The 72,089-nt window shown below is 36.5% G+C and overlaps 2 protein-coding genes across 3 annotated transcripts; one reads left to right on the forward strand and one right to left on the reverse strand.

Annotated features, from left to right (window-relative positions):
* Window positions 1-6,329: 6,329 nt before the first annotated feature.
* LOC140152462 (monocarboxylate transporter 13-like) lies at window positions 6,330-15,759 on the reverse strand. Its single transcript, XM_072174779.1, has 6 exons — window positions 15,199-15,759; window positions 13,390-13,683; window positions 11,452-11,825; window positions 11,033-11,270; window positions 8,191-8,328; window positions 6,330-7,168 (listed from the first exon to the last, which is right to left on the reverse strand). The coding sequence occupies exons 1-6, from the start codon at window positions 15,440-15,442 to the stop codon at window positions 6,849-6,851; spliced, it is 1,608 nt and encodes a 535-aa protein (XP_072030880.1). The 5' UTR covers window positions 15,443-15,759; the 3' UTR covers window positions 6,330-6,848.
* Window positions 15,760-17,591: 1,832 nt separating this feature from the next.
* Window positions 17,592-59,861, forward strand: LOC140152463 (2-(trimethylamino)ethylphosphonate dioxygenase-like). 2 transcript variants are annotated; one of them, XM_072174781.1, is made up of 16 exons: window positions 17,592-17,689; window positions 28,879-28,975; window positions 30,621-30,817; window positions 32,147-32,262; window positions 33,099-33,226; window positions 33,657-33,793; window positions 34,624-34,682; window positions 44,638-44,713; window positions 45,302-45,346; window positions 45,851-45,978; window positions 51,499-51,639; window positions 52,800-52,860; window positions 53,893-53,946; window positions 54,658-54,726; window positions 58,413-58,520; window positions 59,324-59,861. In XM_072174781.1, the coding sequence occupies exons 3-16, from the start codon at window positions 30,623-30,625 to the stop codon at window positions 59,429-59,431; spliced, it is 1,425 nt and encodes a 474-aa protein (XP_072030882.1). In that variant the 5' UTR covers window positions 17,592-17,689; window positions 28,879-28,975; window positions 30,621-30,622; the 3' UTR covers window positions 59,432-59,861. The 2 variants fall into 2 exon arrangements, with proteins under 2 accessions (XP_072030882.1, XP_072030883.1); XM_072174782.1 differs by having other exon boundaries at window positions 45,854-45,978.
* Window positions 59,862-72,089: the final 12,228 nt, after the last annotated feature.

The following is a 72,089-nucleotide window of genomic DNA, read 5'->3' on the forward strand; positions in this document are numbered from 1 at the left end:
GTCCAGGTAAATTTATTTTCTGTCTGGGACATGAGTTTATTTTATGCATCCATAATGGGCCGCAAACTCTAACCCTAAACCTAATCCTAAAGCTTGGCGGTTATGCATCCCATGGTTGCAGAAAGAAATTCAGCGTCCGGGACAAACATTTAAATGTTCATAAATTTGCTTATAGAAAGCAATGTTGATATAGATTTATATATATAGTTCTATTGCTTTAAGTTTTATGTAAGATACTCATTTGTTTGTTGTAAATATTCAAATAAAAACAAAATGTTATTGTCATTACATTGCTAAGGTGGTTATTTGTATTAATCTACAAAATGTTTTTAGTTTTTTTTTAACATTTAAATTACAACCAAATTCCTCAGATGTATGGATGTTGCATGGATTAACATACTTGAAGTACAGGGTGCCCCATAAAAAGGTTACATGTAGATAATGAACCCCATTTTGTGATGGTACAACAAAACACTGTCATTCTTTCAACTACTATGTATTCATCCTTGTAATAGTTTCAATTCTGTACTGTAAACGCAACTTAATTTGTGAATGCAAGATGACAGGGATGTCAAAAGTGACTATCCATAAAAATAAATAATTTACTCTTTCCAAATATGTATTTTGATTTCCCATCAACCAATTCTAGTGGAAGATACGGCAGTTCAAAATGGTATCAAGACTTTTGGGACACCCTGTATATACTAAAGCAGCAAAGTCCAAAAGTAGTGCTAAGCATTGTCCTTAGGCGCAGTAGATTTCCATTCCCATACAAGCTTGATTCTGACTCATTTTGCTTAAATGTCTCAAAAATGCTAGATGATATTAAATGTTGCTGTTTTTTGAACAAGACAAACACATTGTAGGACATCATTGAATGTAAATAAGCTTGAGGGAAAAGAGTTAGATAGATAGGATGGCAAATGTTAGGCTTTTACCACTACGCCAAAAAGTAGACCCACATTAAGAAAGCTATCTGTGTGGTCTGTATTTTGTGTGTTAAAGAAAATAAATACAGTATAGGACTTGAATGAATAATTTGGGATGCTTCTGGAGAAAAGTCACACTGAGACAATTCTCAAAATCAAATATTTTGATATTAATTCGCCATCATAAGGCCTGCCTATTATGTGCTGATCAAAGTATAAGTAGTTTGTGGACAAATTCACAAGTAAACAACATTAAGGTTCATATATATTTATTTTAGAATTGCTATAATTTCAATCTGATCTTTTTACTTTTTAGCTTTCCCTTACATATCATTACATATAGGCACTCATTGAAAGCAGGAAACAGTCTTTATAAGGTTACATTGTGAGCACAATATTGTGCGTTGCAATCAACAAAAATTGCATCATATGGTTGACTAATATCAACCATGACCATTGTAGCATAGCTATGCTAAAATCTTACATTTTGCTAAATACTACATTATAACAGTTTTTTGTAATTCTTGAGGTAGGGCATTTCCCAATTTTGCAAAATCAAACAATACATTTTGATCAATTGCAACACATATTATATACACTATATGCAAGTGTAAGTTAAAATATGACAACTTTTTTATGCCATGCATATCTATAGGCATAATTCAACAGCTGACGATAGCAATAATAACAATATAGGCGTATCCTACTATAATTTTATAATAACTTTATGCATCAATAAAAATGTCAAGCATACAATATGCAACAGTGGTACACACATACAAAGATCTTGATAGAAATTAATAATAGCCTCATAATGCCCATTTAAATAAAGTACATACATAGAGTTTAAAAAGATACAAAAATAAACAAAACATATTGCTTAAAAAGATACAAAAATAAAAAATATATTGCACATGTGGAGAACCAGTACCCAGTAAACACAAAATGTCAGTTTTAAAATGTTTTAAACAGGTAATATTTTGGGATTTGGTTTTAGTAGAAACATTTTAATAACAAATATTGGGTTTTATGAAGGTCATACAAACATTTTTTAAACTTCTGTGTGAAAATACACTACAACAACATTTTTATAGAGTCAAAATGTTATTATAAAGTATTTTTTGCAAATATTCTATCAACCCTTAAATACGTTTACATTTTGCAGTAAGTTTTCAAAAAAATGTTTTTGAATGATATGAAAATGTTTTATACCCCTTGTATTATTTAACCTGACATTTAACTTTTTCTAACCTTTTGCAAATAATGTCAAAAACATTTTGGGTTTGCTGGGTAATTATAAAAAAATATCTGTGCTGGTATGTTACATACATAATTGTGTGTTTCTACTGAGAGTTGGTTCCCGACATAATTGTGTGTTTCTACTGGAGTTGGTTCCCATGCCATACATGTACAATGGCTAGTAACAAGCAGGGGCGTCGCTAGACCAATATGATTCGGGGGGTGTACAGTATGGTTTACCGACGTAAATTTTTTGTAATTAGTTGACCCAAATTTTTTTTTTTAGCCAGGACGGCGCTCAGAAATCTAAAAAAGTGGGGTGGGGGGGGGGGGGGTGGGGGGGGGTAAGAGTCAAAAAAAATTTCAAAATGTCTTTTTTAACTAGTAACTACTATACCATTCACAGCAGGTCTATTACGTTACAACACAATTTCGTAACACATTAATCTGTTATATCGCTCTCACAATTTGCCGACAATCACACATACCTTTGACTACATTTGCCGACATGTACATGGTTTTGCCGACAGCAGTCAAATTTTGCCGACAAAATTTGGTATAGGGGGGTGTCACACCCCCCATACCCCCCTCTAGCGACGGCCCTGAGCCCAGTAGAAACGGTAGTGGGTACATGTAATAATCCAAATCTTCATTCAAATTTGAAATGCATTGTGGGACAGTTTTTACACTTTTGGTACACATTGAACTCTGATCTATCAGAATTTTTCTCCATAGAAACAAGCTCGGAAATGTTGGATTATCCAGAAAATTAGTGGGTACAAAATAACGAGTATTGCCATGAAGTATTTAACACTCTGTTCTGCAAGTCTTGCCCACTTTCCCCATCAGCATACTTTTGAGCCCATTTTATCATTTCCGTCAGTTTTCCCCCCTCAAAAGTTGCTTTATCCCCCCCCCCCCCAAAAAAAAGTCCTGGCTGCAATACTGGATATCATGGGGTGTTTCCTTAGGCTGCGATCACATAGAAGTATACGGTATTCGCTATACAAAATGCGCTCATTCGATCAGGCTGAGTTCACATAATATACTCCTATGTGAACTCAGCCTGAACGAATGAGCGTATTTCGTATAGCGAATACTGTATACCGCATACTTCTATGTGATCGCAGCCTTACACTGATTTATTATTCATGCCTTTAGCTGGGATTATAATTTGATGAAACTGAGACAAAAATGTACATGATCCTCACTTTAAAATATTTCTGCTCAAATTTCAACTACATTTAAAGGGGCATTTCGTGATCCACAGCCTCATCCCCCCACTTTTCCCAAAAAAAGTTGAGATTTTTACACCACTGGATACCTCTGGCTACATAATGTTTATGTAGCAAATATTTCTTGCAGATTAATTCGTTTAGCAAAAATATCGCCAAATTTGAATTTCGTTCTGGTGCACCAGAACGAAATTACAACACATTGTCTATGGAGCAGTGTAATACACATAATCATGCATAACTCGCATAAGCATAAAATCGGAATCAACTGAAATTTTGGAAATAAGCTTTTTTCTTGGATTTCTACTGAAAAATGTCATAAAAAGAGGATGCTAGGATCACGAAATCCTCCTTTAATTACAGAATATTTGGGAGAAATTTTGTTCTTACAAAACAATGAAAATTAACTTTTCCCAGACTCACCCACCACACCTACATGTCATCCCAGATATTCCAATTGGCTTTTATTTTTTGTTTAATTACACTTTTGTGACTGGCCACCAGCAACCAGATGTAAAGTCGCCATATACCACGGCTCAATAAATACACATAGGCCTAACATACACAGGGAGGGGTGCTGGGATTTGTTATGCTCTTTTGGTCAAAAAAGGTCCATATTTTGAGAAGAAGGTGCACTTTTCACAAAATTGTGCCCCCCCCCCCCCTCTGAAAAAATGTCAACTTTTTCAAAATCTGTACCCCAAAAAAATCCTATCTGGTTAGTGGCTGTAAACTTGGGTAAGAGCATAGACTTCAGAGGCAAGATAACAGACACCATAGAAGAAATCTGATTCATTTACAATCTATATAGAATATACAATAGACAGCATTCTTATATACCATATATACATTAATTCATACATTACTTATTTATATTAATTCATATACAATATATAGCATTTTTAATTCATATAGCATTTACAATTTCCCTGAAGCACCCTCAATTAACACATTTAAACATCACCTTTAATACATGAATACAGGGCCGGATTTACCATAGGGCCAGATGGGCCCGGGCCCAGGGCCCCCAAATTTCGGGGTCCCCAAAATTGCCCTGTGCAATGTGCATCTTCCATTTTAGCTGAAAAAACACCATGTTTTGGACCAGAATAGGGTACAAAATTACAAAAACATTTCGCGCCTCGCGCGCACTGGCCTGTTTATAGCAAAATTCAACTTCAATTTAGGCTAAAAATGTCTAAAATTGAATTTTTTTCCCCCGCTTCGCGCGCAAATGTCCAAGTAAAATCTAAAGTTTAGTCACTTGAATGCACATGCCTTCCTCACGGTGCGTTTGGGGGCCTCCAAATTTTGGCCTGGCCCAGGGCCCCCAAAAAGGTAAATCCGGCCCTGCATGAATATAGCCTACTCTAATTAGTGACTCTCATTACCACTAAGTCGCTTTGCTGTGAATATATCCTGACAATAATGAAATTGAGATATAGGTAAAAATAAGAAGCAAAATGATATAAAAATCATGTAACATTATCAAAATTTACTAAGGGACTTTCAGTAGCAACAAGTGTAGTTAATGAGCAATGGTAATAACTAAATGTTCAAAATGTCCTACTTCGGTCCGAGTGGATCAGATCATGTCACACATGTTTTGTACATGCACATAACAAACAAGGACAAAATTATTCATCCAAAATATCAAAAGGAGTTTTTGTTTTTGAACAACAATAAAATAAACGATACAGCTTTACATATTTAATACAACCTTGTAACAAGAAGACAGCAAAAATTTTTTTTAAAAATATAAATAGCACCAAGAAGACATAAATAAACAATTATTTTGGACCAAATTTGCACAGGTCTGATGCAAAGGTATTTTCACATGGTTTATATTTTAGATAGTTACAAAACAATTCCACAGATATGGAAAGACAATTTTTATTCCACATTTACAAATTCAATTCCAGCATTTTTAATTATCATTTAAAAATAGCAAAGAACTTCTTCCAGAATATTTAGCCACACTTTGACCAAAATACATAATTGCATCAACCACTTACGATTCATATAATAGCTTATTAACAAATACAAAAATATGATAAAGTTGAACCTGATATTTCTATAGCATGAAAAGCATGTTGAACATATCAGATTCATGAGCTACCCAACAAACAAATGTTTTACAGAAATCATTTAAATTTCAGGTTATATAAAAGGTATAAAATGTTTTAATAGCCTTCAAAACATTTGTGAAACCTTCTTGCAAGACATTCTAACATAATGTTGTAAGTGTTGACAAAATAGTTTGCCTAATATTTGTCATCAGCTTTATAACATTTTATAGATCCAATATATCTGTGTTTGCTGGGTACATTTACAGGTACATGCAATGTGTTTTATGAGACACATCTTCTCTCATTGAAATCTCATTGCATCAGGTACTCTGTAATGAGGTATTCTCTGATTCAGAATTTTTGGCTCCTTAACACCATAATACATCTCCATTATATTTTCTAACACAATTATCAGTTTGATTTGTTACTATAAATTGACCCTATTCACGGATCGCACAATCATCTCAAAACGAGGTTCTACCCACAAAGTCATGCTGTGTGTGGGTACTCCAGTGAAACGCATGCTTTAATTACTGCGCACACTTTGCAAAAGCCTTCTGATCAGGCCCGTACGCAGGCACCGCACCTCCCCAAATTTGCAAAAGTATAAAAAAAAGTCCCAAAATTTCAGAATTTGCGAGGGTAGCGAGCAAAAAAATCAGGTTTTTTACGGTTTTTTGGTCAAAAAAGGTCCAAATTTTTGGGGAAAAATCCACTTTTTACAAAATTGCCCCCCCCCCCTGGAAAAAAAGGTCCACTTTTTCAAAATCAGCACCCCCCAAAAAAAATCCTGCGTGCACGGGCCTGCTTCTGATGCATTGCTAGAAAAGTGCAAGAAACTAAAATGCACAGTTTGCAGGGAGAACCTCCTTTTGGAAGAAAGATGGCTATAAAGGTGAACTATAACCCATGAAGTGCTTCACATGATCCGCTGAGCACTTTGTAGAAACCATGGTAAAATTAGATTTGCACGGTAAAATAATCAGTAATATTCCCCTATATAAATACATTAAATACAAAGGTGAGTGGTTGCAGATGGTTTGAGTTGGATGCTCATGATCACAGCAATACACTGTAAAAATTACACAACTCATTCAAAAATTTTACCCAACCTTTTAAACTGTCACAATAGGTTGGGTAAATTAATCAATTAAGTTGTGTAATTTTTAAACATTACTTACTACTATTTAGACAAACCCTGTTTCTCCGTCTGTCCAAATGTGGCGCCTGTAGCAGGCACAGTTTAAACAATTAGTAATAACAATTTCAATAATGTACATACCAAAATTCTAGAAATCATGCAGCATTGGTGACACTGATTTGTGCGTAGAATAATACACTGTATAGTATAAAAGTATAAATTGTGGTATACAAATCTATACAGAAGACATCAGACTGTCCACTACAAGGCTCTTATCTTCTACCAACACTGTCTTTTTATCATCTCGGTGATCACATGTCCACAATAATTTCTCCTGTTTGCTTAGTTTGCGTGTATGTCTGTCACAATCATCACAGTCTTCATGCGAGTCGTCAATACTGACAGTATAATAGCTGCCGTGTGTCCGTTTGTGTTTATTGGTTCTGACATATCTTACTAATGGCACAAAACCAAAGAAAAGTCCAGCGAGAGCAAATACACCAGCAACAAGAACCATGGGTGTCTCATAGCTGCCAGTAAGATCATGAAGACCACCTGAAGAGAACATCAATGTGAATGGTTATGATGGTATCAAGAAGAAGAAATCTGTATCACATTGACTTAACCCAGGACTATGGCAAGGTTGAAAAATATGGGGCGGCCATCACGAATGTGGGCCAGCTAAAATACAAATAATTATATGCTCAAATTGAAATAAAGATATAAAGAAATACATAAAAAGTTTGTCAAAATGTTTGGCCGCCATGTCCTCCCTGGCCTGCTGATTGATAACGAGATTTTGTATGTACTGAGCCAAATAACAGCATCGTGAAATGGTTACATTTTTAGAGGATGTATTCTAATTTATCACTCCGGTGAATATGTGGTGTGATCAAGCAAAATAAGTCAGAAGTCGGGCGTATTCAATTTTCAGTGTTCTACTTGATTGTATAAAAGGCATTTGCAAAGCTACTCCCCTGACAAACAAATGAAAGAAAAGTGCCCCTCTGACAAAAAAAAAAAATGAAAGAGAAAATCAGGAGGGCAAAGGAAAAGAAAAGGGCAAGGAGCCCTTTTCTAGCAAAAATTCAGGGCCAAAATAGTGTAAAATACAAAATTTGTCCGCGCTACGTGCACACATTGTAACAATAAAGCCCTTTTTTAGCCGGATAATGGGCGAAAATAGTGTAAAATACCATTTTTCGCGCTACGCGCGCACATCGTCCCAATAAGGCCCTTTTCGGGAAGCTCGAACACATACAGTCTCTATGTATTGTATGATGCAACTGCAAATTTTTTCGTCTGTGGCACCCCCAAAATTTTATTTTGCCCCCCCTGACCAAGAAATCTGGATACACCCTTACACCCATGGCTCTTCTAAATTTACAATCATTTAGACACTCCATAGATGTACTTCCTGCCTTATTTCTTATAGCATTTCCTATACAGTAACATAATTAATAGTCTCAACTATATACAACTATTGTCAACTTTGAATATAAACCAGTTACAGTATGTTTATTTCAAGTACTTATTTATATTATTTATATATTTATTTTTGTATCAGTAATACTTACCAACCAGGAATGATCCTATGATGTAGCCCACACCCATCCCAGTCAGAAATATTGTAGACACACAGTTTGAATTTTTCAGCTCTTCAACACCTCCAGTTATGGGATAGATGTGCCAAATAGCACGGCCAAATGAGGCCGCTGTATTAGCAAAATATAAAAAGTAGAATTGAGTAAATATATTTATGCCATTTATATGTAATTGCGTTTGATCACAAAATCATTGAGAGCAGCATGGCAGAGTGGTTCAAGTTATTTAACCATGTTAGCATAACTGAGAGACCAGGGATATAAGACAAACACACAACCCTACCCACACACCTAAATATTACATTTTAATGCATACCTGATCACAAATACCCAAACACATCATGCACCACTTCCCTCCCCACACATAGGATTTTTTATAGGTCCAACACTTACTTTTCACTTTGTATGATTTTTATTTTTCAAAATGGTACCCACCGCCATCAAAATTAAGGCATATTTTGATAAACTCCAAGTAACCCGAAACCAGGCGGTAACAAGTGCATACAAACATAACCATCTTATTAGATGATTGTACTTGGTACTGTGTGTTGACACTATTGCATCATTTCTCCAATAATGAGTAAGTAATTGTTTGGAATGCATTACACTGGGCATGCTCAGTGGGAGATAAACAGAGGCTACTCAGGCTAGGGAAAATGCCCCCTAGTCAGAGATCTGTCCCCCAGTTTCCCCAGGGCCGCGACACTCCGGCACTTGTTGGAAGACATGAAGTACAGCAGACAGTTACATGTACAATGTGATTTTCTAATTTATAATTAGGATTACGTCATTGCCAGAATGCCAGAGCTTGTTTCATTTGTTCATTAGAATGATTGACAGCGGTGGGCGGACTTATACTCTAAAAATGTGATTCTCTAATAAATTATAGGTCACTAGGTGAATTCGGACCGTCTCTTCCTCAGATCACTATGTAGGACTCTATGGTATCTTCTCATTACACGTTCAGTAGTAAGACTTGGCGGCGACATTTACGCTATGTAATTGCATGTCTTCAACTGCTGTATAGTGTATAGCATGGTATAGGCAGTTTGTACAGAGTGTCGCTTCTCTATCTCTTTTTCTCGGGTTTCCCCCACCCTTAAAAACAACAAAATTACAATTTCATGATTTTTGACCCCCCCCCCCCTGAAATTCATTTTGCTTCAACTTGCTTTTAGTACTCCACCAAGGCATACTATTTATACTAATGAATTTGCACATTTACATGGAGCTTGCCCAGATGAAGAGTTTCATTTTAGTAGGGGTGTGTGGCACCAAACTTTTTATGCCTAAAGAGTTACGATTTTGGGAGTTTTACTCAATTGGAGCTAGTGAACTAGAACATGAACTCATATTGTGGGGCTGAAGGGTCTGAAAAAAGGGACCACTGACCACTGTACATATACCCATACCACCTTTACATGTCAGGGCCTCCAGCAGGGGGTGGTGGTAGACTTCTCCGTAGTCCACTTGCCCATTTTGCATACTCTGGCCATTACATTTAAGCATAAAACTCTGATTTATATTGATTTGTGTGCAACTGATAGATTTTCACATCTGTATCTGATCTTTTCAGTCACCGCACTCCCTCTGTTTGTTAGCTTCCCAAGTGGACTACTGACTTTGCCTTGCGGTTAAGATTTTTAACACGGGACTCTATGGAGAGTTAGGCCAATTTCTGGCCTAACTAAAATTGGCCATGATGTAATGCATCTTTAAATGGATCTGCCTTGTGATTGGATCCCCATATCTCGCTATTGTTTAAATCTTTCGGGTCTGCGCCATTACCATTAACTACACCGTACACAACTATCTGTGGTATTTGAGCCGCTTTTGTGTTGACGCGAAAGTTAATCTATCATCAAACATCTAGCGCGTCTTGTATATACCATGCTTAGTACTTGAGGTTAATGGACTGTATAAACAAGTATGCGTGACTGTGTGTTTTTAGAGAGCAAAGTCCCGGGGGTAAAGTTCTGCTTTAAATTCAAAGTCCATAGTCGGATTTTCGGGGTTTGCTATCAATAAACTGGTAGATTCCAAAATCAGAATTGTTCAGTATTAAAGTGAGCCATTATAATTATGCAAGATAATGTTGCATTCAGTTACTTTTATTGTCACTAATTATCTGATATTTTTAACTCTTTATGACCATTTTACTATTGAATACTTTAATTTTAATATACATCATCAGTATAATTTTGAGTTCAACGAAATGGGTTCATCATGACTAATAATAACATATTTTTAATAAAATTCGACTATGGCATAGTCTAGGGGTGGTGGAGGAGGCTATCAGTCAGTGCACCCATTCTTTACATGTCAGGGCTTCCAGCAGGGGGTGGTGGAGGAGGCTATCAGTGCACCCATTCTTTACATGTCAGGGCCTCCAGCAGGGGGTGGCGGAGGAGGCTATCAGTGCACCCATTCTTTACATGTCAGGGCCTCCAGCAGGGGGTGGCGGAGGAGGCTATCAGTGCACCCATTCTTTACATGTCAGGGCCTCCAGCAGGGGGTGGCGGAGGAGGCTATCAGTGCACCCATTCTTTACATGTCAGGGCCTCCAGCAGGGGGTGGCGGAGGAGGCTATCAGTGCACCCATTCTTTACATGTCAGGGCCTCCAGCAGGGGGTGGCGGAGGAGGCTATCAGTGCACCCATTCTTTACATGTCAGCAGGGGGTGGCGGAGGGCCTCCAGCAGGGGGTGGTGGAGGAGGCTATCAGTGCACCCATTCTTTACATGTCAGAGCCTCCAGCAGGGGGTGGCGGAGGAGGCTATCACTCAGTGCACCCATTCTGTGATCTTCATACTTACCGACTACAAATGATGCAGCAGATATATATGAGCTACTCAGCACCAACCCAATGGTGAAGATAGCATCCAAGATATTGCCAAATACAGCCACATAAATGGATGGTATACTTTGAATCACTCCAGCAATAGCAATGAGGACCAGCTTCCCTGCAATCTCACCAATGCCACACATAAAGATGATGCTTGCAGACTGACCTTCACTCAGTCCAACAGTATCAGGGCTTTGTAAGAAATTCACCTGAAATGAATATACAAATGGATTTGTTGAATGTATGAAATTCCCAACCCTGATTAATATTATACAGGGTGTCCCATCAATTTATCCGAAACCATTTTTGCATCAGTATATGCAGTCTGAGATCATATCCTATGTTTATGAATTTGAATGACCAAGATTTTAAGTATGTAAAAAGTCTTACTATATTGACAAAGTAAAAGCTCCAACCACTCATAGTACCAGCAGTAGCTGCAAGAAACATCCATGTTTCCGGTTTGCCCAAAAATTCCTTGGCTTCATCAATCTTGCCTCGTGGTTCTGATGGTTTTACAGAGTCAGTTTTATCATGTTTAGCATCATTCTTGGAGTCTTTGAGACTCTCCTTTCTGGATAACTTCTTGATATCCTTCTCCTCGTAACTGTCATTGTTATCTTCTTGTGTTGATGGGAGAGGACATAATGGGATACAACTGACAAGACAAAGGACAAGGATGACAGCAGAGATGAGCTGCATAGCAATTCGCCAACCATATGATCGGATGAAATAATGGAGGAGAGGAAGCGTGACCATCCATGCTGTAAAGACAAAAAACAACATTCATAAAATTTAATTTGTATTGAAAATCTGTAGACTGATTATTTTCATGGTTGAGTAGCAGCTTGGTAAATGAGTTTTGTCTAAGTATAACTAAATAAAATGATGAAAATCAACAAATGATACAAAGCTACAAAAATCTATTTTAACGTTATTTTTAGAGCCAGAATGCTATGCCATATTTATTATCAAATCAGTGCACAGTAGCTTAAAAGGTTTAGGATATCTAGTGATTTCATATTACTTGCAAACAAGATGTAAGAGAAAAAGATCTTAAAATAAAGCCATTTGATTTTGTTGTTTCAGAAAAATTGCTCCAAATTATATAAAGTATTTTGCCATAAACTCATCAGAATCTGATTAAATGGGGATGGAACTACTGGAGACTTTCTTTTTTGGCTGTGTTTATAAAACTATATGCAAAATACAACTATTTTGAATGACCTTGACATATCATGATTTGCTGATTCTGTTTCAAAAAGTTATCAAAAGAAATTGAAAGTAGGCCTATCCATTGTATTATTTTAATATGTTTACAAATTCACAAAATGCATTATATTGCATTCATGATTTTATCTGTATAAGTATTAATATGTTTTCAACATTGACCAAGAAGTGCATTGTCCAAACAAATATACAAATGAAAAATATATTAAGTAGATTGATATTAAATCAATCACAAAATGAATTACTGTGATTTGCATTCCTGCAGGGATAAAAATTATTATAACTTAAAAGGTCATATAGATACTCTTTTGCAAAATAAATAAATAAAAACTTCAAAAACACGAAAAAGACCATGCAGAAGTGCTGCAGTAAATACTAGCAGGGTCAAAATAATGCTCTATATTCAGTTTATCCGAATATTTTAGAAGGATTTTTGCCAATGATTTAAGATTAACACATCAGAATTGACAGTGTTAGTGTTAAAGGAGTATTTCGTGATCCTATCATCCTCTTTTTATGACATTTTTCAGTAGATATCCACGAAAAAAGCTTATTTCCAAAATTTCAGTTGATTCCGATTTTGCGTTTGCGAGTTACGCATGATTATGTGTATTACACTGCTCCATAGACAATGTGTTGTAATTTCGTTCTGGTGCACCAGAACGAAATTCAAATTTGGCGATATTTTTGCTAAACGAATTAATCTGCAAGAAATATTTGGTATATAAACATTATGTAGCCAGAGGTATCCATCAGTGGTGTAAAAATCTCAACTTTTTTTGGGAAAAGTGGGGGATGAGGCTGTGGATCACGAAATGCCCCTTTAAGAGAAACACTTTCTAATGCTAATGCAGTAATGGTAATCTTTAAACACTTTATTGTGTTAACTTTACCACACATGTTGGCACATAAACATTTTGTGCTCTGTTAATACATAAACACTTTCTCATGTACATTTCTAGTGTTAACAAAAATACTTTCTATTTTAACACCTGGTTTTTAACACAAGCACTTTCACAAACAATCAAACGTTAACATAAACACACATAAACACTTTCTAGTGTTAATGTTAACACTATAAAGGCATGTTATACTTACATGCAGAAAATCCAGCCGATGCTACAGTTACTGGTCGCTCACTATTCACAGGAAAATATTGAAGTTGAAGACACAAGGAAGCGTGGAACAAAAAATTAACTCCTATTCCATATATAATTCCCAGAGTCAAAAACAAATAGGTTATGGATGGCACGAAAGACGATGTAAAGGCACCAATGGCACAGAATATTGAGCCCAAGATGCAGACTGACCGATGACTTATTTTGGTGAGGAGAAAAGCTGTGATGGGACTCACCAGGTACGCTGTTGCACTCATTAAACATCCAACATACCCTAAAAAGAAAACATTAAAATGAATTAAAATCATCTCGAAATGTACTTACAATATGAAATTAATTATCTTGTTTAAAACCTGATTTATTAGGCGTAGATCTCGGTAGGGGGGGGGGTAGGCCTATATCCCCAATATTTCATACAATCACCCCCCTCCAAGTTGACACCCATATGTGGGGTTTCGACCAAATTAACCTCATTTGGTCATTTTAGCCAAAAAATGCCAATGTTTGCGCTCGCGCGCATTTATTCTACTTTTGCACCATTTCACTTCAATATGGGCAAAATTTTTCGCGCGCTTCGCACGAATTGGTACCAAAAACTTATTTTGTCGTCAAAGTTGGTTGATTCACTACGTTATACTTCAAGACATTTTTTCCAACCCCATCACCTCAATGTCAAAAAGAAATCTACGCTACGGCCAAAATAGCCATAGCCAGTGGGGTTTCTCTCACCATGCTCACGTTATCCTTTTATTTCGGCTTAAAATGGATAGTTCCTTTCCTGACAGAAAGTCAGCATTTTGAGTAAAGAATAATCAAACTAAAATTTGATGATCAACAATCCGAAAAGGTTTTGGATTTAGACCGGATTGATGGGAATTTCAGGACGTTTGCCGCCTCAAAATACATGACCAACATCTAACTCATTGAGATTGAATCTGTCAAAATGGCAAAGATTCAACAAACATATTATATTAATCATGTTAATTTTCCGGGAATGCTTTGAAAACGATGTCTGGATCCCGGGTCTGGACATAATGTTTTCTATGCAGCTGTAAATGCCTGCATCTGGCTGCTATTTGCAGTTAAACATTTATAATTGCATGCAATTGGTCATCATTATCCAGGGTATTGCTCAAAATTAATAGTCATCCAGTATCCCTAGCAACTGTTGACCAAATTCCAACATTTTTTATATAGCACTGGCAGTTTCAAACACACACGGTTTTTGCCGTAGTGATTTACTTCATATCATTTTCCTGGGATGCTGCTGTCAGAATGCAAAAACATTAACTCTATAAATTGAAAAAGAAATAGAGTTAATGAAGTCAGCCACAATAGCATAATTAACGTACCCAGCAAACACAAAAAACCTTCTTGACCATACTTGATAAAGCCTAGGGTTGTCATAAAACGTTTACGCTTTGAGATATAATAGGTATAAAACTTTTTCACAACATTCGAAAACATGTTTTGAAAACTTGTTGTTTAGGCTATAGTGGTGACGAATTAGTTTACACAAAATGTTTACAATTAACTATTTTACAATAACATTCTGACTTTTTTTCTTCTCATGCAAAACAGTTTAAAACGTTTTCATGACCTTATAAACACCACTTATTGAAACGTTTTTACCAACCATCCCAAGCGTAAAAACATTTTTGTGTTTGCTGGTAGCACAACAAAACAATTCCAGAGTTGATTTTTATCAATAAAAATCAAGGTTCTGCACTGCTTACTATGCATTCGGTTATTTTGGTTTATGCAATGCCGTCTACATGGTCTAACTCACCTGTTACCGAAACTTTTGTATCAAATTCATTAATCAATTCCGTAAAAAGAAGCGAAAATCCATACATGAGCGAATAACTTGCAGTGTAGAATATAAAACAAGAAATTGTAATAATCCATCCCAATCGCTTAGGCTCCTCTTTAAACCATTTTACCCCCTTTGCAAGTCGACAAGGTAGTTCGTTCATTCTGCACATAGCTGATCTTTTGCAGGTGCTATCTTCTGAAGACGACGGTGATCCCATGGCGATACCGTATAGTTGTCAACTCCTTATAACTCTTATGACTGTATGCAGTGAAATGATGTCACCTGAAGTCTGGTAGCATATCAGGATGTTCAACTTACTTGCAACAAGTTGTATTGTGAGTTGATATCTCAGCTCCGATCAGCTGACAAGAAGTAGTAAACATGCAGTTCATTGCGGCGCTCGCTAGTCATGCTAGTAGTTTAAATTGACTGAGCTTTTTTGAACCCACATGCCACTGAATGCACAAACCGCTTCAAAGCTATAGCTGCATAAAGTCAAAGTCACTGAGCAGGTAGTGCGTGCATACAATTGCCAGGCCTATTTAGTGCACAGCCAGGAGTAGAGTCAGTAGACAGCCCTGGCAGTAGATGCCCAAGGATGGCAGTTTTTAGTTGTGCATGACTTCACATGACATTTTTTTAACACGATTCTATTCACTTTTTTGGTCAGGAAGTTTGTCACTTGCTTGTTTTGACTTTCCAAGTATTATTAGGCCCTATAGCCTGTAAAATTGTATAGCGAAATAAGCATATGGCCTATGCCTATAAAACTAAGCATAAATACATCAATTAATGAGCTGAGCTCGAATTAATAATTTACACAAGGAGGAAAATATTTTTAAAGGGATGCGTAGCGTCTTAGGGGCACGTACGTGCCCTCCAATTATCGATTGCAAACTTTAGAAAATCCCATAATTAAATTGCCGAAACCAGTTAGTGCCCCCCCATCAGACCAGTTAGTGCCCCCCCGTATGATAACTAATGGTTAGGGTACTTTGACTTGCCTTGTGGGCCCAGGTTCATTTCCCGGCGGTGGAGATTTGCTGAGTTATATTGACTTGACTTGGGGGCATGTCTGCATTATTATGTTCAATGTATGTCCTATTGCTAATGTGTGTCCTCGTTCGTTCGCCATGGTTTGATACATCATTAGGCCATCTACCATTTGCGTCTTCATAAAGTTGAAGAAACAGTTGCATACAATAATCCATCTGCATGATCGTCCGTTAGTTCGAAGGGTAATTATTCCGAAGGTTCATTACTCCCAAACTAAAGGGTCATTAGGCCTCCAACTTTACGGCAATACTCTAGTAGTTTACTCCGAAGGGTCATTAGGCCTACTGAAATCCCGGCCCCAACTCAACACAAAAGTTGGCAACCATGAGAGTTACCAAATCTTTCAAAGACCCCCTTTGCAATGGTTTTTTATCAAATTTTCACCCCTTTTTCATGCAAAATCGAGAACAAAATTTGGCCAAAAACAACCCCTTTTTTGTGGTTTTCAATGACTAGATTTTCAAACACCCCTTTTCAATGACTAGAATTTAAAACACCCCGTTTTCAATGACACTAAATATTGACATAAAATTACCGGATATATACCCATTTTATGCACATTTCGTGGACAGTGCAAATAAAATATCCCATTTTGCTGATTTCACAGTCAAATTTGGCGGACAGTCCAAATTAAATACCCTCTATTTAACCAATTTCGCGGTCCTTGCTACTATACTGGTGAAAAAATTACCCATTTTCCGCGCTATTTGGTACGGTAACTCTCATGGTTGCCAATTTTGGGTTGAGTTGGGGGGCGGGGGCGGAACTGAAATTGATAATGACCTTTTGGAGTACTAATCAGAGTAACAAACCTTATTGAATACGGTTACTTTGGGGAGAAATGACAAATTTGCGCAACTTAAGAGTGGACATGGTAATTGGAAACATGGGTTATTGCAAAAGACCGACAGTTCTGCAAGGCTCCAACCTAAAGTGTCTGGAAAATGCCATTTTTACACTATTGGTTTATCGTTGTTTAAAAAAACCCATTGCTTGACAGCCTAGGGCCCGACTGAAAATTTAGGTACCGGTAGTAGGGCCTATTGTGAAAAGCAATGACTAAAATTATCGCAGGACCTAGTTCCGATCGATCCGACTGTGTGTTTTTCAAAAGGCATGGGTCTACGTGCAGTTTCTCTCCTCCTTGTCTCTTTTTTTCACTTTCTCTTCTCTACTCAGGCACTTCATGTAAGTTCATGACACCCTGCCCCCGACACCCACCTGCTGACACCATTAGTGAATTAAAATAGCGCCATCCGTTAATAGGCGACGAGCGACGAGTAAATTGGAATTAAGCTGTAAATAACGCAGCAAGGTCGGATGTGGACCAGAATAGCTATTTTTATCAAGAAAAAGTAGCTGAAATTTAGACTTATTCATTATCAGCATTTGTCTAACTCAGGACCAAGTAAGTAATATGTTTAATGTGTTATTTCTACTGTCTAGAACGGTGTTAAATGGGTAGGAATGTGATTTAAATCTCCTCTGCAAATATTCTGCGTGCTGGCTGTTTTCCATGCACACATAACTGAAACATGCATGCATGCATGCGCATGCACATCTAGATCTGACATTATGCCTGCCACATCCACATACTTGTGCATAATACGGAAGGTCGATTTGTGCCCATATAATGTTTAGGCCTATGTTAAACTGTATGTTATACAAATTGTACTCTATCATTTCTACCCTATGACGAACCGACATACGGTACCTGTAAATCAAATTGCCCGCAAAAAACTGGTCATCGCTGGTATTTTTCATGAAGAAAAACGACACTTTTACGCCGAACATGTCCAAAACACGCCAGCTGACGTACAAGCCTCCCCACGCATGTACATAAACAAGCCGTGTTCATTGTTTAATTGTCACCTGCAGCTGTTCGCAAGAAAACTTTCTGCATAAAATTGCCTGGGGTCGTTATCAGGCCTGAGCAGAGTCTTAGCCAGAAATCAGAAACCACCCGTCCAAGCAGACACCAAAATTTGACCCTCAAATATAAAACAACTTGTCTATACCCATGGAAGGGTCACTAGGGTCAAATATGTCCTGATTTGGCCTTTACATGTCACTCTGAATTAGTCTCAAGTTCATATATATACCTTAAAATCATCTGTTTTAGAGCTATCACATCTGTAAAATCCATTAAATCCACCCGTCTAAAATTAGATTAGGCCGTCTTAAAGACGGGTGGACGCATGGCTAGCCAAGACCTTGGGCCTGAGACACACTGGCGCTAGTTTGAGGACAGTTACAGTGAGTTACTAATGTCATGCAGAAAATGTGTGATGGGTCGCCATTTTGTGACTCGTGCAAGCTAACGCAAACAAATTATTGGACTTAATAATCTTTTCAAGTTTTAATAAAACGTGCAAAAAAATAAACATCATAAACTTAAAAATGGTATATCATTTGACTTCAAACGATATCCAGAAGCGGAGTTATGGTTAGTTAAACTTTGCTCCTTCAACAAAATTATAGCTTTTTTCATTTCTATGTGTGTCTCTTTTTCCACATTGCTGGCAATAAATATCAAACAGTCATAATTGGCGGTCATTTCAAATCATCCCCAAGTCAACGAGGTTTAAGAAGGTTCTCTCATTGTTAATTGTTGGTTATGCATACCTAATTACATAACCATTAATGACAGATTTAGAAGAGCAGTGAAACATGCAAAGACACATCCAGGGGCAGACTGCGGAAGTGATCATATTCCAGTAGTATGCACACTTCGTTGTAAGCTGAGAAAGTTGAAGAGAGCGAAGATCACGAAGAAGGTAAATTTTGAACAGCTGAAGAAACCAGAGATCCGAATGGAGTATTCCAACAAAGTGGAGAACAGGTTTGAGCAACTTACAGACGAAGGAGAAGAGATGAAATGGGAATCAATGAGGGATATCTTGGTCGAAACAGCAGAGGAATGCCTGCCAAAGAAGATGTGTTATTGTTAAATCAAGTGGATAACATAAGAAATTCTATCAATGATGAGAGACAGGCAAAAGATCATGGACAGGGTTTGAAAAAATATAGAGAGTTGGACAGGCAAATAAAGAAACGTTGCAAGGAGGCCAAAGAGACCTGGCTGAATAGTGAATGTGCCAAAATTGAGAGTCAATTTGGAGAGAATCGGAATGTGTACCAGAGGATAAATGAGATCTCAGGCAGGAAATCAGGCTGTTCAAGCTCTGGGTACATCAAGGCAAAGAATGGTAATATGCTGGTAGGGAAAGATGATGTAATGAAAAGATGGATTGAATATGTTGGGGAGTTATTTCACAATGTAAGGGACGGTTTGCCAAGCTTTCCAGATTCTATTGAGGGTCCAAAGATATTGCAGTCAGAGGTTCGATCAGCTATCAAAATGATGAGCAGAAATAAGGCTGCTGGGCCAGATGGAATAGTTGTTGAAATGATTGAAGCATTAGAGGATTATGGAATTGAGAAACTGACAGGAGTCATCAACAGAATGTATGATGATGGGATATTTCCGGAAGACCTGAGCAAATCAATCTTTATTGCTCTTCCCAAGAAACCTGGCGCTGTGGATTGTGAACAACACTGTACAATTAGCCTTATGAGCCATGTTACAAAGATAATTCTAAGAATCCTGTTACTCCGTGCAAGAAGTAGAATAAATCCTGTGATTGGTAAAGAGCAGTTCGGCTTTGTAGAAGATGCTGGTACCAGGAATGCGATTTATGTCTTGAGAATGTTAACAGAGAGAGCGGTAGAGATGCAGAAAGATGTTTTCATGTGTTTCATTGACTACTCAAAAGCCTTTGACAAGGTGAGACATGATCAGCTTTTTGAAGATCTTGGTAAGCTAGACCTGCATGGAAAGGATCTACGACTGTTGCAGAACCTTTATTGGAACCAAACAGCGTGCATAAGGGTGGATGGAGATTGTAGTGAATATACAAGCATTAAGAGAGGAGTCAGACAGGGATGTGTGATGTCACCAGATCTCTTTAATTATTACAGTGAGCTGATTCTAAGGGAGCTAGAAAAGGAAAACGGTCTTGGTATAGGTGGACATAACATCACGAACATAAGATATGCAGATGACACTGTCCTATTAGCTGAGTCTGAGGAGGATCTGCAAAGGCTTCTTGATGTGGTGGTTCAGGAAAGTGAGAGGAAAGGTTTATCGTTAAATTGCAAGAAGACAAGTTATGTATGGTGGTATCAAAGACTGAAAGCCCAACATGCATATTGAAGGTGAAAGATCAAAGAATTAAGCAAGTTTCCTCCTTCAACTACCTTGGCAGTCTAATCACAGAAGATGCCAGATGTATTAATAGTAATTACACCTGGTTAATTTTGTGCCCATTATTGCATTTTTCTCAAAATTATAGCACATTGGTGACAAGTAAGACATGTATTTTATAGGGGCAAGGACTACAACTACTGCACTGGAAATTCAGCAACTCAAGGCAAGTAGTTATTGATTTATTGATCAAATATTGGTTTTCCTCATTTTTGACTGTAACTCCACAACTGTTGTCTGTGCTGAAATAAAATTTCCAGTGCAGTAGTTGTAGTCCTTGCCCCTATAATATACATGTCTTACTTGTCACCAATGCGCTATAATTTTTGAGAAAAATGCAAAAACAGGCACAAAATTGGGCAGGGGTGTAGTACCCCCTTAAGGAAGGGCAGTGAAACATGCAAAGACACATCCAGGTGCAGACTGCGGAAGTGATCATATTCCAGTAGTATGCACACTTCGTTGTAAGCTGAGAAAGTTGACGTCAACGTCTTAGGATATGGCACCTAGAGAGAGAGAGAGAATGTCATAAGGATCATTGCATTTAAATTTAAGCTCAATCAGAGCATTTTCGGTTAAAATGACCTTTTTTGACCCCTGTGACCCCTGGATGACATCTGACATTTGGAAATATTTTTATTGTATTCTTTATATATTTCTCTTTCATATGACACCACTTGGGGGGTCATACCTTCGCGGCATTTAGAGATATGTCCATTTTAGACCAAATGGTTAGTTAGTAAGCTAGTAAGCTAGTAAGTAAGTAAGCTAGTAACATACACTAATATAGGCTGATACCATTTCATGGTTCAGCAAAAATTTAACATTACGTTATCATAAAATCAAAAAATATTATTTTATTATGTATGAGAATAGAACTTTTATGATTGATACAATGAAAAAAAAAAAAAATTACATATATTTTATATTTTTATGGTATTGACCGCTAGTGTTATGCTGCTTCGTTCCTAGTATGCCAAGCATTGACATGTGATGTGATCTGTGAAAACCATTCACATGTAGCATTATCCTATTTTGTTTAAACAAAAAAGATGACAAGGCTAAAATTCTTAACTATTTCTTTATTTTTTTTCTCATTTTCAGTCCTTCTTTGCTCATAACTTTTGATGTTGACGTCACAGGTACAAAATGAAAACAGTTCTAAAAAGACTTCTAAATTTCCATGTTTTTGTCATGTTTTTGTCAACAAAACTCAAAAATGTCCATGTTTGGGGAAGAATACAGTTATTTAGATTTGTGTTATTAGATAAAAAAATTAAACTTATGTGATGCGATCAACTTCCGATCAAGCAAAATCAGTCAGAACTTGGCAATCCTAGTTTTTAGATATATGGGCCAAATAATGTGTGTAGGGGTGGAAAAATCAAAATTGTGACACAATCTGCTCCATGTGGGCCAAAGGAGGTATTTTTGAAAATGAGTTAATATTGTAATTATTACCTTATACATGTACAAACATTATGCTATCATATACTGAAAACACCAAAGGTCTAGCATACTTGGTTCTAAAGTTCTGAGATTTTCTGATGTGTATATTCTAGGCACCGGAGTTTTTGCGCGGTTCGCGAAAAAGCGCACATTTTCGCGCATTTGGGTGTCCAAAGCGCATTTTGGGTTCCATCGAGAATGTTCACGATTTTGACCCATCGATAAGCTTAAAGTTAAAACTTACAATTTTATGCCCCGAATCGGCAGCATTTACAAGAAATTTCACGCAATATTGGTTCTAACTTCTCTTATGTACATCAAAATACAAATAACGATCATTAAACCAAGCATAATGTGGGGAAATTTGCCCTTGCTTTTGACATTTCGATCGACGATTTGTGATGGTCGCCATCGTTTCGTTTCGTTTCATTTCGTTTCGTATTGGAATTTCCTCCTTTTGTGTAGGAGCACCTCTTCCTTTTTGAAGAGTAGGTTCAGTTCACAAACATCCACTAGTCACTTAACAATCACAAATAAAGAAGAATTGTTCCTTCTTCCTTTACATTTAGTCACAGATCACGATCACAATAATCAAATATACGGTATATAAAGTTAAGGTTGTCGGCAGCGGTGAGGGGAATAGGGTCAGGCAGGGGGCAGGGAGTAGATGTCCAGTATGATGTCCGGCTCTTGGTTCTCAGCTGAGTCGGGATCTGTAACATCTTTATTTTTTATTTTTTCCAGAAACTGGAAATGAACCGGAAGTCGTTCGTAATTGATTGACAGGCCATGGTTTTACCGATGTTTTTCTCGTGTTTTGTATTGATAACATGGGATCACACATTTTAGCGCATTTTGACCTATTTTTTGGCGCATTTTCGCGCATTTTGAAAAGTGGCCAGCGCATTTTGCCGTTTTAAATCGCGCGAAACTCCGGTGCCTAGTATATTCTTATGTATTTTATTGTTTTTTCCTCTATATGTTTGCCTTTATCTCATTTTCAAATTTGCCGCCTTTGGCCCCCATGGACCAGATCGTGTCACAATTGACTTCTTTGCAAAAGTGGAAAGGAAAAACATTCTTCTTTCAGTTGAAAATATTTTTCAATGAAATTCCGAAGGGAAAATGTTTTAAAAAGTGCCTTTTTTGACCCATCCAACTTTGATAGTTGTCAAAAATCATGAAATTACTCAAAAGAAGCTCGGATTTAGCATTTTGTAATGCCAAATTTCGTAGCCATATCTTAAACCAAAGGTATCATTGCTAAGTTGACCATGTATTTACATGTATATTTTAGGTTTGCTAAAAATGACTCAATTACAGTATGCTAACTTTAAACTTGAGTTTCTTGTGTTTTTCTTTACCAAGTTGTAATGAGTTTTCACTAATGTGGAGCTTTGAATATGCTGAAAATGAAAATGTAATAATCCCAAAATTGACCTGGGCCTACTTCAGACTGATTTTGCTTGATTGTACCACATAATGTATGGCTAGCTTACTACTACCGGTATTATCATGATTAGCCCCCCCAAAAAAAGATTGTTTGCTTGTCCTCCACCGACCGACCCTAATCTGGAAAATCTGGAAAAAAGTTTTTGTTTTTGTTTTACTGTACATACGAGGGGGTATCAAAAAGTTTTAGAAATCGCCCAAAAGTGAAAGAGCTATATCAATGAAATTTTGTCAGTGCAATCACTGGTCCTTATGTACACTATGGTGCAAAAATGGTCTCATAAGTATGTTTACTTTTTTTACAGGGGCTAGATGTCACTACCTGCCTATGTAACCGCATAACCAGCAAAATGGAGAAAATTGAGGCATGCAGCATGATTAAGTTCCATTTTAAGGGTTACAGTGCCCAGAAAATCTGTGATGAAATAAAAATTCCTTTTCCAAAAAGCAACAGTGACATATCACAATCACCACCGAAGATAACTTTCATTTCATCATCAATTTTCTAGGCACTGCAACCCTTCAAAAGCAGAATCTTAATAATGCTGCTTGCCTCAATTTTCTAAATCTTGCAGTTTATGCGCAGTAACTGGGGCAGCGGGTTATTGGCATCTAGTGCCAACTGTAAAAAAAGTAAACATACCTATGAGACCATTTTTGGACCATAATGTACATAAGGACCAGTGATTGCACTAACAAAATTTCATTGATATAGCTCTTTCACTTCTGGGCGATTTCTAAAACTTTTTGATACCCCCTCGTATATGAATACCGACCCTAATTTTTGAAATTCCAGAAAAACATTTTGTTCAACATTTTGACATCCTGAAAAGTTTTTAAACTGTTTTAAAAACACAAATGAAGTGGTATAAAATATAGAAATATCCCAATTCACAACTATTTGGGCTATTTATTAAGCTAATTAAAGGCATACAGTCAACTGGTAGTGAATTTGCTCCCAATGAGTCAAGACACGGCTTATTTTACTAAGTTTGCTGTCTTGTTTGCTACTGAGTTCAATTTAAACTTGCTTTAAGTTTTTGACTTGAATATGTTTTTAAACTACAGCATTTAGTTCTCCTTGTTTGGTTTATATTTTGTTGTCTGTCCCTGAAGAAGAGCAGTTTATCTGCTCGAAACATCGGTTGATTTTTGTCTGTTTGGTTTTGTTTGTCTGCTATGGGCACAGTGATTTTCAGTGAAATTTTACTTGGTATCGGAACAAACTTTTTGCTTGTAAGCCCCATTAACTTCGTTTCGCAACATGCTTGATGATGATCGTTAGAAAATATTAATGTTTGTTAAATAGTCATTTCAAAAAATATTAATTATCATGATTAATATTTAAGTAAAATTTTACTTTTTGACAAAACTTTTTCTCTGTTTCAGATGAAAATACATTATGATTATTATTTTTTATGAAATTATTATTTGTTGACAAACTTTCATTAACTAATGTATTTTTCAAACGATTGCTACATGAGTACGTGTCAATTTGAATGTAACATAAAATAATGATATTCAAACCTCATGCTCTCTCAGAAGGTTTAACGACTTTCAATTACTGTAAAGCGTGACATTTTCACAGTATTTATTTTTTTGGGATTTGAACTTTTCGGAGCAGTTTTGCTATTTTGTTTATTCACAATTTCAAATAGTTACACAATGAAGCCTATAGGTAACAAATATTTTTGCAGGCTTTTAACCCCCTGGACATGCACTACTGTTTATCTAACAGCATTTCTGATTGGTTGATAACTTGAAATACTCATTTCAATGGCCAATTATGCATACGATAGGCTTTAAATTATTTATGGTCAAACTTGCATTTGCAGATGATCTTATTAATACCCTTCTTGATTGGTTCAAAATTGGACACAATATTCATTTTGGCCAATCGGCAAGTAGTTCTCATGGCTTTTAAATTTGTGGCTCTGAAATTAACCATGAAAAGTGTGAAAATAAAAACTTGATGATTTTGGGACTCAAGCAAACTGGCATATGAAAATGTTTAGCGGGGATTGAACCCTGGTTGCTGGATTAGCGCATGAGCGGTTTGTGATATACACTATGGGTTGATCTTATGACATGTTAATACATCAAAGTCTTTAAGAATTTATAGGAATTGTGTATTTTGCACACACTAATTTAATTTTAAGGGTAAGAATGGGCAACGTCCAATCAACCATCAGGTATGCAGAGGATACTTTGACATTAAAACAAAAGTTGATGATGTTAAAACTTTGTGCAGTAAAACATTGATGACCTTTTCCTGCCAAAAGGTCATACATGTATCATCAGGAGCAGCATCATCCCAGGGCAGCAGCATCTCTGGTTACAGAAGAAGTACAATTTTCCTCCACTTTATAAATGTGTGAGGCCACACTTGATAACGTGTGGGGCCATTTGATGAGTCTCAAGCATTAGACCTATTTTGAAAACATTCCTCGTTTTCAAAATGCAATTGATATGTCTGATGTTTTCTCAGGTCCCACAAAAATATGTCAAAACGTTGTTATCCGAGCTGGTCTTAACCCTGGAATTATTGGGCCTCATAACTGCTAGATTTTTGGTCTAAAGAATATAAAAGTATATATTTTTAGAATGGCAAAGACTTGATGAATTCATCTGTCAGTGAGGTCAAACTTAGGCCAAAATGCTCATTTTTGGAAAAAAATCCAAAAAACACCCTGGTTTTTTTTTTTGGCACAAATTTGTTTGGTCAACATGAAAAAAAAAATTTCATTTAATTCATATTTAAAAACTAGATAAGAATATTTAGAACTTTTTTAAAAATGTTGATCTACTTTGAGAAATTTGCACAAAAAATGGTCAAAAAATACTCAATTTTCAAAAAATCATAAATAGCCTGATTTTCACCCAAATTTCAAATATTTTTGATGAACTTGGTCAAAATATATCCATAATGTGCAGGAAGTTAGGGAACAACCCAAAAGTTCGACGAAGCCCTATAAACGAAAGTCCTTTCGTTAGGGAGGGAGGGGTCAAAAAGTCCGATTACGTTTGTAAAAAAAGTAGTTAAAACATCGGTCAAAGTTGATCTTTTTTTTTAGGATTTTTAAAATTTTACAATTATAATGTATATTAAAATATATAATTGTACAATTTTAGTATTTTATGAAGTACGATATTGAAATTTTAAAGTGGTAGCTGTAAATAAAATAGAATTATTGTATCTTAAACGTGATTAATATCCAAGACGCTATGACACCCGATTAGTAATTTTCCTACCGGGGTGACACTCTTCGTTAGACCTGGGTCAATATTCATATTGTGGGTCCTTTTCATATCTTGAAATTCCAAGAAGATATGACTGACCCCCAGTGGGGTCAAATGAAAAAGATAAAAAGTACAGAATATAATAAAAAATAATTTCCCCATCGGAGTGCTACTCCTCATAAGACTCTGGTAAATATTCCTATTTTGGGTCTCTATCTCGAAATGCCAAGAAGGTGTGACCCCGGGTAACAGTGGTATACCACATGAGGTATCCGTGTTCTATAAGCTGCATATCCTATCAACGACTGCTATACCTTGTTTAGGACTTTCAAAAGAAGTACCTGCATGTGCAACCATGACTGTTTCAAACTAACCCACTTAGGGTCAAAGGTCATTAAGGGGGGTAAAATCTTACAATTGCCTTATCTCTACATCTGTAAGGGGTGTGGGGCTCAAACTCAGTGACAACATATCTCATGACCAGGGGAACATTTGACAAATTTGAGAAATGCATTTTCTGTACATCTGAAGGGGTAGGCCTACAGGGCTCAAACTCTGTGACAATAAACTTACTGACCAGGGGCAGTGGCGTAGCCAGTGGGGGGCCAGGGGGGCCGGTGCCCCCCTGCTCGTCATGGGCGTCGGTTCATGTAAGGCCGTCGGTAGACGGAAGGCGTTGTTGAAAAAAAAAAATTGGGTTAACAATAGACTATTTTCCATCCAGGGGGACAGAAAAATGAGAATTGTAACGAAAATGATGAAAAATTGACAATTGCACATAAAAAGTATGTGTTTTTATGTTAGTAGCGCCTATTATCCTTTTTTTTTTTTTTTTTTTTTTTTTGCTCTTCACTTTTTCAAACCATGCTAAAAAATTTTGGGTCAACAAATCACAACTTCCGTCGGTAAAAAATATTTCCGTCGGTACATTTACAAGTTGTGCCCCCTCGGTTCCAAAATCCTGGCTACGCCACTGACCAGGGGAACATTTTGGAACGCTATTCAGGGGTCAGGTCAAAGGTTATCTGGGTCAAATCATATGCATAACAATAAAAAGTGCAGCTGCAGGTCAGTAGCGTTTTGAGTGAGTCCATGGTAATGCAAACTGGCCTTCAGATATTCTTTATTACCAACTTCTATTATTATGCGGCATTAAATGTCGGCTCAGCGATAACAAAATTATAATGACAATTGCAACATATAATAATAATGCTAAATCTGTGTCAGAATGCTACATGAAAGACGATGTTTAACATAATTAAGAAAGCTATCAGATTGATGATTTTATATCTGTCATTGTTAGGTGAGATAATCCCACAGATTCAAGCAATTCCTACATTCAATCAGAGAAGATGAAAAGAGAGGAGATTTAGATTAAGCTGATTATCCCAATTATTGACTCCCACATCAGCATTTGAAGTAAACATTACCGGGAAACATAAACCTTCATGGCTGAAAAGTTTCATCCTTAAGGGAACAACCCAAAAGTTAGATGAAGCCTTATAATAAACAAAAGTCCTTTCGTTAGGGAGGCATAGGAGGGAAGGGGTCAAAAAGTCCGATTACGTTTGTAAAAAAGTAGTTATAACATCGGTCAAAGTTGATCTTTTTTAAGGATTTAATATATAAATTTTAGTATTTTCTGAAGTACGATATTGACATTTTACAGTGGTTGCTTGAAATAATTTCAAATCAATATACTAGAGTGCAGTACTCGCAACCTGCAATTTGTAAGTTCATTTTAATCAGCTGTACCGCACCTTGATTCTTTTTTTATTTGAAAATCCAGCAAGTCATATTTTTTTTCGTGCCCAGAAAGGTATAAGAAAAATATTTTAAAATAAAATAGAATATTGGTTTCTTCCATAAACGTGATCAATATCATTGCATTGTTGCACTCCTCCACATCCCCATCCACCATAGCGACGGTCCTGTATCCTATGAATCCGGGTTGGAATTTTCGATATTTGAAAACTTACGTTAGAAGTGAGGGGGGAGGGGGTTAGCCTTCTAACGAAAGGACTTTCGTTTATAGGGCTTCATCGAACTTTTGGGTTGTTCCCTTATGTAAATTTGCACTTCAATGCAACTACATTTTGATTGGACTACATTTATCCTGCCGGTTCCAGTGCAGTGGCTAGCAACTAATTAATAATTTACATTTGTTGATATTCTGTGTTCCACCACAGGTGCCCAGCCCTCTGCTGCAGAACTAATACCCTGATACATATTGAAAGTAATACCAGTCTGTTACCTGTGCTGTTGGACTGAGATGATACACTGCTAGTGAGTATTACTTTACAGTAATTATAACTTCATACATAGGTACTACTTTTTTTTTACAAGCCTTAGATTTTAAGTGAACCAGCTGGGTGATCATGCTTTGAACAAATTGGCATACAATTTGCCCAAGGGCATTTGCTCATATGACTGCAATTTATCTGCTCTGTAGGATGAGATTTAGAGCCTAGGCACTTTACTTCAACTGGCAATAAGATGAGAACAACAGTGTGAAATAGGAAGGTATTACTGTATTCATTCCATTAACTGCCCATGCCCCTATAAACACCCACCCAGTGTCCATGCAAATCTGAATCATGGTCTGAAAAATACACATTGATGATGATGATGCATGAATATTTTGGGCCTTTTTTACATATTGTAGGCCTAAACAATGTAAGAAATAAGCGCCCACCCAAAATGACACTGTTAAGCGTCCTGGGCGGTTAATGGAACAAATGCGGTAGTTTAAGTACTGTATATTAACACAAACTCTTGAATTGATGGGCATTCATGTATCTCCAGGCAATGGGCGCATCCAGATATTTTTGGCTCACCCCCTAAAGAAGACATGGGAAAATCTTAATCTTTTTTAAGATCTGACCTCGTAAATCATAAGACAAATGAAATAAGAAAAAACAAAGGAGAGATCATAGCCAGCAGTAGTACATAGAGTATCATGCCACGGATTTCATCACAGTCTTACCTTTAGCACGCTGGTAAGCAGCGTTTGAGATGATGTTAATCGATAGTCGATAACCGATAATCAATGATCAATCAGCTATGAATATTTAATTGGATTCTAAAAATAATGATCACGGACTCTCATGTTCAAGTGTGTGTGTGTGTGGGGGTGTATACCCCCCTCGCATGTTGGTGCTCGCAATTGCTGAGGACGGCTTTTTACCCCTAAAGAAGACATGGGAAAACTCAAACTTATTGGGAATCCCATGTCTTCTTTAGGGTAGGTGCCGTTAATTTCTGGAATAGCCCAATAGTAGTCTGTTCATATTGTGTGCATGTATCATGGATTGGCAGTGGTGTGTTGATGCTTGGCTGATCACACCTTCACATAAATATAACATAATATAATAATATTGTTTTGTTATGTTTTGTGCATGGCGACCCTGAAAAAAAAAACAGGTTTCTGTTTTACTTCACCGAGTTCAGGGAATGTTCAGCCTGAGACTATTAAATATAAATAGTTATAAATAAATAAAACAATTATTGTAATATATTACTTACATATATTTATTTTCTATAAATTTTGTATATTTATTTAAATAAAAGAATCATTTTAGGTGAGATAATATTATATACCAATTGTAAATCACATTGATGGGTAGAAGATGTTCTAATAACATTCACATTTTCAAAAATTTGCTAAAAACATTTTGACATAATGTTATTTAACTTAAAGTTTTGACAAAATATTTTACAAAAATGTTTCCAAAAAATATTTTACAATAACATTTTGACAACATTTTAAAAATTGCTGTAGTGTTTTTTCATATAAAATGTTTAAAAAATGTTTTTCTAACCATTATCAACATTTAAATGTCATTGAAACATTTTGACCAAAGCCAAATTGTCCTAAATAGCATGTTTATCACGTTTTAAAAACATTTTTTTGACTTAAATTTAATTTCAGAAATGTCTTTGCACTCCATGTTGCGAGGATTAATATCAAGTGCTATCAAACCAAGACGTCATTTGTTGCATAAGAATTGTATACAGAGATCTCTCCAAGATGGCTGCCATAAGAATCTCCAAAGGAACGTCCGGCTAGTGTCATCATACAAAGGTGCACCTTCTCCTGTACATCACAATGTGAAACGGCAACATTTTGTAAGTATTTTACACCAGATTCCAAGTTGAATCAGTGCTAAACTGTTGCAATGCCATTTACCAAAATTGTTAGTGACTTTCAGCCATTTAGAAGTTATAAACCATATTGAGTGAGTTTTGATAAAAGCAATAAAAGAAGAGATTCCATTTATTATGGAAATGATAATGTCTGATGTGTTTTGATCAGTACACTTAGTGACTTAGCTCCACAATTCGAACCTATTTGGACATGCCAAGGTCTTTCCTTATTTCAAGAAACTCCTTGTAGAACCCACCTTAAGCTAAATATCTGCAAAGATTTGCCAAACAACTTACACGGGCTCCTTTGCCTTACTGTAAATGTGTTTTTGGTTGTGTTTTTATGCCTCCACCCTTATGCCTCCACCGGAGGTATTATGTTTCCTGGTTGTCCGTCTGTCCGTCCGTCCATCTGTCTGTCCGTCCGAGCTTGCGAGTGCAATTTCTCGGAACTGGTAAGGAGTATAGTGATGCAATTTGGTGGAGGGGTGGCAATTGGCGATCTCCAAATTTTAGTAGGTTTTCGTCGCAAAATATGGTAATTAAGTCCCTAATTTGCATAATTTATGCATATCAAGCAAAATAACCTTGTGCACAGATTATCTGGAGATCTGTACGAGTTACAGTGATGAAACTTGCTGGAGAGTAGCGCAGCCAGAGGTTCTTGACCTGATTTGCTTTTCTGCGCAAAATTTGCATACTCGCTAGGTCATTTGAGGTCATCCAGGGTCAAATCGCCATATATTGTTGCAGGTTCATAAAATTGGGTGGGAACGACTACTGTAGGAAGAAAAAAATGTCAAGGTCATTTTGGGGTCATCCAAGGTCAAATTGCAATAGATTGTCGCAGGTTCATGAAATTTTGTGGGGATGACCACTGAAACAAGCCAAAAATGTCAAGGTCATTTTGGGGTCATCTGGGGTCAAATCGCTATAGACTGCTGCAGGTTCATGAAATTTGGTGGGAACAGCCACCTTAGTGAGGCAAAGAATGTGAAGCTCATTTTGGGGTCAAGTGAAATTGCACTGGTTAAAATGATGGGCGTCAAGGTGGAGGCATTGCGGCCGACGCTTTGCGTCGAGAACCGAGCAGGTCGAGAACCGCGAAATTCTAGTTTTAAAATAAAATGCTAGAGTTAACAAATATCACATGCAAATAGAAACTGCCCTCCTCTGAAAATCCGACCAAGAATGAAGGGTCGGTGCCCTTATTTACAAGTGGGATTTTAACAGGAGGGCATTATGTGCCATTAGGTGAATGTTTATGGGATATCATTAATGCATGCATTTCTGTTTCTGTTTATTTGACAGGGAGTAAGTACATTAGATGCAAGCAGTGATCCAGCTAATGCAACAAATGCACAATTAGAAATGGACTCACAGAGTAATTCACTGCAAATATCATGGTCAGATGGTTTTAGGAGCAGGTAAGGAAGGCCCTAAACATAATAAAAATAAAATGTAAATAAATGTAGATATTTATATAGCGCTTTATGCCGTAAACAGCCTCAAAGCGCTTTACATTTATTCCGCCATCATTGGAATATGTCCGAACCACATTTGCAGCCTACAAATGGCGCAGCGTTCATCAGTACAACGACTGTGACTACCCCTAACAGCTTCCCATTGCACCTGGGTGGGGTGAGGCAAAGCACCTTGCCCAAGGGCGCAACAGGGTGGTTGGACGGGGACTCAAACCAATGCACGTCTAGCAAGCTCTCAGAATGAGTCCAAGGCCGTAACCACTGTGCCACCGTGTCCTCAATGTATTGTCCTACAACCTCCCAAGAAAAATAAATGACAGTGATTTCACTTTTCTCTTCATGATCAGGATTGTTGACTGCTAAGAGCCCATATACATAAACTATTGCAAGTATGCAATGGTATAATTGGTATTACACTGTGTAGAATGGTGTATTGCAATGAAATTGGTATTCTGTGCAACACTGCAATGCTTTATTCCAATCTGAGTGCCATTTATAGCACACCTCACTTCCTAACCTTGTTACCAAGTGCAATTTATTAGCACAACTGACGGCCCACATTACATTTCCAGAAGAGTGATTTGTAGCATACCTGTTATTTTCAAAACTCAACCCCTGTATATCAAAACTTGGACCTTTATGTTGAAGACTACTATGGCTAGCACACAGAGCATTAACTATAAAAGGAGATATGAGTTGCATTAGTCTGGAGCACAACAATACTATGTGTATCCTGTGTACACAATTAAACAAGATCTCTTTATTGGATTCCTTTTCAGATATCACAGTATCTGGTTAAGAAATCACTGTCAGTGTGCATCATGTAAGCAGCTGCATAGTGGACAGAAACTAATAGAACAACATGACATCCCACGACCATGCACCCTGAAATCAACTCAAATACAAGGTGAGTGTGTGTAGGGTTAAGGTTAGAAATCACTGAATCATATTACTTTTGTAGTCAGTTCTGTTTGGATACTTTGGACTTATTTGGACTTATTGCTTTCCTCCCTCGGATCCTGGGAACCTTGGAGCTAGCAGCCGTTTCACCCTGGAAGTCCATATGCCTCTGTTTGTGACCATACTCCTTGCATTGTAGATTGATGTAATCCCAAGTTCTTGGCAGCTACTTTTTATGTTGTCAAGCCAGCGCTTTGGGGGTCTACCTCTAGGCCTGTGTCCAGGTATTCTACCTTCAAGGGCATGTTTAGGGTATCTGTCCTTTGGCATCCGTACGATATGTCCAAAGTAGAACAGTTGTTTGGCTTTGATTTTGTCTATTATTGTTTGGATACGCAAACATTTAATACTATTCATCCTTGTGTGTTTTTCTGTAGATGGAACTCATTTACAAATCAGTTGGAAAGAAACAGCTCATGAAGGACTGATATCACTGGAATTCTTAAGAGAAAATAGTTATGGGAATGATGCAATAGATGCAGCAGCCGGTCTACGAGACAATGTATTCTTTAAGGTAATCATAATATGTTGCCAAAAAGGTACACTTTTTGCAAGTGCAAAAAACCCAGGTTTTTTATGCTTTTTCAGTCAAAATTTAAATTAGGTTCTTTATGCTTTCTTGGTCAAAACATTTGGGGAAAATGTCCTATAAAGTCCACTTGTTCAAAATCAGCCCCAGCATGTTGTATATCAATTAGATGCCCAAGTTGCTAAAACATTTTCATCCAAATGAAATATAAATGCCTCGCATTATTTAACCCATTTGAGTTGTCATATTTTTCATACAATTGGTTACAAGGAAGAACCTGGGAGGGAGGGGGTAACTCAAGTTTGGTTTGGGTAGGGATGTGCTGAGAAGTTGCATGGGGACCCATGGCTGTACCATTTGTCCAAGAAAAACTGACCCATCGCTAAACCAAAAGTTTTGGCCAAATTGAACAAAAATTGGTGGAGTTTTTATAACTTTCACAAAATCTTTCACAAATTACAAAAATTGTGGCTACTGTGAGGCCATTATTGCATCTATATCGGTCACTAAATTTGAAAAGCAATTACTTGTATATCGAACAGAAATTGATAGCATTCACCAGCGTCAAATCGCTACCGGTTGTCTTCAAGGCAACTTTCTAGCGACATGGCTGGCTGTGAACACTGACAGCATTTAACAGTCGACACAAGCATTGTGCATAAGGTTGTCATCTGCATTTGATATAAGTTAGTGGCAGTCTATCAATCCACATCACCCCATTTTGTATGTGTGGGTGCAATTTTTCAAAACATGTAGTAAAAAATAATATAGGCTTGTGCTTATCACAGTTAACCTCTGACCTCTGACCTTTTCAGGGACCCATAGAAGAATTTGATTATAAAGATATCTCATCCTGCAAGAAATCATTTTTCAGGTAAGAAAAAATGCTACAAAAGTTATTGTGGCTGTAAAAGATTACACAACTCTATGAAACTGAAGCTCTTTATATTATGTCACTGTGAAACAGGTGTACCTGAGTACTTCAAAATGATAGCTTGTTAATTATTACCACCTGGTTAAGTGTTAATTTATGATTAAATCAAAGGTTAAAATTTAATGAGGAAGTATTTATTGTTGGTTGAATATTGATTGTAAAATGCAGATGTTTGTAATCTGCACCCTCTGATTTTTTGAGAACAGTCATACTCAACAAAATAAAGCACAACTGGTGATAATCTTAATGTAAACTACCCAGTCAACATTTTCTATTTCTAAAAAAAGAACGTTACAAAAGTTATGTAAATGGTTTTTAATGAAAAACTTTATGAAACTAAATTTGTGATTTTTGGCCCCCACATATATGTGGGGCTTATGTTATTGCACAAATGGTTGTTTGCTTGTTTGTTTGTTTGTTTGTTTGGCTGTCCGGGGACGGAAGCAAATTCATTAATCCACTTTGCAGCTCCAATGCAATGGCCGTTCAACTTCAAACTTGGTACGGCGATAGGGTATGGTGGCCTCATGTACTGTATAGTTTTGTGTCACATTATTTGCATATTTATGAATATTAATGAGCGCATTTGCATATTTTGCCTACATTTCCGTTAATCCACTCTGCAGCTCAAACGCAATCACCTATCAATTTCAAACTTGGTACAGTAATAGTATATGGTGGCCTTATGTGCTGTATACTTTTGTGTCACATTGTTTGCATATTTATGAATATTAATGAGCTCATTTGCATATTTTGCCTACAGTGTCATTATGCAATCACCGATTAACTTCAAACCTGGAACGGTGATAGGATATGGTGGCCTGATGTGCTGAATAGTTTTGTGTCATTTTATTTGCACATTTATGAATATTAATGAGCTCATTTGCATATTTTGCCTACATTTCCATTAATCCACTCTCCAGCTTAGACGCAATCACCAATCAACTTCAAATTTGGTATTGTGATAGTATATGGTGGCCTCATGTGGTGATTAGTTTTGTGTCATGTTATTTGGGACAGCTATCGGCTAATGGACTTCCAAATTGATAGTGTCACAGAGTATGATGAACTCTGGTATTGTATCAGTTTGTGTTACAAAATGTGTATATGTACAAATATTTGCAACCTTATTCCCATATTTTGACTAACATTTTATTAGCAGATTTATCAAGGTCAATATTCTTTACATTTACCAACCTTTGTTGTGGGGCTATCTTAATTACGAATCGCATAATTCTAGTTTTAAATATGTCATAAAAGTTATATGTTTCACTAAAAAGTTACAAAATTATATGAAACAAGCATTTTTATATCACCACTTTTTGTCAGGCTTTCACATATGTACTAGAATACTGTGTACTTTAAAATGGTGTTTGGTAATGCCAAGGCCACATGCATGTTAGTGTATTTTATGATTTGCTAGAAATTTACATTTATGTGTTTTTGGTAATATTTATGGACTATTTTTCAAATTAAGAGAATTTTTTTCAGCAAGGCTTATGAAACAGCTGGAAAGCAGATTTGTTTTATTTCATTTATTCACTGATTTAATATCATTAAAAAATCCAGTAAGTATCCTATATAAACACAGCCAAAAAAGGTCTCCAGTAGTTCCATCCCCATTTACTCAGAGTCTGATGAGTTTATGGCAAAATAATTTATATAATAGTTTTCTATACACTTTCCTTCAAAGGTTGATACCAAATTTGATATCAAAAGTTTAATCATCGTGAGCATAGAAACCGTTGTTTGGAAATTCGCGCAATTTAAAAAATGACATAGGGAATTGTATCACGTAGCAGAGCTAGCGTGAGTGCCAAGAATTACGTAGAATAGGCCCATGTCAAAATGCAAATCAAATACCCCGCTATTTCAATTGTGCGCAGGCAAGTGTGCAATGATTCCTGTACGGCAAGGGCTATTTTACGGGGGGAAAGACACTGCACGTTGATTTGTTGGTTACTTCTGCCTCGATGCCCAAGCAAGTTGTGCATGTGCAAGAGGGAGGGGGGCTCGAGGGGTGTATTCCACCTCATGACATGTTGTGGGGGGATGGCCATCGCCTCGAGGTCGTTTAACAATTCATCAACCAAGTGCTTGGTGGGGAGGCTCATACCGTATTTATCAATCTGTCCCAATCCTTGCCTGCCATACTGTACTTTTATCTTGTTAATGTTTATATTCCGTATCCTTAGGTATCAAAAATTGATCCCCATTGTGTTTGTATCTGGTTCACGTTACATTTCTTATTTAAAAAATACTTTTCTAATGATATTCTTATTAAGTATAATATTGTTATGTAATCAGCAAAGAGAATAAATTGGAACATCCTTCATGCATTTATTATAGTTCATATACAATAAAAGAGTTTTACCGTCCGTTGGGGTACACCTATGAGGTAGAAAGGATAGAGTGCCCTGCTCGCCGAATCTGTGAAGCAGGTTTGGGTCCCGGTTTGGGTGCTGAATAAATACACAAAGTTGAACAAATCATGTATTAAAACGCATTAAATTTCCCAGTATACCATTGTTTTTATCCAAAAATTGCTGAATTATAAAGGCAAGCACGCCTGAATCTGGTATATCACCAGTGTTGCCACGCTAGAACAACTCTACCACTTTACAAGATTTCGCCTTCAGTGGTCATGGTGGTAGAGTTGTTTAGCGTCCGCATGGCAACTGTGGGCGAATGAATTAGATTTAGGAGCGTGCCTGCCTTTATTATTCAGCAATTTTTGATAAAAAAATGGTACACATAAAGTTGAATATGCTAAAACAAGTAATTTATTTAATTCTATTAATCCATACATGCTAGAGTAAATTCAGTTCCCATTTTAGTTGCATTTGATGCTGATTTTGTTAGGTCCCTTCATTTCATAATGGCGTATTCAGTGTGTGATTGTCAATGAAACGGCAACGTACCAGTTCGAGCTCAGCGATCTATGTTTTTCTACGTCATTGGGTACACCACAATTTATATTCTAAAATTAAAGCTTAAAAATTAAATTTACGATGTTACCAATTACGTAATATCGTCGTAAGGACAACTTGTTGTTGTTTCTAAGAATATTTTCCATGATTGGTTGCACGATTAAGATTATTTCAAATGATAAACATGTTAACCAACTGTTCGTCGTTTGACCAACATTCTCACTATTTTGTGATGTGACTTTTTTTCTGCCATAACTAAATAGCTACATAAAACGTATACTCTTTGAAAGTGCATACTTATCACCCGATTCTTGTTGTCATTTTTTTTGAAACTTATCGATAGAACACGATGAAAGTACACACCTGGTTCGCTAAATGCGAAGTTAACGATTAAAAAATGTTAATCAGAATGCAAAAACAGATAAAAACTCTGCAAAGTTACACAAAATGCACACAGGTGCCTACAATTTATTTACTATTTACAAGGGTGGGTTTTCTTTAAATGGAAATCAATTACATTTACATGTCATTATTTTTATTAGCCACAGCTTGATGAAAGTACACACCTGGTTCACAAAGGCAGGGTTAAACTCCAATTCAGTGATCTCAGTGAGAGTTTTAACAAATGTGACCGTACACAACGAATCAGCCGTAATGTTGACCCGGTCAATTTTGTTTTATTTCGTGTTTAGAAAATATATATCACAGGCTTTAAAAATTGTATATTATTTGACTTCAAACCATATCCAGAAGCGTGGTTATGGTTTGTTGAACTCTGTTTCTTCAACAAAATGTACATGTTTTTCGGTTCTACATGTGTCTCCTTTTCCACATTGCTGGTAATAAATATCAAATAGTCATAATTGGCGGTTATTTCAAATCATCCCCAAGTCAACGAGGTTCACGAATGTCCTCTTATTGTTAATTGGACAAAATGCTTTGTAACCCACCACTTGAACAGGATTTAGCCAAAGTCTAGAGCTATTTAAGGATTCTATAGAAATAGTTAGAAGCTTGTGTATCCTCTTCAGCAATAGGATTATTGGTTGGTTTATATGGTGTTTGACTGGCCCTATCAAATGAGATACATGTCGCACCAAATTGAGGTACTTATGAATACGACCTTCACGCACATTTTACACTGTAAATCAGAATACAATTTGCAGACTTTACGGCACATTAGTAGTATAAAACCAAAAATTATAATTGTGTATTAATAAAAAAAAAAAAAAACCTGAGAGTACATCAGAAATATCGAATTGCATTTTGAATATGATGAATGTCTTCTGATACCAAATAATTTTGATTGTCTGAAATTTGCAATACAATGAAAAAATTTAGGGCAAATTATCAACAATTGATATTTTTGAAATATTTGACATTTAACAGTCCAAATATATAAATATAATGATATGTACTTAAAGTGTATGTAGCTGGGATGAAAAGTCGACCATCAATTAAAAATGTTAATCTTTCATATTGAAGATATACATTTTTCCCCAAAAGGACTCAATTTTTTAAGTGTTTTGGGGAAAAATCTATATCTTCAATACGAAAGGTCAAAATGTTCATATGATGGATGGCTTTTCATCCCAGCTACATACACTTTAAGTACATATCATTAGATTTATACAATTTACTACAAGGACTCTTATATTTCAAAAATACCAATTTTTAATCATTTGCCATAAAATTTGTATTATATCGCGAATTTCAAAAAATCAAAACTATATGATATCAGAAGGACATACCTCGTATTGGAAATGCAATTCAATACGTCTGATGTGCTCTCAGGTTCCATGAAAAATACTGTGCAAAGGTGGGTGACCCAGCCCTTAGGTGGTGAAATATTACAGATTCTAGCAGCCTATATTAAAACATCTGTGACACTATAACAAAGGTGCAAAAATATGAATTTTGAGGATTTTTACGATCCACCGGATGAGAAAATCACTGATTAACGATTAAAGTATGTTAATCATAATGCAAAAACGAATGAAAACTGTGCAAAGTTGCATAAAATGCACACATCGCCTACAATTTCATGAAATTTCAATCTCTGTAAAATGTTGATAAGAAAATAAAATCTTTGGTTTTATTTAGAAAGATAGATTTTCATTTAAAATTTCAATCCATTTAATTGAATTGTAAGTTTTGTATCAGCTGCATCGGGATGAAAGTACACTGTAGCTGGTTTACTGATACCGAGTTAAATGGTATTATGGTTTAATGTTAATAAGAATGCAAAAAACGCATACAAACTCATACAAAGCATAAAACACACCTTTTGCCATTTTGCCCCGTTTTTCCAAAGTCCTGAGTGATAGAAAAATTGGGGAGAAAAGGCATTACCAGAGGCATAAGGCAATATTTGCTTGATTTTTTCTCTCGTTTGACTGCATGCACAAATTAAACTTTTTGGAGAGAATTTTTGACTCGACCAGTTTTGCTTTAAGGAGGAACCAGCAAATACACAAATGTTTTTAAAACGTTATAATTTATAAACGCGATTTAGTTTTTGTCAAAATGTTTAAAAACATTTAAATGTCGGGTTATATAAAGGACCTGCAATACGTTTTATACCCTCTATATGACCCGACATTTAAGCGTTTTCTGTAAAGCGTTTTGTGTATGATGGAACTGCTTTAATTTCCTGGTCATTATTGTGCTTAAAACTTGAATAGTATAGAAATAATTTTAAGCACGGATTTTTAATTCTCACTGCATGGATTTTTAATTCTCACTGCATGGATTTTTATTCTCACTGCACGAACGTGCCAGGAGGCATGTTAAAATAGCCCCTGCTGTACGGGTTGCTTCAGGCCACATAATAAGCTGATACCATGCATTGGATTTTGCGTGGTCAATTGTAATTTGTCATTTTTAAATTGCACGAATTTCCAAACAACGGCTCCTATGCTCATGATGATTAAAGTTTTTATATCAAATTTGGTATCAACGTTTGAAGGAAAGTGTATAGAAAACTATTATATAAATTATTTTGCCATAAACTCATCAGACTCTGATTAAATGGGGATGGAACTACTAGAGACTTTCTTTTTTGGCTGTGTTTATTTAATTTCCACCCAAAATTGTTTTTATTTTTTAAAGTTGCTTAAAGTACTAATTGTCAGAGATTAAAAAGCTGAAGAGAAGATATTATAGTAAATTGGTGTAAACCTTTGATGAGAGGTTACTTCCATGCCAGATGTTAACATGGCAGACCTCACAATATGTACGACGCATATATGACTGAATTAACAATACGTAAGACACTTAAAAGTACACATACTACGTGTCATAGGTGCATTGTCAACATTGTGGATGTATGCTAGGGCGGGCGAGTTAGCGCAGCGGTAGTTCCCTCGCTTTGCACCACTGAGGTCCCGGGTTCAAGCCCCGGCGCGGCCCAAGGACTCATGTGCACTTGGTTTATCCCGATTCCATGCTCGCTCTCGCAGTTTTTCTCCGGGATCTCCAGTTTCCTCCTGCTTTCAAAATATCGGTGATTAGTTGTTTGGCTATCAAAAACTTCCTTCACCCAATGGAATTTGGGGAGCTGCATAGATAATTGGTGGATGTTACAATCTAAATGCGGATAGGTTTGCGCCAAGTTCGGCTGCAACCAGCCTACATGTAGTTGATGCGATCTGATTGTGATAATTCACCATGGCAGCGAAATTACATCGCTTTGATCCCCTAAGATCCGGAAAAGGCGCTATATAAAACACCGAAATTTATTTATTTATTTATTAGCTCATTGCGTAATGCAATGAACTATAGGCATGGTCCTGATTTCTGTATGTTTTTTTCTTTCTCTTGCTACATCGTTTGAGCAATGGATCTGGTAATTTGAGGCGGCGATCTTTGCATGATCGTTCATGATTGTTACTTATTTAGCTAGGAAAATTCGGACGGAAAGTGTCATTTTTGGAGCATTTTGTTACAAAATTTTTTACCAAATTTCATGGAATAGTCTCCTATGCAGACTGTTTGTGATGCTTTTCATATTACAAACACTGTACAAACTCCTTGATCTGGCGATTTTGTAAAAGAGATGTTGAACTTTACTGCTTCAGTGCGGCTACAATGTTTGCTTTTCAGTGTTGCTTTGCCTTACATTCGGTAAGTCAATAGATAAAGCACCAGTTGGGCTCGTGCTGTCTATAGGCCCCTACTTCTGTGCGGAGCCATGAGCAATTAGTGTCTCAAATTCTCCCAATTTGTGCATATTCGGAACTACTGAGTAAATAAAATGAGAGCTAATACACTAATTAGGACAGGCAAACATGTTGCAAAAGTTGTAACAATATTGAGAAGGCCAATATCTTCAATAGCTACCCTATAGACATTTGACAATTTCTGCATTTTATATTGTACATAATCTTAAAATAAAGCACCTGGCAGCTATTGCATAAACCCTAGATATGTGTTTTTACAATTTTGAGTATAAGAGATAAAGTACACATTAGAGGTTTAGGGCAAGAAAACCCATAGGGATAGCAAGCATACAGAGAAAATATCTTACCCTTCCCAGAATCCTTTGCAACATAATACATCCCCTCATTCCAACAAATGCTCCCATTACTTTGTACAGGTTTCATTTTTTTTCATTTTGAGAATAGACTGGCTGAACAAGGGTCGCTAGTCAAGAATTAAACATATTTTGCAAGATCTGGATGTGCTCTGTTTACTGAGCTATATTTTGTCGACCGTGGCACAACATAGCAAATCAGTACAGAATATTGAAATGGAAGAAATGCATTATGGGAAGTGTAAGATAAATTCTCTGGCTAGCATAATATAGCATAATATATCCACCACAATGGTTCTAGTTTTTCAATTAACTCATTTAATGCTACAACATTTAATGGTTTATTGGTCTTGCACAGATCATGTACACTGTAAATATAAACCCAGAAATGCAAGGAAAATCAATTGACTATTAGCATGAAAGAAATTAATGCCCAGACTCTGTGTGTTTTTAACATATTAACACCTACTTGTTCTAAGGTCAAGTTGTTGTATCAATATCAATAAAATGACTGAGCAAACACAGATAATGGAATTATGTGTGGAGCAAATACCCTTAGGCCAAAAAAAAAAAGTTGTTTGTTTGTCCTCCACCGCCCGCTCTTCTGATTAAGGCCTGACCAATATTTTTTTTATATTTTTTTTAAATATGTAAAATTCAATTTTTTTTTCGATTTGGAGTTTCTCTGGACCAAGCTAGAGCTAAATGCTAAGATCTTTCATGGTTTAAAATTAAAAAAAGCCCCTCCAAAAACATTTTGTGTCTTCAATATGCAAAGTTATAACTCCATGTCATGAACACAAATTATTGGGTTTTTTATAAGTCACCATGAATGATTGTAGCATTTAGCTCTAGCAAGGTCCAGGAATACGTCAAATCCGAAGAAAAAAAATCTGCCCGCCCGCACGTCCTCTTTCAAAGCAAACAAACAATTATTTTTTTTGGCCTGAATTCCAAACAGTAGATGATCATACAATCTGATTAAAAAAAGTAAACTCATGTTTAAAGGGCTGTAACTACAGATCTATAATAGGCTGTAAATGAAAATAGCATTAAAAAGAGCAAATTCTACATGTTTCCATAAAAAAAAGAATTGATGTAACTGCTCACAGCAGACCCAAGTTATACTTGATTGAATAACACCACCCATATTTAGCAGCAAACAAAGTACACAGGTTCACTTCCCACATACATAGTGTATAAAACATTACATAGCAAAATTACATCTAATATTTAGGCATTATTTAATGACCTCACCCATTTCCAACCCAACTATCAATTTCTTGTGTGAACTGTGGAATGTCTATTTATTGAAATGTTATAAATATTTATATTGGTTCTTTCTTTGCATGTTCTTCTCCTCTTTCTTTTTTCTTTTCAAAAATACGCACTCACACAACAAAAGTTCTAACATTCCCAGCAACCAACTCTACACAACGCATCCCTATAAAATACCTTCAACTATAAACTACAAACCAGCAAACATGAAACAATTCTATTATACCAAATCTACATTGCCTGCCCAATGCAACCAGCCAAAAAGCTGTCAACAGCACCAACTTAAGTACACTAACAAATATCTACAATCAATAAGACAGGTACACTACTAACCACTACATCTCAAATTAACTTGTCAGTATACCTACTTTGTGCAATTTCACTAGTGCTTATTTGAATTATGAAGTAATTTGGCAACTCAATTTTAGTATAATATTGTATTTCTAATGTAGTTTATAGTGTTTTTTAAATGTGTCTATAATTATGTACTGTGTAATTTTAGTTCTTTTATTTGTTGTGTGTATAACTGACCCCATCAAGTGGGCTTGCGTGCCTGTTCGGGGTTGCCCTTTTGATATTTTTATGTGCAATGAAAGTAATAAACTAAACTTAACTACTCTCTTCATCACAGTCCTGTCAACAAACTAATAAAAATTAACAACTGCAATTACAAACAACATAACAAATAAAACCTGCACACAACCACCAACACAATGAATTTCAATTCCTGACCATAACCCATAACAAATGAGCTACAGCACCATTGGTGCTCTTGTTTATTTATGCTCTCATCAGAGGTTTACAATAAAAAACTACCCATAATGCAAGGTTGTCCAAGGTTGTGGGTTTGAATCCTCACAGCATCAACCTGTTGTGCACCAAAGTATGGCTCTTCATCCCTATTCCCTCTCCCCACCCAGGTGTACAAATGGGTCTGGCGTTATTCAATGCCGGGAAGGGGATAGACTCGCTTTGGAGGAGGTGTAGCGATCCCCCGCAGCAACATTATGTGGAGGAGTCTGGCACAAGTTGCTTCGAAAGAGAGATTGGTACTTCGACCTGTGAAAACAGGTTCATCCCCTTTTACTTTTGTGTTGGATGAATATTAATTGTAAAAAGCAGACAACATTTTCTTGTCTTTATTGGTTTGCAGATGGTTGCAATGTTTGGATGTCTATGGTATTGCTCTTGTGATGAATGTACCAACTGAACTAAGACAAGTTGCCAAGGTAATTGTACACAAATATCATAGTAGAAAAAAATAAGACTGTATTTGTTGTAAATGGTTTGCCCAAAAAGGATTGTTGTGTGTTCTCCAGTAGAAAACAAAATGCATTTTGTTTCTCTTGGCAATATAATATTTGTTTTTGTAATGTATTTTTAAAGCTTCATCAGGACTGTTAGATATCTTTTTATTTGTAAATTTTAATTTGTTTTACAGGTCTAAATATTTACTCACATTTTTAGTTGTCAAATCTTCTGATCGGAAAAATTTTGACATCCAAAGCCTGCGTAATACAAATACAAATTCATTCAACACAGGAACATAAGTCTATGTTGATACAATGATGTAACAATATCCATTTTCTATTGTTGATCACACAGAATTTTTAGTGAAGCTGTTTTCAACTTCATTATTATCAAACTCGCGTAAAAATCCAGTGTTGGTTGGCTGGAATGGCGGTGTCAAACTTGGGAGGTCAAAAATTGGACTGGCAGGGGCACCATATTGTGAATGGCGAGAATTCTTGTATGTCAGTGGTATATGGTATCATTTAGTCTTAATTTACTTTTTGGTTTTCTATTTTATCATCTAGGTGGCAGAACTCATAGCACCAGTCCAGAACACACTCTATGGGGAGGTGAATATATAGGCCTATATATATCTAGATAAATAATCGCCCATTTCTGGGAACTATAAGTGCATTTTTATCATTGAACAGCACCTTATAACTGGGATGCCCTTCCTGGGATATGCCTGATTGGCAGCATTATATGAACCCTTAAATCTTCTAGGCCTACATAACTTAAAAAATGCATCTATTAAACAGTGGACGACCTCATTTGGTCCATAATGTTTGTGTAAGTTTATGTGAGACATGGTCATTTTGTTCCCACTTGCACAATTAAAAATGCAGATAACACACTGTCTGCATGTGACACACAAACCAGTTGGGTGGATGGGGGGAGGAGTATGTGAATGCATCTGTAATGCAAGAAAAGGCCAATTACTTTGCTATTAAAATCATTCAATTTATTTCAATATCATAACCAAAGTGCAATTAAATATGAATTTGAAGAATTATTGTTAGTTATAGTTTTTAAAAATGTTTCAAATAGTGCTTTATGTTGTTGTTATTTATGAGGAGATATTTGATGTTGTGGCGACAGATGAACCAATCAATGTAGCCTACTCAACAGCACCACTTGGATATCATATGGACCTTATGTATTATGAATCACCACCAGGACTACAATTATTACACTGTCTAAGGTAAATATGAACCAATCAATGTAGCCTACTCAACAGCACCACTTGGATTTCATATGGACCTCATGTATTATGAATCGCCACCAGGACTACAATTATTACACTGTCTAAGGTAAATATGAACCAATCAATGTAGCCTACTCAACAGCTCCACTTGGATTTCATATGGACCTTATGTATTATGAATCGCCACCAGGACTACAATTATTACACTGTCTAAGGTAAATATGAACCAATCAATGTAGCCTACTCAACAGCACCACTTGGATTTCATATGGACCTTATGTATTATGAATCGCCACCAGGACTACAATTATTACACTGTCTAAGGTAAATATGAACCAATCAATGTAGCCTACTCAACAGCACCACTTGGTTTTCATATGGACCTTATGTATTACGAATCGCCACCAGGACTACAATTATTACACTGTCTAAGGTAAATATGAACCAATCAATGTAGCCTACTCAACAGCACCACTTGGATTTCATATGGACCTTATGTATTATGAATCGCCACCAGGACTACAATTATTACACTGTCTAAGGTAAATATGAACCAATCAATGTAGCCTACTCAACAGCACCACTTGGATTTCATATGGACCTCATGTATTATGAATCACCACCAGGACTACAATTATTACACTATCTAAGGTAAATATGAACCAATCAATGTAGCCTACTCAACAACGCCACTTGGATTTCATATGGACCTCATGTATCATGAATCGCCACCAGGACTACAATTATTACACTGTCTAAGGTAAATAACCACCTCAAAAAGGAACTCAATTTTGACTGTCACAGGAAGTTATATACAGAGATGTAACTTTTGTCACAATGTGGGAATTTTTATTATTTTATAAAATGTAGATTTTTTTATATTGAATGCTCCATCACCCTCTGGGTTTGTTTCTTCTGATCTGATCTGCTGCCCTCTGTCTTCATATAAACGTTTTGACCCTTTCACCTTTTAATTTCATCTTTTCGTTTAACACCTGTTTTACATTGTATTCACTCTTGATTCACTTCACTGCTTCTCTTCTTTGCCATTGGTGCATCTTGCATTCTCTGTAGTGTGTCTCTTTTGTTTGCTGTGTGAGTTTTGTTTGAAAAGATTTGAAAGTTTATTCATGCATGTTTTTTTAAGTTGGTACATAGATGAACTCCTGGATGGGGCAGCTTTAATTAGCATGAGGCCGCATTGATATGTAAATAGCGTATTGTTATTTAAATTTGCGCCCAGAGCGTATTGAGGGCGACAGTCATGTTATCCAGACGGAGAATGGCTGCATATGCGGGCATGTCAATTTGCTGAGTGAAGGCTGATAATTACCTTTCTGTATAGGTAATAAGCTAGTATATTTCGTGTACCAGTTGGTTATAACAAAAAAATTAGTATCATATTAAATATATTAAATGTATAAACTTTGAAATTTACATGAATTTGAAGAGCAGAGCTTGAAATGTAGCTAAGTCAGGTGATGTGAAATTCTGCTGCGTGACCCCTCTGCGTGGTAGAATTATATTCATAAAATATTGAATTTAACAGATATCGTGGGTAGCCAACCACGATTTATCAACATTTAAAATATATGTTAATTAACAAAGATAAATAATAAAGAGTACAAATGGCAATTAACTAGTAAACAAGCCTGAAATCTTAAAATGTTGCCATGTGATTTCCCGAACACATGATATGTTAACATGTGACCACTATTCAGATTTACCGTAAATATTTGGAGTATGCTTGCACATCATGCACATACACTGTGCATTTCTTTACTTCCGTATAAAATCAATAATTCATGCTGGGAGCCAAGTAACATTGTCTGCTCAGAGCAGATTGGTATTTTATTTTACTTGAGAGCATAATAGAAATACATAAAAGCGAATAAGGCGCCATGATGGAAGGTCAGGTCGGGTATCAAAGGTTATTCATAACTTAAATACTACTTGTATTTCCCACCTTGCCTCTGTCACATGTTTCCTTCATATTATTGACAGCAAGTCCTAATTTTGACTTTGCTATTGCAAAATGTCATTTCATATCAAATTAGTAGACTTTCTTTGAAAAAACATATCGCTGGTGCCTGATGGGAATACCCGTCCGCCATTTCATTAAACTGGATCGTTTTCGCCTGTTTTGCGCCCAGATGTATTGAGGGGCGCTATACTCTCATTGAACAGGCAAAGTTCGCAAAACTAACAACGTTGTTATTTGCCAAACTCAATTAACATGATCCAAGGGGTCGAACATGAATTATTCATAACGAGCTATAACGGATCGATAACTGGCCTCACTTTCTAGCTAGTAAACCAGCTGAATTTTTCATAGATTTTGCGTTGCTAATAGAACAACCGTGAATTTAGTGTCACCCCCTTGGTTGGTAGTCAGTATGTGTGCTGATGACTGAACAGGATGGATGTACCTGGGAGTGTGAGATCAAATTTTCTTCCTGCAGGACCTTTATGAATGAGCTGTATGTAAGGTGATGAATACTGGTGGATGTGAGTAATGTTGGCATTTTAAAAACACAATTTCTTTTTGAGATTGTATTAAAATAATTTGGGAGTATTTATCTAGCCTTTTTCTTAGGTTAGTTTTAAGTAATTTAAGAATTAGTGATGACAGAATTTAATTAAGTGTAATTTTGGACATGATATTTTGAGAAATTGATTTGCAAAGTTTTGAGACTCGAGATATGAAATTGAGTTGTAAAATATTTGTTGCTTATGAAAATTGAAACTCTAGGCCTGCAATATTGTTCTACGTAACGCATTCATTTTAAAATTTGGTTGGGCGCACTTTCTGGATGTAAAGTTGTTGTGTATTTTAAAATGGAGTTTTTAACTCCGGGTGATCCCCTTTTAGATTTGGTTTGCATGATAAGCTTGCTTGTAATTCCAAATTTTATTTGTTTTCCTGAATGCAACTGAAGTTGATGTTTTGTACCTTTTGAGGTAATTTGAATGTTATCACTTCTTTTTCAATTTGAATGTTATCTCCTGCCTTATTTTTTAATCACCTGTTCTTTAAGCTTACACTTGTAGGAAAGTGGACTTGGCATAGTCCGAATAATCAGTCCCAGAACAAAATATTCATTTACTGACATGATCGTGTTCCAGTAAACTTGGTGTTAGTTTTTATTATTAGGCCAATGGCAATGAATTCATAGTTTCCTCTTGGAGTCATCATTTTTCAAAAGTGGCCAAAACTTTCATTATTTTCATTCAAATTTCTTAAAAGTTGATGTCATTATGGAAGTGTTGACTTGTCAGTTATGTCTGTCTCATTCTTGTAAGCATTTTAGCAGTGTTTTGCAGCAGTAGGGGTAGAGCATGTGCTTTGATTAATTTCCCCTGCAACCCCGGTCTGTGACAATATATTCGGAAATGTTGATTTGGGGTAAAAATATATTTGATTTGTAAAAATTCATTTAAAAAAAAAATTTCCGAAATGGGATGATGATATTTCAGCATGAAAAGCACAAAAAAAAAAATGTAATAAAAATTAGGGGCGGGTAATACCCCAATAGCATATTCCCTGGACAAGCTCACATGAATGTTTGTTGCCGTGTGTAATTGCTTGATCATCTGGCCAAGGGCAAGATCGATTTTCATGATTTGGATCTGATATCTAAGTACATCTTTGTATACATGTATACCACTTGTTCCATGGTATTGCAAATGCCAAAATAAAAAGTTATTGCGTTGGCCAGTTTTTTTAAATGTTCTTAAGAAATGATTTTTTCATCATACCCCAGCCTATTTCGGGATTGTGTCCCAAGCCCAAACTTGGGCTAGATAGAAACCCTGGTAGGAACGACTCATTGAATCCAACAACAAACTTTTTCATGGATGTTATGATATTGTTTACTTAAGTAAAATATTCAACATTGGGTAAAAAATACACCCAATATGCACTTTCCTCTCTTCACCCATGTTACTGTGAAATAGTAGGAATCAAATGGTTAAGTTGGTAAAAAAAAAAATCCAGCTGGATTTTAGGCTTGGGAGGGCAACACAACAATTGCTTTTGGCCAAATGCTTTAGACAAGAAAGGGTGGACCTTCCAGTGCTGCAGAGCATGAGAATAAGATGTCATGCCATTGAACAAGTATAATACTTCCCTTGAAGATGATTAGGTGGATTATAAGGAGACCCACAAGAGATATTGGTTGGAGGTTTTGATTTATACAAAATATGTACAATTCAGCCATATATGCTTCAGGGAGTGCACCTGTACCTGTCTCTGGGATCAATATTTATTATAATTACACATGTTCTTATCATGAGGCTACAAAGCACCCTTTTTCAAAGTGGACTATAGAATCACATTCCTTTCTCCACAGCTGTAATTCTTGATGATATATATCAAATTCTGTAGTTAGATTAACGCGGCTGTGTACTCTAGACATTGTTTCTTTCGCAAAATTGAGTTTTTTTGATATGTTTGTACTTTGTTATGTTTTTTATAAATACAAGGAATAAAAATCCAGATTTGTAAACTCCAACTGTAATATTTTAAGGATTTTATTTCACTATTCTACTCGTGTTTGAAATTGAAAAGGAAAGAATATCTTTGTTGTACCAGTATGGTATACGCGCTCAATAACGCATTTCGTTGCGTATTGTGAAATTTGTTAACGCACAAATACGCTACGATACTGTGACGCTTATCTGCATCTTGCGTGGCGCATCTTATGGAAACACCACGGAAGCACTGATTTCACAAAAACCTAGTGGTCAAATGGCTCCTTTTAGCTGTCAAAATGTGGAGTTTTTCAAGTTTTTTCCCCCGATTTAAATATCAAGTTATGAATGGATTTTGCTCAATCTTCTCAAGGGGCTGTGGATTAACCTGATGTTCCCGTAATATAAGGTAGAAAAACAAAAACTGCCGCATTCTCCTGCGAGATTTGATGAAAGTGCAAAATGTGACCACTTTAAACTTCAACGGCCATTATTTCAATGTTCATTTTCTCGGTAAAATGAAGATTTAGGTACACGATAACTCAATAAATACAGCATCTATAGGTAAGCAAACATGATCATCGTAAAAAGCATGATCGACTCAAAAAACTGTTTTCTCATTTTTTATATTTTGGTCTATTTCCGATTTTAGGCATCATTTTGTGCAAATAGGCGTTTGTGAATTTTTTTTTTTGGAATGGAACCTCAAAATTGAGCTAAAAACAAAATAAAATATTTTGGAAAGAGTGTTTTCTTGTTATGATGTACCTAACAAATATTGCCAAAAACTCACTTTTTTGTGATTTTCTTCATAATTGTTGTTTTTACCCCAAATCTGTATGTATATTAAGATTTATTGATGTCTTGCCCTTATAAAAATGTATACTTTTATATGTCTTGCGCTAATAATTACAAAGTTATTGCACTTTTACTACAAGCATGTCTGAGAGTACACAGCTGCCTTAAGAAAATTCATTCTTGGTTTAAAGGATTGGTACCTATGTCAGTTAACACTAATATTTATTATTATTTTGTTTTTGACAGATTTGATGATTCTGCACACGGTGGAGAGAGTTTATTTCTAGATGTTTTTCACAGTGCTACTGAATTTAGGCGGCAGTATCCGCATCACTTTGATACTTTGACAAGAGTGCCTGTAACTTTCCATAAGAATCATTTTGAGAGGTAGGATATTCAGTTACCCATTGGCACAGCCCTATTCCGTAGTAAAAGTGGCACAATTGTGATTGTACCCTTTTGTTGTTAACTAAACATATCTCGAGATTGAAAAAAGCAAATTGAACAGAACAAACGGTATTTGAGAGCTAAGACTGTGCCCTTGACGTTGATGTAAGCATCATGTCACAATGGTATTTTCTAATTGTCAAAGAGGGCGCTTTTCACTTGCACAACTTTTTTTGAGACGGGCTGTATAGCCCTCAACGTAACCAGTCAGAATAGGCCTTAGGGCCAATATAAGTCATAAGGGAAGTTATGGTGTAATGCAATCATTGTAAAAGTTTTTTACAAACTTCAAAAGAGGTAATAGACCTGGGGAGTTTGGACTCCCATGTAGCCCCATGTATAATTTAAACCATTGGAAATCTGCCAAACTGAATTGTCACAATAGTCAGATTTGGGATGGAACAATAGAGGGTATGCAATATGACTTCAATCATGACAGTCATCCTCATTTAAATAAAAGTCTGTCTCTAAGAGGCTTCCATTGGGAATTTCCCATGATAATGCAATGAAATAGGTGAATAGGTATGAATGGTTGTGGAATCGATCTAGAGACCTGTCCCACTGTCATCTTAGAATGGCCACCAACATGGCTGCCATTTCAATTGTTTTACTGTTCCATGCGCATAAAGTAAAAGTTTACTTTGGAAATAATGCAGAGGTACACTGTTTTCCACCCATAGTGACACCCAAGCATAGCAGTGTCCAAACACAACTAAGCTAACCTTTTTGGAAACATCCGAAGAAGTTACAGTCATGGTCTCAACTACCCTGCTACTTTTTCTCATCTTACAATTAATTCTTGCAGCAAGTTTTATGTGTCTTGCGTGAAAGTCTCTCATTTTGTCTTTCATTTTTCGGTCTTATAAAAGGGTGTGTTCAATGCTGGCCTTCCAATTGGTCTTTTGATCAGTCCCTCCATAATCGTTTCGTTTAATCATTCTTTGTAGTAATGTATCTAATAAGTATTTGTCTGTCTTTTTATCGTGAAATAAAGTTGAAGTTACTCATCTTTGTATTAAATCACCACTGAAAGTCTGCACAATCCTTGACAAAGCATAGTGTGCTATCAATTCTTGATGTTGATTGTATGCTTATTTCAGAGAGCGACCTGCTGCATACATGTATCAGAGGCCTCATATCACAGTCAACCCTCAAGGACAGGTAAGAGAATGTTCAGACTCTGTGTCTGATATATATGGTAGTTTTAGTATATTTTAGGAAGACTGCACTGAAGAAAAAGATTGGTGCTTAACCAATGGAAGATGTTAGAAATATCTAACACAGGGGGGTATGAATTTCAAATGGAATGAAAATATTACACGGCACCGTTTGAATTTCTTATTCTGTCGGTCCGTGACACGTCACTTCCGGTTGATAATGTTCGAGTGAAAACAAGTCCCTGATTCGATTTTTGTTGATGATTTCTGTCATTGGTGTTATGTAAATTTCGACCGCAAATAGTCAGTGGAATCACACAACCGTTTTTAAGTCTTCAGAGTGGAAGAAACTTACTTGATTTACCGTTTATATACTGACAAACTTAAAATTAAATTCCATGGTCGAGTGTTGTTTTTTCCGAAATTGAATGCCACTCCAGCAACATCGCTATGTAGCCTCCTTCACAGTCGGTTTCTGTTGTTCATAACAAACCGTGAGCCACATGCAGTTTGGGCCCGAGACTAGTGATAACCCGGATGTCCGACCGACAGAATACTCTCTAAGAAAGTTTCAAACTGATTCTTGCACAGAGAGAGGGTGAGTTATTGTAACACAAAAGCATGTTGTTTACAGTAACCTGGGGTCCATTAGTATTGGAAAATCATAACAATATAGTGGTGTGAAATTTAACAGTTAAATACTTAAATGTGATGCGATCAAGCAGAATCAGTCGGAACTCGGAAATATTAAATTTTCAGATTCTTATAGGCTACTAAATAGCATTTACAAAGCTGCTTTTGCAGAAAAACCCATTGAAATTGGACAACCAGTTCCAAAGATATTAGCAATTAAAGTGTTTCCAAAACAAGAGGAAGCAAAAGGAAATATTCGCTTTGTTTGGCTATATCTCAAAATCAATATTGCCGAGTTCCGACTGATTTTGCTTGATCGCGTCACAAATAGGAAAATGTAGCTATAGTCTGCTTCGTCTCAAGTTGAGAGTAACACTATGTTGGATTTTTGTTTTGCCTCCAGATGACATCTGTTGCATGGTCTCCTCCATTTGAAGGTCCTTTGAAGGTCAGAGAGGTATGAAATATGACTGCTTACATGTGGCAAATGTCAGTAGAGAAAGAAATATGCTCTGTCAATTTAGTCTTTGTATTGGGCATAGAAATAAGAATTCCCATAGAAATAAGAATTACCAGTAGCAATTTTTACAAGGTTTTTATTTTTCGACTTTTTGGAATTTCAGAACGGTAAATTAAAAAGCCCGATATATTGGTAATATCGCTTAAATATTCACACCAAGTCATTTTAAGAGGCGCTTCTGATTTGACACATTATATAAAGATAAAAAGATACAGGAACTGTAGAATAAATGTTGCAAATATTATAACCTGATGCCCGGATAATTTTTCTGTGATTTCACCAGTTTTGGCCCAATTCAGTTTACTTCAGTATACTAAAAGGGAGCACTTTAAATAAATGCAAGTTAGAAAAGTCCCTGAGAGTTGCTAGTAAGGGGTCCTAATTATGTTTAATATAGTAGTCCTTATAGTTATTCTTGTAATACCAGTAGTGCCCAGTGTTTTATTGTAAAAGTGATAATTTTTGTGTGTAATTTTTTATGTTTTGCCAATTTTGATTCAAAAGGAAATTATTTTGTCATTTCCTGACAAAATTTTGAAAGAAACATTTATCAATAACTGTTATTTCATGTGCTGGGATTAATATTTGGGTTTTTTAAATAATTATGAATAGTTTATTCAATGAATAATTATTTTGTTCTTAATACAGGAAGATGTAGAACCCTATTATGAAGCCTATCATACTTTTGCTGCCGTCTTGGAAAATTCTCCCATTCAGGTAAATATTTTTGAAAAAAAGAAGACAAACTTCCATTTTTGTTGTGGAAGAATGTACAGAAGCAAGTTAAGGGCTGGGGTATGAACGTTTGGACAGTATTTATTTTGGGACATTAGAGCACATCAGACATATCGAATTGCATTCTGAATACGAAGAATGTCATTCTGATATCAAATAATTTTGTTTGAAATTCGCAATTTAATACACATTTTATGGCAAATCATTAAAATTGATATTTTTGATATTTAACAGTACTTGAAGTAAACTTTATAAATCTGATGATTTATACTTAAAGTGTATGTAGGTGGGATGAAAAGCCGACGATCAATTGAAAATTTTGACCTTTCAGTATTAAAATTATGGATTTTTTTTCCCAAAACACCAAAAAAAAAATTAGGTCTTTTTGGGAAAAAATCCATATCTTCAATATGAAAGGTCAAATTTTCAATTGACCGTCGGCTTTTCCTCCCTGCTACATACACTTTAAGAATATATCATTAGATTTATATAATTTACCGAGGACTGTTATATATCAAAAATGGCCGCTACCTGGCGTGATCAATCTGAAGATGTGCACAGTGTTTAAGGTGATAGGATTATCAAGTGCAGGTTATACTACATACTGTTAAATGTGGTTGGTGTACCCAGTCTACTGCACCTACCCCTGACTTGAGATGGGCGGTGGGTGTAAATTTCAAATGGAATCGCCCATTCAGGAAACTCAATTTTGAAATTCACACTCCCTGCGTGGAAGATTAAGACTGGTCTGCTGTATAAATCAAATAAGTGTTGGCAGACTTCAAAAAATGATTTTTCTTCAAACTTTGTGCATGGATGCACCTTGGGTCAAAGTCAACAGAAATGACATTCGTGTCGCCTCTGCACCTTTGGTTGCCATGGCAACCGCCAAAATGTAAATTTGGGCGATTTTCCTGGCAACACTGCTCCCACGTATGAAAATTACTTTATAACAGCACCTGAAAAGGCAAAGCTACTGGCAACACTGGTGTTGAAACCAATGCAAATCATATCACATCATGCACTTAATCCAAATCACAATACTAGAGTGTTGCATAAAATTAACAAGAGAGTTGTCTGTTAAAATCAGCATTTTCCATTGTAAATAAAATCTCAAACATCAAAAAAGTGAGGTTTCTGGCAACACTTGGGCAGAAATACTTGATACTCATGCACTACAGTTGGTAATGTCTTCATACTAATATCATAAAAATGCATCATCATCCCCTAGGTGGATAAAAGCCTTATTTTTCATAATATATTAAATTAAAAACCTGAAAATTGTGCAATTTTCCTAGCAACACTGCTCCCACGTATGAAAATTACTTCATAACAGCACCTGAAAAGGCAACGATACTGGCAACACTGGTGTTGAAACCAATGCAAATCATGTCACACCATGCACTTATTCCAAATAACAATACTAGAGTGTTGCATAAAATTAACAAGAGAGTTGTCTGTTAAAATCAGCATTTTCCATTGTAAATAAAATCTCAAACGTCAAAAAGTGAGGTTTCTGGCAACACTTAGGCAGAAATACTTGACACTCATGCACTACAGTTGGTAATGTCTTCATACTTATATCAAGGATTCTCGAGTACTAATATACTATAGGATAAGCCACTCGTTTGCGCAAATGAAGTCAGTCATTCAGCCTATGCGCCTTCATGCATGTGATGGCAAAGCGGTGTAGGAGCAGTAGCGTAGCCAGCGGGGGGCAGGGGGGGCAGAGTGCCCCCCCTGACAAAAAAAAAAAAATGAAAGAAAAAAGTGCCCTTTGACAAAAAATGAAAGAGAAAATCAGGAGGGCAAAGGAAAAGAAAAAGGGCAAGGAGCCCTTTTCTAGCAAAATTCAGGGCCAAAATAGTGTAAAATACAAAAAAATTTTAACAATAAAGCCCTTTTTTAGCCGGATAATGGGCGAAAATAGTGTAAAATACCATTTTTTTTCAGGCTATGCCACAAGACATCATCCCAATAAGGCCTTTTTCGGGAAGCTCGAAGACATTACAGTCTCTATGTATTGTATGATGCAACTGCAATTTTTTTCGTCTGTGCCCCCAAAATTTTATTTTGCCCCCCCTGACCAAGAAAGCTGGCTACGCCCCTGTGTAGGAGTGTATTACCTGTGGAAGAGATGATGCAATGTTTACGTCATCGTTTCCAAAAAAATTAAATGGCGAAAAACGGCGAACATTTGGTTGAATCTTTCTATTACTATCATATCGTGAAAAACCAAATAGCTGAGGAGTTAGCTCAATATGCTAGGAAAATATTCTGTTCGATGACCCTATGACGAGACTGGCTAAATAAGCTGTATTTTTGCTGGAAAGGGTCTGAAAAATTGGCAGTCGATGGGTGCCATCTTGGATAAATTTGGTGTACTGAAAATGCCCAGCAACTGTCTATCAAATACGAACTTGTCAATTGAATATAGGATAAGTCTGTTCCACCGTGGCAGAAGTACGGACAACGTTGTGCGAACCGTGCGTAAATTTTAGGCTAAAGTGCCTGAGCGTTACCAGGACGTTACTAGGTGTACTGAAAAAGCCTAGCAACTGTCACTCAAACTGCCGATGTGTCAATTAAGTTGCCGTAAAGTGACTTCAATTTTTATACAGGGTTTGAATACGAGTGTCACAGCCCTGCTTATATCATAAAAATACATCATCATCCCCTAGGTGGATAAAAGCCCTTATTTTTCATAATATATTAAATTAAAAAACTGAAAATTGTGCAATTTTCCCAACACAAGTTTTGGCATTGCCGAAAATTATGAAAAACACCCCTATTTTACATAATAGTTTCACCCATTTCTGAAAATGATTTGTTTGTGTTGACATGATTTTTATAGAGAGGAAGAATGTCTTATTAACTGTATAAAAGAAGGGTACTGAACATTATTTCCTTCATCCTGAAATCTGACCTGATATTTCTACATTTTGCTACATGGGAAAATGCTGAAACTGCTAAAAATTGGGCAAATTGACATTTTCGCTGTTGCCATGGCAACCAAGGGTGTAGAGGCGATATGACTGTCACTCCTGTAGACTCTGACCCAAGGTGCATCCATACACAAAGTATTAAGAAAAATCATTTTTTGAAGTCTGCCAACATTTTTTGAAAATATCTGATTTTTACTGCATAGTGTTCTTAAGGTCATGTCTTCCATAGCAGGGGGTGTGAATTTCAACTGGAATAACCCAGTATGGATAGGAGCTTAAGCAATGGACTATGTTATCCTGAATTCATACACTCTTAGAGAGCGAGAACCAATCAGAGCAAGCGTTAGAAAAATCCAAACCATGCATTGATTGTGTCTAATTGCACTCCGCGTACTTCTCGCAGTGCTTTCGCGCCCGTCTCGTAGGCTTTATTCATTTTTCGGGCGGGTTGATGCATTCATATTTGGTTATATTTTCCAATATTTTAAGTGATAATTTTATTATAAAAACAGCAAATATCACATGTTTTTTCCTTCTCGTGTATTAGACGCATCAACATCAGCGCGCGTGCATTATTTTGTCTAATTTCTCTCCCAACAAGTAATACTCGTTCATTAATCTATAAATAATTTGAGATCTTATCTAAAATAACTTGCTCAGTCTGGAATTTCAATAAGTTTTCCAACTAATTTACCCTAGTTTTGTTGATATATTTGTGTTTAGGTTGAGCATCGTATGAGAACTGGTCAATGTATCATCTTTAACAACAGAAGAATTCTGCATGCAAGAAGGAAGTTTACACTACATAATGGTGAACAACGACACTATCAGGTAAATAATAGAATTCCTTTGCTTGTCAAGACATGAAAAGAGATTCACAATTGCTAATTTATGTAAGTAGGCTTTCATGACAGGATTCCATAACAACTGATTTTTAATCGGGTGCGCAGTCGGATATCACATTACCGGTGCAGCCGGTCAATGTGTGAAAGCTACAGTACTGGTGCAGCCAGTCACTGTGAAAATGGTCAAGCTTACGTAGATAATAAATAAATAAATAAATTTCGGATTTATATGGCGCCTTTTTCCAGCTAGATCTTGAAGGATTCAAAGCGCTGTAATTTCGCTGCCATGGTGGACCATCACAATCAGATCGTATCATCTAGGCCAGTTGCAGCCGAACCTCAGGCGCAGACCTATCCGCACTTAGATTGTAACATCCACCAATTATCTGTGCAGCTCCCCAAATTCCATTGGGTGAAAGAAGTTTTTGATAACCAAACAACTAATCACCGATTTTTTTTAATGTGGCTCTCTTCATTGGGACAGTCTGGGGTTTTTACCCTACCCGTTTCAAAACTGACTGTGATAGACATGTAAAGGTGCGACTCTCTGTACATAGCACTGACAGCTTGACATCCCCTCCAAAGGACGGAGTACTGTCATGGTTCATTTACCCAATTCTAAATGTGCCACAAGGAGAGCGGAAGAATTTAATCTTTTTTCCCAAGCCAATACCCCAGCAAGTTGCCACCACCAGGAATTGAACCTGGGACCTCATGCACAAGAGGCAAGTACTCAATCACTAGACTACGCTTTCCCTTACAAATTATCATTATTCTGTCACTTTACAGGGGTGTTATGTGAACATAGATGACTTCCGTAATAGTGTTCAAGTGGCATACATACAACATGGCAGGGAAGATTTAGCTAAGAGAAATGGCAACCAATGCTGGCTTTGATACAGGTATACTAGGGTATGGCTAACTAGTGATATATATGCAGCTGGTAAACCCAGGATGGGTACAAATGACCATGCTGGGATGTAGCTGGCTTTGATACAGGTATACTAGGGTATGGCTAACTAGTGATATGTATGCAGCTGGTAAACCTAGGATGGGTACAAATGACCATGCTGGGATGTAGCTGGCTTTGATACAGGTATACTAGGGTATGGCTAACTATATATATGCAGCTGGTAAACCCAGGATGGGTACAAATGACCATGCTGGGATGTAGCTGGTAAACCCAGGATTGGTACAAATGACCATGCTGGGATGTGCCACAGATAGGGCTCTCATCATACGGCCTCTGTAATACCAATGGCTCCTTTTCATTCAATTTTGGTATAAAAATGAGTAATATTTCAAAAAACAAAATATTCCATTTTCACCTGACTGGAGACCAAATTTCAATTTTTTTTTTGAAATTTCGTTAAAAACAATTGTTTTACATTTGGCCAAATATCTGGGTCTCTGGTATGTGTCTGCTATTATATTCTCAGAGGTGTATCCCTACCAAAACCAAACTTGAGTACCTCCCTCGGCCTGGTATATTACTGTTGTGTGAGTAATACAGAGATATTAGTTGTACAGTTATGTAAAGTAAGCAATGACCTTGAAGTGTTGCATCTATTTTTGAATTTTTTTATTTAACTGCACTTATTTTAATATTTTAAGGAAACTCAGTTGTCACACAAAGGGCTTAAAGTAGGATTTGAACTGGCAACCTCTAGGTAGTGTGCTCACAGGTTGCCATGGTGAGAATCTATTCTGATGTTGCCAGTTTAAATCTCATATCAGCCAAATTGTATATACTGTCACTTCTTGGGCTGTATCAAGACATATGGGTACATGGCTCTGACCAGCGTCCAATCAAAGAAATTGATAATTGGGATCACTCTCTATCTTGGGCTGGATAGCTCAGATGGTAGAGTACCGGACTCTCAATCCGCCAAAGTTTCTTGCTCCCTTTCGTCAACTTTAAAAAGTTACATTTTGAGCAGTATCTTTTTGTGTTCATTGAATGTTTTGATATGGCCAAAGTCTGAGCATGAGCAATAATTTGCATATAAAAGTAAAGTGCAATATTTTTTGGCCAGGGTAATATTGAGATTTTGCTACACGTTTTTGATAACATGTACATGTAGAATGGGGGAAAGAAGCCATCTATTAGGCATGTTAGGGGTCAGGATAAACTCTATAGAGTCATTCCATTTGAAATCCATGCACCCCTTATAGAAAACATGTCCTTAATCGACCCACACAGGTGGTGTAGATTTCAAATAGTCACCCATTCAGTAAAGCCAATTTGAGATTCACTATCCCTGTGCTGGTAAGGGGTGTATGGACTTCAACTGGAATGGCCCAGTGGAAACTATACTTACACCCAAGTTCATAGTGAAACACATTACTCTATTCGCCACTTGCACGGTTCCGCCATTATGCACTATATGCGGGGAGAGCCTCGAACTGGCAGCATACATGAATGGGAATTGAACCAGTCATATAACATTCTGTGTAAGGTTACGTAATTCTTCCTTTCATGTATGCTGCCAGTTCGAGGCTCTCCCCGCATATAGTGCATAATGGCGGAACCGTGCAAGTGGCGAATAGCTTCTCTTACAAGCTACCACATCTCTGCAAATAAATAGTAAGACTTGTTTTAAATCTACTAAACATGTTAACATTAAAAATGAAGAAGCTGCTATAACATACAGGTAATCAACATGGGGCAAAATCTCCCTTATATCATTTTGTTTCAACTAAACACTAAACAGTTTCAGTCTGCTGTTATTTATTATGTATAGAAGAAACTGGCGATAAAAATGTAAAAAATGCCAAAGTTTATTCAAACATATCGGCATATTATAATGCCTTATGAAATATTTTGATGCTGTACTGATGCATGCTAGTACACATCATCGAGTGCTATCATGTACAATGTGTGTTTAAGATATTTCTGATGCCTAATATTTAGAGCATGGTGTAATGCAAACTGATACACAGATATCAATGGTTAGAGACCACAACAATAACAAAAAAGGAAACAAATTCTAACATCTCGTAAAGGTTCCATCAGAAGTGTGTATGCATTGCATACATGTATGGTGCAGTGTAGATCTGTACAAATGTTCCTTCTGCAGTATTTGATAACATTAGACATGCTGGATAAGTAATCATGTGGGATGTTTTGGAAAACTTGACAGAGTCTCTTACCATTTTGAGAGGTTAGTGCAAGATGGTCCCCCTTCAAAAGCTGCCTTGTAGACATTTGACAGTTACTGCATTCTATATTGTACACAATCTAATAATATGAGACCTGGCAGCTATTGCAGGTAGGACCCTCTTACATTAATCCCTTGATTTATATCTGTGATATTAGTACTAGGTTGCAGTCAATTGTACATTTGACTGTGATTGGAAGAGCTGTTAGGAGATAGTCATATCAGCACAGTTATTGTTGGCTGCCAATTAGTGTGATATATCATAGTGGCAGTGAAATAATTGTGAAGTGCTTTGATATTCATTTAATTACGGATCTAAGGCACTATATAAATGCCTATGTTTATTTATTTATTTTAAGTTTTACAGAAAACATGTATCACTAAAGCCCCCCCCCCAAATATAGCTGTGTAAGATGTACTTTAAATTTCAAAGATGGTTGGATCAGTCTGTAGAATTTTCTTTTTTTGTGTTCAAGAATAAACAACCAAAATTGGATTATTTTGGTGGATTTCAAACTGTTTTTCACAAACCATCAAACTTTTTACAAAAAGATCAATCAATAAATATTTTATTAACATTCACCAAACAAACTGGTATAGTTAATATTAAAGTTTACAATTATAAAAGAAATATCAATTAGTCTTAATTAATAATAAGTAAAAATTAGGTACTTCAGTTATTGTTATCACCTCAGTGCTGGTCTTCCCATATGCTTATTTCTTATTCAGTGGTAAAATCTGATTGGTCAGTCGCATGATTTGGGTGTCATCTATCAGGCTGTAGATGACCTTATGTCATTACTGGTATTGATAATACACAACATGCTTGCTCAGGTGCGCGTATGTAGCATGTTGTAGGCCCAGTGCATAATACACATATAAAATCGCAACTGAAGATAAAAAGTTAAAAACAAGTTTTGTTTATTTTAGAATAAGTGGAGTTTTTGTGATTGTAATTTAATTTTTGCTAAATGAAATATTAAATAATATTAAAATAATATTTAACTGACTAAGAATAAGAATAGACAAAATTGAATTATTTTTACTATCCTCTACCATGTGATACACAAGAGGTAGGTCCAATATTTTAGCGTAGTGGACCTGCCTGTCGTCTATCACATTTTGAGGATAGTAAAAGCAAAAATTCCTATTGTTTATTCTCTAATTGTGTGCATGCGAGTGTGAGGTGTGGGGGTGTGTGTGTGTATTGTTACACATCAAGGTATATTTGAGGGGAAAGCAGGCAAGGGAGATGAGTCTGATGGCAAAATCTGGACATTCTCCAGTGACTCCTGTATAAAGTGCCTTTTCACATAGGGAGTGAGGATGTACTGGTGATAGGTCAACTTGTACATTGTTCCAGAACAAAATGGAACATAATTTTGACAAAGCTCTAGTTTCCCTTTAAACCATGTACTGCAATTATTTTCACATATTGAAAAGTTTAGAATATACAATGTAACATATTAGAATATCATTTCCTTCAGTACCGTTGAAATGTTCCAAGTGCATGGTGGGACAGATCACCTGATATATATGTGTGACTGGAGTAAGTAATATTAGAAGAGGAAATCATTTTGTCCTGGTATGGGTGACTTGTGGTCACTTTTCCATTCATCTCCATCCATCCATATGTCTGTCCATTCACAGCCAAGTCTACCATATCTCAAAATTCATTGGACCTAAGGTAATTGAACTTAATGGTTCAGAATCTTAAATTAGCATGTCAAGAGGAACTAACTGACAACATTGATCATCACCATAACAGGTATGAACACCGCTTTTTTGATACACCTTAACTTTTTCCTCATTTACAATACCAGTATTGTAATGCCTTGCTTTTGGCTTTTGGCACGGTCCTTCACACAGGCAAAGACAAGGGTTTAAATGTACCATTGACACAGTCACAAATACACTGGTATACTTTTTGAATCTCCAAATCAGTCAAGATTCTTGTTGTTCATTTATATACTGTTCAGGCTAGTGATATGTCTGACCGACGTCACCTTGAGTTTGAGCTTGAGTAAGCTTACCGAATTCATTTTCCGTACTATTTGTCGTCTGCTCATATCACTGACAGTGACACCGTCATTTTTTACTCCCCTGTTGTTCAGTGACTTGCTTATCGTCCACACTTTTCGTCTCTAAATTAGCTGACCGCTTGAGTATGTCTTCGAGAATACTTTTCAAGTCCAAAGACTCCTCCTGATCTGACATATTAGACGATTTTTATGGCCAAAGCAGGGCCAAGTGGCGATTTTGCGCAGGGAAAACACAAGAAGGAAGTTAGATGTCGTGTCAAGGGTCAAGACACGACATCTAGCCCCAGAGAGCACAGGTCTATCGTAATTACAGACATGACAGCTGTATATTTGATCTTAATTTTGGATGTGCTCATCTATCATGCAATGTATTGTGCACACCATATAGTAAACAATCATGCATATAATTTGAGGTTAAAAATCATGCATATAATTAGAGTTATTGTAGAAGTAATGTGAATAGAATCTATTGAAAAGAATGGAAATCAATGCCATTTACAGTACAAAAATGATAACTTTTGATACCATGACCTTTGAGAATATGTGGGCCCTGGCATGCTGGTTATCATAGATATTTGATTGGCTGGATTTCCAATAAGGGCCTGGTATATTGGCTATGGGCAGCTATGCTGTATCTGTGGACATTCAGTTAATTTTCTTTCACATGGACAAGTCTGGTAGTCGGACTACACCAGGCACAAAAAGAAACTCGTCAGTTATATTCATCCTTGCTGTTCAATAACTTAATAATTTTGGATTATTGAATCCCTGGCCAAGGGAAGCATGAATGATATGATTACAATGATTTGGATTTATTCTTTCTTTATTGAGGGATTTATTCTTTCTTTATTGATTGAAAATACATCTTAGATTTTGGATAAAAGTCAGCATGCTGATTAAGTTTGTTTATGCCAGTGTTCACAACTCTAAACATAAAATGTATGAATATTTTTAAATGATCACATTTGGGAAATAGCATGGATTTACTATTCACCCTCTGTTAAGTTTGAATGTCCAATAAATTTTGAAATTTATGAAATATTTTGAGTGTAGTCTTTTTGTTTTGATTTTCAGCATTTTATTTTTTAGATGCATAACTCCCCAAACAACATTGACCATGGCTTGCTACATACAACTGTAAAAGCTGCAAAAAATAAAAAACATTTGGGCTAATTTGATTGCTATTGTGCAAGGCAGCTACTTGTTGATCAATTTGTTGATCTCCCACACAGGGGTTGTATATTCAAATGGAGTCGCCCAATCAGGTAACCCTATTTGAAATCAAACTCCCTGTGTGTAAAATAATAAGGTCATGTCTTCCATTTAGGAAGTGCTAACTGCAATGCGTTTGTGAAGTGGCTCATTTCTGGCTTGCATTTGTCTGTTCAATAGCTCCTTACACTTGCTTCTGACCTATGTCCGCTGAGAGCCATTATAACTCTTGTTTTGAATCCTGCATCATTAAGTGACCTTGTTGTTGTAGCTCTCACTGATTTGTATATATTCTTGAAAGTCCAGCCTCACTTATTTCCCTCAACATTGAGGCTAAGGTATTGACCCAAACATCATCACTTATGTTAAATTTATCTCTTTGCCTTTGAAGCAATCACTCTCTGGAGAAAGCTTGCTTTTTAATACAATCCCAATGCTGCAACTGGACATGCATTGGTTTTGGTTTCATACACCCTTTTCATTTTAGTTCTCCCCCAATACTTTCTTCCCCACCCGGATGATTTTTGGTTGCCTCATTATATGACATGGTGTAGTAACGGCCCCTGTGTCATCTTCTCATGCTACAAATGATTCTTTTCTTAGTTCTCCAAGACCTTCAGATTCTCTTCGGCAAAAATGCAGTTCCAAATAAAACCACAATAGGCGTTGTAGACTTCTTGGGTTGTCTTTGCCACGTTTCTTAGATGATAAAATTTTTGTATTTTTGTATGTCGCTGTCAGGATTGGACTGAAAATCCCAACCGACGCTAAGCAAAAGCCACGAGTAAATAATGTGAACAACAGAGACAGAATAATGTCACGCAACAAAAGGATTGTAATAAATACTTCAAAAAACAGTTCTATTTTATGCATGAAAAAATAAATAAATATCACAATGGCAATAACAATTAAATATATAAATTATGACTAATCAGATGAACCTAAATAATGAGTATACTCAATTTAAATCACTCGCAATAAAAAAAAAACCAAGTGCACTTGGAAAGTCCAGCCTCACTTATTTCCCTCAACATTGAGGCTAAGGCATTGACCCAAACATCGTCACTTGCGTTAAATTTATCTCTTGGCCTTTGAAGCAATCACTCTCTGGAGAAAGCTTGCTTTTTAATACAAACCCAATGCTGCAACTGGACATGTATCGGTTTTGGTTTCATACATTCTTTTCATTTTAGTTTCCCCCAATACTTTCTTCACCACCCGGATGATTTTTGGTTGCCTCATTATATGACATGGTGTAGTAACGGGCCTGTGTCATCTTCTCATGCTACAAATGATTCTTTTCTTAGTTCTCCAAGACCTTCAGATCCTCTTCGGCAAAAATGCAGTTCCAAATAAAACCACAATAGGCGTTGTAGACTTCTTGGGTTGTCTTTGCCGCGTTTCTTAGATGATAAAATTTTTGTATTTTTGTATGTCGCTGTCAGGATTGGACTGAAAATCCCAACCGACGCTAAGCAAAAGCCACGCAGTAAATAATGTGAACAACAGAGACAGAATAATGTCACGCAACAAAAGGATTGTAATAAATACTTCAAAAAACAGTTCTATTTTATGCATGAAAAAATAAATAAATATCACAATGGCAATAATGATTAAATATATAAATTATGACTAATCAGATGAACCTAAATAATAAGTATACTCAATTTAAATCACTTGCGATAAAAAAAACCAAGTGCACTTGGAAAGGATACATTAAATCGTCGTTACATGAGGACTAGAGTTCCATCACAACGAGCGTTGGCAGTTTACAATGTGTTGAATCCATTCACAATGCCATAACACGTAGCCACGCCTAGTTTCAACCAACGGTTACATGAAATAAAGAATGTAGACAAAAACCAACAGTTCCCACTTCCAAGTCCAAGAGTTTTGACTATCTGCCATGCCCTTGTAAACTTGGTGTTGGATGTTGTTGGTGTTGGGTCGTCCAGAGAGAAGTCTTTTTCATGGATTGACTTGACGATGTATTTTTGGCGCAGTTGATATGTTCCAACTCCAGCCCGTCCACATAAGCTCTCACATAGATAGTATTCTTGGAGCATTCTTAATGATATTATAATTACGTCTTCGGGAACTTCTTTCCAAGACAGGAGGTCCTTAAGAAGGAAATTGATACCTTTGGACAAGTTATTTGTTATTCCTGAATCCTTGTCTAAGGGGCATGTATCTTTTTTATCCAAGCGGCAAAGCGATCTAATTTGGGGCTATGTTTTTATCAAAGTATTCCACAAATGCTTTGGACCGCTTTACTGATTTTGTTTCTAAATTTTTGGAATATTCTTCATGTGAAGCGGATCTCAACAAAGCCAGCACTTCAAACCAAGTCCGGGTTTGAGTCCATCACTGAGTCTGAGTCCGTCACCGTGTCCGAGTCCGAATCCGTGTCCGGGTCCGTGTTCTTGTAGGGTCTGAGTATACACACACATGTACGGCTGTATAAATGCAATTAATAAATCTGACTAGGATTTGTTTTCAAGTTCATTTCAAGTTCATATGTTTAACTTCACACAATATTCTATCTGGAAGACTATTTCATATTTCCAAATGAGCCACAGAATTTACCACTGTATTCCTTAATTGATTAATGAACGATATGGAATGGTAATTTTAATGCTTTTATATGTTTGTCTCAGGGCCCTACTGAAAATCAACATTGTAATAATTGTTGAGTAGGTTACCCTGTTTAAATATGGTTCAAAAATAAATAAATAAACTTCTTAACAACATTCACACATGGCTAATTCCATAAGATGCTTTAAATTCCTGAAGTTCATGTCTCTACAGCAGGATGATTTAAATTGTCAATCTCAACACAAAATTGCATGATATGTTCAACACCAATTTACTTATGTTCAATTGGATCAACTCCAATTATGGCAGTCACCATTACTTATTGCTGGATGTGGTTCAGATACATCCAGACGGTCCAGACCAAGTCTCTTGAGTGATTTGACTACTCCCATATACACATGCTTGTCAGCATCAAATTGAGGATAAGTCATAATGTTAATGTTTCTGTTGAAAGGGGCATGTTGAAGTGCTGCTGTAAAGCTGACTGTAATTCCCTGTAGGTTGGCTAAAATGCATGGCAAATGCATTTCTATTCAAAAAACTAACTTTGCTGAAATTGCAGCCCATTCATGGTGGATGATCATGGAATTGTCTACATTATCGCTTTTGCTGTACAAAACGGCTGTAATGTCAGCAATACAGCTCTTTTTTTGGGTTGGATTATGTAATGCATTTGTGTCCTAGAAGTATGTGTACAATGTTTTACAATTTCTTAAACCATGTATCAAAGATGCAAAGACATGAGCACATGCACATCTTTCCCTATCTAAATTTCAACTCCATAAATTCCACTTAATAAATAATACATTTTTCAAGCAATTTTGATGCATTTTTTATTTTCTTTGCATTTGTACATTTCTTACTGCATTTTTATGTCAGTATCAGAATATGATTTTCACCCTAAAAAGTGTTCCTTTATTTAAAAAATTGTAACATTGTTTTCTACCACTTCAAATCATTGATACTGCATGAAATTATACTACTATAGATGGGATCATCACACATTCCGCATTTCTCTTCGTTTTCTGTACATCCAATTTCTTCCATAGTTGGAAATACGCTTTCCATATCAGCAAAAATTGCTTCATTTGTTGCATGAATTGTTTCACAAACTGTCGAGAGTGATGACGCCATATGGAAACAGTCCCAGCATGCACTATTTCCATGACTACACACACCATTTATCGGCAGATTTAGACTGGTTTCTGTAATTTACGGGCGAAATGGACATATCGGAAACTAACAGAAATTGATGAAAGATTTGAGACAGGTAAATTTATGACATCTTCAAATCGATCGTGCTTAATAGGATTGCGGTAATTGGGGATAATGTGAAGTGTCAGCAATTTGACTTGTACTTCTATCACCAGGAAGTTGTGGCTCCTTCTTATTCTCTTATTTCCATTATTCAAATGCAAGTCCACAGATTGAACACTGTCCTTATGGTATGTTCGTATACATGTACCCGTTTACATTTATTTGTACCTAGACTTACTTTGCATAGAGAAATTTGTGCACCACAAATTTGGGCCGTCTGCCTTTCTTAGTATTTTTTAGAAGAATATAGAGCCCAATATAGTTGGATTGAGTTTGTAATTTTATATGTCGAATTGCAACTTTGGTTATTTTCTTTTTCTGTAGACAGTGATGCACTCCTTAATTTCTTTGGGAAGATAACCCACACATACTTCTCCAAATTGATCACCTGTGTCCAAGACTACAGAGATGCCACATGGATCAACAATATTGGTTGGTTCAGGCACCAATGACACTGGCACATTGATTCCTTTGGCCATTTGCTGCGTGGCGCATTCAATATAGTTCTGACTTACTCCATATGTCACACCAACCACTTTGAAATTAAGTGTCTGTTCTTCTTGCGCCTCATCCTCCGCCTCATCATCTTCACCATTGCTGCTGTCACTTAGCTCAGCTCCTTCCTCACTCTCGTTGTCACTACCTTTAGCCAGATCCTCATCTGGACTTGCAGATGAATCATCAACCTCGCCTTCCAACACTGTCCACCTCCAAAGCAAACATCTCTTTTGTCCACGTACTTCAATGATGCATAATTTGGTGCAGTGAAGTGTACATGGAGTTGGTGGGAAAGCAGGATTGTTATATGTGACACGATCTGGTCCATAGGGGCCAAAGGAGGCAATTTTGAAAATTGAGTTACTGTAATTATTACATTATACATACAATAGGCTATCATTTACTGAAAACACCACAAGACTAGCATACTTGGTTCTAAAGTTATGAAGTTTCTTGATGTCTATTTTCTTATGTATTTTATTGTTTTTTACTCCATATTTTTACCTTTATCTCCATTTCAAATTTGCCGCCTTTGGCCCCCATTGACCAGATCGTGTCACATATTCATGTATAGCTATGGATTGCATATTTGCATCATTGCATAAAAAGCAGCAGAGGAATCCTCAAAACTTGCAGACATGGTGGTATACATATAGTTTGCTCAATTTCACCCTGGGGGTACAGTGATGGTGAGTCCAGATCTTGTGACCCTTGATTCTGTTGCCACTTTTTCACTTCCCATAATGAGTCTGACAAACCTGTAATGGGCGATGTTTGAAAGCAGATTCTTCTTCTTCATAAATACTGCTCAACTTCCCTTGACGAGATAACACAAGCAGGATGTGGTGATTAAAATGAGTTACGGGGAAAATCTATATGTTGAAATAAATTTTATTCCATGTATTCAAAACATATTGGATCTCAAGACCTAGAGACATTAAGTCCCTGATAAACACCAAACACATGTTACTGACAAAAGATGTTATTGAACATCGAAAATGCGAAGGTACACTATTTCATGCCCATGGCCGATAAACAAAATGGCAGACTCGATCCTCTTAGGTTAGAACTCTGTGACTTAAAATCATCCTTCCTATAACCTGTTATCTGACAAAATGAGAAACCATCTATTCTCTTTTGATAAGTAGATGAACTTGTTGTTGATATAGACCTGGATAATAGGTGGTCTTTTTGGCTGGATTTATTCATGGCTGAATGAATGAATCAACTTAGTCTTACTCAGCTTAGCACTTTCTTCTTTCAGGGGGTTCAGTTTGGCTTCCAATTCATCAATGCACAAGCTTTGAAACTTGATAGATTTATTTAGTTCGTTCTCTAATTTCTGCATCTCTTTGAAGAGCCCATTCAAAGTCATTTTTACATGTGCTTGAAATTCTTTGATAAGAGTTCTGAACGTGGTCCTGGAGCTGCTTGGTTTTAATTTCAGCCAGTTATCTTGTCTTCTACAAATGTATGACTAGCGACCTTGTGGTATAAGAAACTACATGTTACGACTTGCGACCCTTATGACTTATGAGCCTTATTACTAGTATGGCGTTTTGTTGGGTGCACCATGGGGACTGAATTGGCTGCAAATGAAGATGACACTTGCTTATCATTTATTATTTATTATTTATTTCCAAGACAATCCTTTATTTACGTCTGATCTCCAACCACCTCAATTAATCTACCGTGATTCCCACTTTTGTCAGGGTGCACCGCTAAGGATTGGAGAACCTGCTTGTCCTTTCGCTCACTCCGCCTGTGTCCCGGTCCGCCAAGTCCATATTGAAAGGCGTAACACATGATTGCTCTGAGAATTCAAAATGACCCTATTGGGCCATGTAAGATCTGAAGCTGCATTGTCATCAGTTGAAGGTGGTGATGCTACTAGTTCTGGTGGGGCACCGAAAGGAGGCATAATAGCGAATTTATGCTGGATACAAAGCTTGACATTATTTATTGCATATTGCATTCTTGCTCTTGTTATCATAGAGTAATTTCTATAGGGGGACCCGGTACTCCTCTGTGATGTTCATGGAGTAATGGGCATTGGTGTTGATGTGGTATCAGTCGCATCATTTGCATCAAAGTTAATGGACTTTGGAGTCTACATCATCAATATGATCCATTTGATACTGGGCATCAGTCATGGCTTGGTAGACCATGGCAAGACTTTGCGCCATGACATATGTGTCCAGTTGTTCTCCTTCGTTGATTGCTAGTAGTACAGTTTCCAAGTTGCACTTATTGGTATTTAAGATTTAAGATATCTGGAAATGGTGTACTTTATGCCGTGGACATAGTGTTAGTGTTGTCATCAGTTGAAGGTGGTGATGCTGCTAGTTCTGGTGGGGCAACGAAAGGAGGCATAAGAGCGAATTTATGCTGGATACAAAGCTCGACATTATTTATTGCATATTGCATACTTGGTCTCGTTATCATAGAGTAATTTCTATAGGGGGACCCAGTACTCCTCTGTGATGGGCATCGGTGTTGATGTGGTATGTAGTGTTAGTGTTGTCATCAGTTGAAGGTGGTGATGCTACTAGTTCTGGTGGGGCAACGAAAGGAGGCATAAGAGCAAAATTTATGCTGGATATAAAGCTCGACATTATTTATCGCATAAATACATTGCATCCCTATCCCTCTTAAGCATCTTTTCCCTTATATGCCTTGTGTCTATGGCCAAAATGAGAAACGATGACAGCTGTAATGGTTCCCAGCTTC

The sequence above is a fragment of the Amphiura filiformis genome, chromosome 5 (assembly GCF_039555335.1).
Source record: "Amphiura filiformis chromosome 5, Afil_fr2py, whole genome shotgun sequence".
Lineage (NCBI taxonomy): Eukaryota > Metazoa > Echinodermata > Ophiuroidea > Amphilepidida > Amphiuridae > Amphiura > Amphiura filiformis.

Coding starts and splice junctions, on each gene's coding strand:
- LOC140152462 (XM_072174779.1), bottom strand. CDS start 15,442: ATGGGATCACCGTCGTCTTCAGAAGATAGCACCTGCAAAAGATCAGCT. Junction 11,271..11,451: donor GCTTTTACTTTGTCAATATA/GTAAGACTTTTT, acceptor TATTCATTTCAG/GTGAATTTCTTACAAAGCCC. Junction 7,169..8,190: donor CATAGGATCATTCCTGGTTG/GTAAGTATTACT, acceptor TGTTCTCTTCAG/GTGGTCTTCATGATCTTACT.
- LOC140152463 (XM_072174781.1), top strand. CDS start 30,623: ATGTCTTTGCACTCCATGTTGCGAGGATTAATATCAAGTGCTATCAAA. Junction 44,714..45,301: donor AACTAAGACAAGTTGCCAAG/GTAATTGTACAC, acceptor TTTATCATCTAG/GTGGCAGAACTCATAGCACC. Junction 45,347..45,850: donor AGAACACACTCTATGGGGAG/GTGAATATATAG, acceptor GTTATTTATGAG/GAGATATTTGATGTTGTGGC.